Source organism: Sciurus vulgaris, assembly GCF_902686455.1.
Source record: "Sciurus vulgaris genome assembly, chromosome: 1".
In the NCBI taxonomy this organism is placed as follows: Eukaryota; Metazoa; Chordata; class Mammalia; order Rodentia; family Sciuridae; genus Sciurus; species Sciurus vulgaris.
Window position 1 is genome coordinate 191,414,239 of NC_136461.1, and position 72,089 is coordinate 191,486,327.

The 72,089-nt window shown below is 37.0% G+C and overlaps 1 pseudogene across 1 annotated transcript; it reads right to left on the reverse strand.

Annotated features, from left to right (window-relative positions):
* Positions 1-26,577: 26,577 nt before the first annotated feature.
* LOC306670685 (sorting nexin-4-like) lies at positions 26,578-28,747 on the reverse strand (annotated as a pseudogene). The gene has a single exon. The product of its transcript is annotated as a sorting nexin-4-like (transcript).
* Positions 28,748-72,089: the final 43,342 nt, after the last annotated feature.

Consider the following 72,089-nt stretch of genomic DNA (forward strand, 5'->3'; position numbering starts at 1 on the left):
CAAAGGAGCAATGTTTCCATAATGATAGCTTTACCCTCCTGCTTCAGTAAATGTGTGACTTTGTGTGTTACCCTGAAAGTATGTGTATTCTTTGGAAGACAGTATTCACTTCGGCTTTCGATGTTGGTACTAGAAGGCACTGATCCAAAATCACTCATTAATTCAAGTTTTCTGAAGTATTACCCAAAGTCTAGATGAAAACAAAGCATAAATAACACACAACATAGAAGCCTGACTCTGAATATTGTGCACACAGAATTTGGGTGTTTCTTCAAAATGAGGGAATATCTTTGAAAAAATATGGTTCCTTTCTGTGCTGTATGTCCTTTAGCGAGATGAGTTCTAGAGAGTTTACTTGAGGCAGGCTTCTCTGGGGTATTTTTATCCTCTTTTGAGCCCTTTAGTCATCTTGTCAATCATGTATTTTCAGTAGCAGGCATGTGTGATGCATTTTATGGGGAGGAAGGTTGATATGTATGTGGGGGTAAATGCAGGAAGTTGTGAAGATTAGTAATGAATGTCCTGCATATAAGAATAAAATATGAGATTTTTAGAAGATACATATCCATAAGTGTTATTTTTAAGCACTTGGTGGATAGCATACTACCAAGTAGAAATCCAATGTACTTTACTTTTAAAAACGTTTTATTACAAAATTCAAATCCTATGATTATAAAAATGAACAGCGAAGAATTATGTAGAGTAAAAAATGAAAACTTATTCTTTCCTCCCTACTTCTCTAATCTCACTTCTTTTCCCAGAGGAAATTTGTTACCAGTGTGAGATGTATCATTTTAGATTTTTATATTTGCATTAACAGACATATACCAGATTTTTTTTAAAAAGAGACTCTAATAAGATTAAACATCCTGTTTTGTTATTGTTTTGCTAATACCTTTGAGATCTACTCCTTTGTTTTTAACATGTATGTGCCTTCTTTCCATAAACATCTGCCTAGTGTTTGTTTTTGCTAATTATCACAAACTTGGTAGCTTAAGATGACACACATTTATCATTTTATGGGTGCGGGTTAAGCATCTGGGAGGTCTGTCTGTTCTCAGCTTGGCATCTTAGAAACCAAAGTCAAGGTATCTGTCATGCTCAGGCTTTATCTAGAGGATGTGGGGAAGAATCTGCTTCTAAGCTCATTCAGGTCATCTCCAGAGTCTAGTTCCTTGTGGTTGGAGGAAAGGGATTCTTACCTCCCTGTAGGTTGTCAGCCAGGGGCTGATCCAACGCAGCCTGGATTTCTTCATCTTCAGGATGGCAAAGGCCTGGTGAATCTCTCCCAAGCCTGAGTTTCACTGCTTTCTCCTTCAGTTGAAGAAAGATGCCTTTCTCCTATTAAACATTTCCTCTGGTCACACCTGAATTTTATTCAATATTAATTGATCGTGCCATACATTTTTAAAACTGAAGTAGAGAATACCTCTAGTGCTCTGTGAAAACAATGCAGTTCCTAAAGAACATGAGTAGTGAATGACACCCTAAATCAATCCATTAATCAATGGAGAAGGACAGACAGCCCAAGAAAGCAAGCAAATGTGAGGAGCTCTGTACTTCTTCAGAGGCCACCCATACCTGTCTCCTCTGCATTTCTGAGGACTGTAGTGATTGATGCACACCAGCAAAGGTCCCACTTCTGTCCATTTTCTAATCCTTTAGAACTTTTCTGTTAACTTCTCAGTTCTGAAACAAGTCACAAGGCCCCTTTGATACAGAATTTATTTTGCAAAATAGATTGTCTTTGCTATTAGTCATGGACTCAGCAAATCTTCAGGGATGAGGTAGTTGTAAAGCTAGAGTTTTTGGCATGCAAGAAATCCCATCCTAGAGGGATGTTTCTTTCTATTACTTATTAATTTTATGAATGGATATTTGACTTTAAATTGAGACCACATGCATGGGATACCCTACTCCCTAGCTGGGGTGAAAGGTTTTCTCCCCATAGTCCCTATTGTTTGGTTTGGCAGTCTTGTAAATTAATCTGCAAAATAAATATGGGAAGGTTGTGGTCTTGAATTCTGAAAGGTCTCCTTAGTTTGTTTATTAATTTAAATGGAGAAATTGTTCTGTAGGGTATTAAGGGAAGTCATGGTTGGAGACAGAGATTAAAGTTTGATTCCCTGCTATGCTAATTGACTGAGGGATTTTGGAAGGCCACTTAATCTCTCAGAAATTGTTTTTCTTAACTGTAGAATGGGGATAATATGCAGCCCAAAAGAATATTATGAAGATTAAATGAAGTAATCACATAATTAGTTCTGTGGTTGGCACTTAGCAATAGTTCAAGGAACTTTTGCAAGGATAATGACAAAATCCTGAATTGTATTGATGGCTAGTGTTCCAATGGAAGAAAACATGATTCTAAATTATAGCCAAACTCATAATTATCCACGATAATAAGAACGGACTATGCAAGAAGCAAGTCTGTTAATAAATAAAAAAGACTAACAATTTTATGTCCAAAAGTGAAAATCTTTATTCTTCATCATCAAAGTTTTGAATGCTCATTATAAAACTTTTAAATGATATATAAATATGTATAAGGTAGAGTTATAATTTTATACTTTCTAATACAAGATTTAGTGATTATTTTTCATATTTCTTTAGGTATGTCTGTATGTATGCTACATTTAATACACAACTATTTTAAACAAAAAAAGGATCATAAAATTGCTATGCTACATTATTGGTTCAATTTTATTCAATAATGTATCTTTAATCTTACACGTCATTACATCTAAAATCCCTCACCTGTACATGAATGTTCTTAGAAGTATATAGCCCAAATGTGAGAAAACATAAATATCTATCAATAGATGAATGGATTAACAAAGTGAAGTGTATTTCTCTGGTGAAATATTATTCAATCATAAAAAGTAATGGTGCATGTAGCATGTACTTATATATGCCGCAACTGTCCTTAAAAACAAGTGAGGACTGTCCTTAAAAACATGATAAGTGAGAAAAGTCAATCTCAAAAGATGACATAAAGTATGATTCCACTTATAGAATAGGCCTAGAATAGGCAAATACATGGAGATAGAAGGTGGCTTAGAGGGACAGGGAGGAATTGGGTGTGACTGAACTGGTAGGATTTCCTTTTGGGAAACTGAAACGTTCTGAAATTAGGTGGTGGTGATAGCTGCAGGACTTCCTGAATACACTAAGAGATTGCTGCTCTGTGGATTTTTAAAGAGCGAATTACATGGTTTTTGAATGATGTCACAATTAAGTAATTTTTAAAAGGCAAGGGCAGCTGGGAACATGCCTATAATCACAGCAGCTCAGGAGGCTGAGGCAGGAGGATCACTAGTTCAAAGCCAGCCTCAGCAACAGTGAGGCAGTAAGCAACTCAATGAGACCCTGTCTCTAAATAAAATACAAAAAAGGGTTGGAAATGTGACTCAGTGGTTGAGTGCCCCTGAGTTCAATCCCTGCTAGCCCCCAATTCCCCGAAGAGTCAAGGGTATCACTCCAGATCCATTGAATTAGAATTTTGTGGTGTAGACTATGGTTTATGGATTTAGATTCTGATTCAAATCCACCACGTCTTACCACGTTTATCCCCATGGAAAGGTCACACACTTATTATATACATGTGCACATGCACAAGTCTATGTTTTCTTAACAATGGGTTTATGCTAGCATTCATTTGGATTCCTCTCCCTTTTGGCCTGGTTTCATGTCCTACAATAGAATTGTATAGAATACTGTCTAGGCATCACTGAATGTGGCCATAAACCACTGCCGGTGAAGTCTCACTTCCACTCTCGCACCAGTAAGCTCCGTAGTGCACTCATCATGAGAAGTTACTATCATTGATCAGAATTGGAATTGAAATCTTAAAAAAATAAGATGTCCAAAGAGCAAGGTTTCTATGGTAAATATCATCTTTCTAAATTAGGACAGTGAGAGAAAGTTTTAATAACTGTGTGAAATTGACTATTGCACTGTTTTATTCATCTTTGAATTCCAAGAAGTTCCCTCCATGAACTTGATGATCAATAATTTTTTTATGCGTGGTGCTAGAGATCGAACCTAGGACTTTGTACATGCTAGGCGAGCACTCTAATGCTGAACCAGAACCCCCTGCCCACAATAACTTTTTGGGGACTATTTCTAGTTTCCATGACAGGCAATTCCAGACAGTCTCAGTTTGCTTCTTCCCACCCTCCCCCTTCCTAATTGGCTTGCATGAGGTCTCTTGACTTTTTAGTTGGAACACTGAGGCTAGAACCATGACTTTATGTCCTTTCAACCTTACCACCCTTTTCATCTTCATTAAAACAATCGAAACCCAACATAGTTAAAATAACGATTTACTTAATGCCACAAAGCAAGTCAGGGTCATGGATATCCTATATTTCAAACCAGATCTCAGGTTTGGAAGTGCATGGGAATAATAGTCCAGGAATGGGATAATGTTTCAGTAGTTTGGGACTTAGAAATCAGTATTTTTATGTTGAATTCTTTATATTAACTGGATTTCCATGACACTGTCCCCTGGATTGCAGTAGTAATTATGGAGCAGTTGACATGGTCTCTGGGCCCAGCACATCCCATAATTAGCTGTGTTCTCTCCACAGCATATGACTCAACCCCATGTGGCTCTTCTATATCAAAGGCAGGATGGCCAGATTTTTTTTAACCACAATACTTGAGCATGTAGTGGCAGATGGCTGCATAACCTAAGTGCATCGGGTCCTTTTGAAGAGCAACCTCACCAAAAACAAGCAAACAAACAAACAAAACCAGACCTTGAGATTTATTTTTGAAAAAAGGAGAGAATTTTCTTGGGAATGTTTCCAAACACTGCCTCATTTAAAAAGAAAAGCATGTCTTTCTTTTCTTTTTTTTTTCTGGAAAAACTAAAATAGAAATAAATGAGTTAGAACTTTGAGGTCAGCCTTGATCAGGAAGGAGGGCACTTCCTGGTCTCTAATCAGAGGTCTGCAAGAGGTTTACTTGGTTGAACGAGGACATTGGTATAATGTAGCATGTGGTGGACAAAAACATCAGACCAGGGGTCAGGAGACCCAATTTCTTGTCTTTACTCTGCTGCTAATTAGGTATCTGAAGCTTTCTGAGATTCACTAAATAGAACTCTTTCTGAGATCATTAATGCAAAAACCCTATTATAAGTGCAAAATCTTATGTTATCAGACTAGATGAGAAGTTGAGAATCTCAGGCTCCCTTCTGCACATGCATATTAATCAGCATCTACTTTTGAAGAATTCTGGGGAAGAGACTCAGTTGCTGCCATGGTAAACTTGTTACAGGATTAAACTCACCACCAGGAATTTCTGTATTACATTAGTAATAATATATCAGAATGGAGAATGTTTTATTCACCAGAATTCCATTGAGGAAAACAAGTATATTTGTTGTGGAAAGGGCTAGAAATGGAAGACTGGACCCAGTGGTCATAAATATGAGCTTTTCTCCTCTGTGCTTTAGAAGGCAACAGAATTTCTTATTATTCATCAGAGGAAGGGTAGAGGGAAGCAAGAGAGAGGATGGAGCCAGCATTATGGTGAGGTTGCTGCATGATTTGCAAGGTGACCCTGGCCCCCAAAACTCAAAAACTGAATTATCTTAAAAGTGAATGAACAGTAATGTATGGGTACGTATACGTGAGAAGTGGTCATTTGAGACAGAAGTGGGGAAGAGACTCCACTAACACTCATATTAATTCTGAATTTTAGCCAATTCGAATATAGGGATGAGAAGGTTGCGAGGTAAGAGAAAAATCAATCTCGGTGACTGGCAGGAATACTAGAAGAGCTCTGGATTCCCAGTCTATGGAATTAGACTTCAGATCAAAGTCAACAGATCTTTTAAAAAGTATTTATATAAAAAAGTAGTGGCTTTTAGTAAGATAGAAAAAAAGTATTTGTAACTGAAAACATACTTGATAACACCTATGATTTGTGTATTTTGCACATTTCAGATACTGTGCCAAATGCTTGACATGTGGACTGCATGTATACATACCCACATGTAGCAAAGACGATTCCTTTTAATATTTACACTACCCCTGTGAAGTGGCAGTATTACCTTCATTTCAGACATGAGTAAAATAAGATCCAGAAAGCTTACATAAATCGTCCAAGCACACACAGCTGTAAAGTACAATCTAGATTTTAAATTAGTGTAAACATACTCTGACACTAAACTAGTAGTTATTTGTTAATAAAAAAAAATGTATTGAGTGCTTTTTTTTTCTAGATATTAAAGAGTGTACAAAAATGATTCTAAAGTAAATCTTGCCACAGGAAAATACAGACAGAGTCGTGTTCTCAGGTTAATATAAGGCATGGGCCACATGAGAGGTTTAAATGCTGGCGATATCAGTAGAATCAGACACTAACTCCAAGACCCCAGTGCAGTCTGAATCTTTTTTCTTCTGTGAAGCTGAAGAATAGTTCATTCATATTCTGTATGTGAACCAAAGTTAGATGTTCCCTTGCTTGGTGGCATCAGCCATGATGAACATCCTACCTCTTTAGTTTCAATGTTTTGACAATCTATATTGAAGATCCTTGACGTCACAGGGTGTCACCTCAGGACGCGCTCTGCATTCATCCTGTACATCCCCCATCCATGGTTTCTCCTGCCCTCTAACTCCTCCCAAGTTCTTGATTTTCTTTTGTCTCCCATCTTCTTTCTTCTTCCTTTTTGGGTGATACTTCCTCCTCCTCTGGCTACCCCTCTTCACGTCCCTTTCCCAATCCTACCCTGGAGAGGCTTTAAGGAAACGTTTTCCCACAAGGTCTATTGCTTTGAAGGAGAAGATTTCTTGCTCTGTGGCTAAGAAAACAAATTTGTATCTATGAGAAATTTTCTTTCATCAATTTGCAGACACATAAGGCCTTCCATTCTTAGCTAGCCTCCTGATTTTTGAGAATTCTTCAAGATCCCCACTACTCAGCCCCTTCCTTGCCTGCAACCATCTTGATACCCCACCACTCAGCAGTTTAGCATTTCCCCTATTTATTGGATAGGGGTGCACAGGAAACTCAAAGCAGCCAAATACTTCACATGTACCTTTAAAAAAATGATTTGGAGAAAGAAGCTACATTGGTGAGTAGAGATGGTTTGGAGGTTGTTATTTATTCAGTTTACCTATTTTATCAATTTTAAAGTGAAATTAAAAATTCACCATTCGAAGGAAAAGGGGCCCTTTTCAAATACATTAGCATGATATTGCAAAATCAATTTTGTATTTTGGAGCTGGTAGTGGACCTGAAGTCAGAGGAGCTCTATGAATCCTAGCTCTGCCATTTCACAGCTGTCTGACTTGGGCAAGAGTTTACTTAACCCTTCTGAGTCTTGGTTTCTTCAACTGTAAATTGGAATATTAATACTGGGTCTACTTCATAAAGTTAATGTAAAGGTTAAATAAGACAGATATGTATCTAGAACAGTATAGGTGCTCAATTAATGGAGGCAACTCTTGGTGAAGAGACAGGCCAGTTCTCCACTTCCCGCCTTCTCTTTGACCTCTTCATACCAATGTTAGAACTTATGTATTAACTGGCCCACTTTGGTTTTTCCAGTTGCATTTCTGTAGTTGTGTAACAGGAATGTTTATAATTGAATTACAAACTCTGCCAACTTAGAGGAGCCTAGAAAATCCCGCTAGAGTCTGAACTGAATGCCTGCAATTCATTTCCAGAGAAGCCTTCCAACTATGTGATTTTCCATAGCTTCAGGCTTTGCTATCGATTAAGAACCCTGTTGGGCTTATCACTACTCCTGGCAGCTGCTGGCACTGATGGCTGTACCTAGTTAGGAGTAGAAAAGGAATTGGGGTGGGGAGCTTTCCAATACCACAGGAGAAGATTCTCTGCAGCACCAAAGCATATAAGAGCTCTGCAAGGAAGCTCTGCAAGGAAGGTAGGGTGTACAAAGGGCGTATGCTGAAAAATTAAGGAGTAACGGCAGAATTTAATGCAGCTTCAATATACAGGAAAACTCTACATTCATCCTTATGTTTTATGTGGGAGGAATTTCAGTAAAACTCTGAACTAATTTTTCTTAGTTGTAGAAACCTGGTGTTTTACTTGAGAAGGGTAAGAAAATGTAATCAAATAACAAGAAACTGTTGTCACATAGTAAACAATTATTATGCTCTCTCCAAATTTTATAAGTTGGAGATTTTTATTTCATTTTACAAGTGAGGACTGTAAGGCATGTGATATTAAATGAATTGCTCCAAATTCAGAAATTGAGAAGTTACTTCCAAGAATTCAACAGTTTAATAATTTCCCTCCATCCAGACAATATGTACTATTAATAGTTTAGTGATGTCACTTGCCTTTATTTTGTTTTATTAAAATTAAAAGACCTTTACTGGTAACTTACTGATAGCATTGCTCAACTATGGAATAATCCACTTTAGAAGACATGAAGGTTATGTAACCTCTTACACAGCTGAATAGCTGCTGAAGACAGATTCTAAAGTCCACATTTATGAAAAAAAAATCTGAGTCTCCAAATCTCATATCTCTTGGAAGCACAAGGACAATACTAGTGAAATATATTCAGATCCAGAATTTTAGGAAGTCTTAATGAAACGAATTCAAGGGGAAGAGAACACCAGCCGAGCAAACTGAGATCTGATCCCATCTAGAATTTAGCTTCATTCAGGAGTTGAAAACTTGCCTTTGACTATTTCAAAGTTCTAGCAAAGGATATTCCTAAAATAAAATTTCACTGAATGAATGGACTTTAAACATCTCAGAATGTTTTTGAGTCTCTTTATAATTAGAACATTGTGTCACAAAATAAATAAGGAATAAAACAAGGATAAATTCCCTTCCAAATGTAGAAATAGGCCCAATAATTGGAGAAACTAAGATGACAAACTTTTACCATATTGAAAGATGGGAACTTCCTTTATTATAGTGGTGTATAGATTACCTCCTATAGGTTAACTCCTTCCCACAATGCTGTTGGGATATTATTGCCAATGAAATGAAATTTGAGTGACATGGAATAGACTGTGTAAAGATGTCCATCAGATTGGATGGATGGGCAAGAATTAAAACCTCTGCTTAACCAAACAGATCAATTCTGATCTCTATTCCTTTCACTACAGTTTACCCTGTGTGAGGACTGAAAACCAGTCCTGAAGTTTGAGATAACTTCATCCTAACAGAGACTGTTCATAAAGAATTGTCCCCTTAACACCTCTGCACCAGCAGCATCAGTGGTACACAGGAGGTGCTTAGAAATTCAGAATCTCAGATCACACTCCCTGTGAACTGCATAAGAATCTGCTTTTAGTACAATCTGCTGATTTGTATGTATATTAGTGTTTTAGAAACACTGCCCTACGTATTTTGCCCCTATAACACCAGACCAATGCCCCTATAACACTGGACAAATTTTTTTTATAATGAATAAAAGAAAATAGTGCATTTCAAATAGGGCCTTTCCACATTCTTGGTGGTAAAAAATATTTGACTGTTAGGATTTCTGTCAGGAATATGGCTGAAGATCAAAAGTTTGGGCTTTGGAATCATTTACTAATTTACTCTGCCAAACTGTTTTTGCATTATCAGTGCTGAGGAAATTAAGCCTGCACAGGACAGTTTCTCACTACAGTCACTGACATTCACAGCCTATCCTATAGGAGGGGAAGCAGATGGGTCCAGACATAGATATTATGCATTCTGATAGCAAAGCAGCAATCTTTCATGAGCTGCCCTAGAGCAAAGCGAAAGGAGATCTGTGTTAATTTTTTTAATGTCGTTTTAATTAAAAGTGTCAAGGCAGAGTCCCTGAGTTTCACTGAGAGAACTGAATTCTCCTGTTATTATCTTTGAAATGAAAGCCGAATCAAGGAGCCATTATTTTTCTTAGTCTTTGTTTTTGGTTTCCTTGTTTCCTGTTTTCCTACTTGGGGTACTTTTCAAGACAAAACCCAGTTATTGTTTTTGGTTAACTGTGAGTTAGCATTTGAAGTTATCTTGTAATAGAGCATAGACACCCATCTGTATCAGTCGAACATGGCCACAATCATGCTGCAGAATAACATAAAACATTCATTGTGTTCAACTGTAAGCACTGATTTCTCATGCTGTATCTGTGGATAAGTGGGGTCGTGGCTCACCTGAAAGGGCTTCATTAGGGCAGGTAGCTTTGGCCAATGGTTTCTTGTCTTCCTCCTGGTACCTGTGGCCTGGGCATGCACTTCTGCCTGGTCTGGCAGAGGCAAAGAGGACAGACAGAACCACACAATGCTTCTTAATATCTGGGCTCAGAGCAAGCCCACTGCTACTATTCCTTTCCTTCACTGTCCACACAAGCCACATAACTATAAGAATATTTGTTCTGTTTCTTTTATAAGAGGAACTACCAAGCCACAGCACAAAGGGTGGAGGGACAAAGAGGGGGAAAACCTGAGGGCATTAACACAATCTGTATAACCTACCACACTGCCTAATTATTTTCTTGGCCTTTCTGTAATTCAAAGATTTCTAGTCTCCTTCTAATATCAACAGACATTCTGAAACAAATGGGATGATGGATATTGCATGGTTTGGTTCACATACACTAAAAAGGAATCTACTTAATACCTTGAGCTCAGATTTATTCCCAGTCTTTTTTCATGCTTAAAGTTAATGTGGCATTATGAAAACCCATGTCATGCTAATTACAAAATCATTTAGTTGCCCAATATTATGGATTTTTTTTTCCTTTCCTGATAATATAGGCTTTCGGAGAGGGTCAGACCATACGGGGGAGAAGTGCTGAACATGGTGGTGAATGAATCCATTGACATATTAGTTTGGGAGAGGGAATCCAGGAATGACCAGTATCGACGTTCTGATTCTCAACAACTCTTTTAGAATAGAAAGGAACATTCTTTCATTTTCTGCTGAAACTTCCTTATGAAAAACAACGTTTTCCAGAGTTTATGGGAAAAGACAGGAAGACTTTAACTTACAGGCAAAGTGGAATGATATTGTGAGTACTACGATTTTAAATTCCTTTTCTCTAATATCATCCTTCCTGCTTCCAGTGTCTGAAATTTTACCCTTAGAGTCATTCTTTGAGCTAAACATCTACTGATTTTCAAGATATTTGGTGTCTGCCTATTCTGCCCTTCCCCCATCCTTCCTATCCATTCATGATCAGTGAACGAAATCAATAATAAAAATACTCACCTGTAAGATGGCCAACTCTTGACATTATCCTTCATTCTCATTTCCTTTGTTTTATCTCTGTATCACAGACAGCACTATCTTCTGGCCTTTTATAAGTGAAATCATTAATAATTGCTTCACAAGTGAGCAATTTTTGCGTAGGATAAATTTTGTTCACCCAGAATCATACCTCATGGGATTCTTGGGAGGATTAAGTGAATGAACACATGGGAGCCATTTAGAAGAAGGTAAGACACACGGTACAGCATTATACATATTATTTTGCCCGTAGAATCTGCATCACATTTTGTCACCTTTTTTTGAGGTTATCTATCTTTTCTTCCAACAGAGGAGATTTTAGAGACATCTAGAAAAGCCCAGAGCAAATGATACATCTTAAATATTTATCAATGCACTGTATTTATTGATTGCTGATTATGTATCAAAACCAGTGCACAGTGTTGGGTATGTCAAAACTACAATTACCTAATACTTGGCCTAGAGGAGGGCAAAATCTATGAGAAGAGCCATTTTATGATTCTATACAAATCATAAAATATAATATGCAATGGGTAGATCAGAGGAATGTAAAGAACAGAATGGCAGCTTAGGGGGCAAAATAGACACTCAAATGGTCCCACAGCTGACTTGGGCATCAGTAATGTCTGGCAAATTCAGGAAATGAGTCAGTAGTTACCAAATTTAGCATGAATTAGAATCACCTAGAAGGACTGACACAACACAGCTGGGGATCATGCCAGGAGTTTCTAATTCCATTGATCTGGAACGGACCTGAAAATTTGCACTTCTGACAAATTCTTAGATGATGATGTAGCTACTGTTTTAGGGAATTCAATTTTAAGAATCAGGAAGGAATGAAGAGGTAGCTCCACAAACAGGAGCAGTTCCCTAAGTTTGCGACTATCAGGGAACAGAAAAGTATAAACACCAGAAAGGTAGAAAAGATCCCCATCAAGGAGGGGTGTTTCATATTTGTTCTCATGTATCTCTCCAACAATGTCAGGAGGTAGCTTTATCAGGCAGGATAGACTAGGCTATGCTGCTGGGCACAAATAAACTACAACCTCCCCCCACACAATTATTTTCACTCATGCACATGTCCTATGCACATAGATGGGAACTCAACTCCACAAAGTGATTCAGGGACTATAGTGGATGCTGTAGTCTACTATCTACAGAGCTGAAGGTCTCAATCCTCTCAGATGCTGAGATAATTTCCAGCCAGAGAAAGCTGCCACATCTAAGGAGACATTCACTTATAGGCCAGCCTGCAACAAATGACTTGGCAACACGTGGAATGTCCCTCTTGCCACAGGGTGGGACAACTTTGAAGAGTAGTTTCAGCTCTAGTATTTCATAGTATTGAGCTTATTTCAAATGGATCCCTGTAGATATCTGTTTGCTAGGTGGCCCTAGGAAACAGACTCTAATATCTTTTGGTCAAGAAGCTTATTGGAGAGTGTTTTCAGTTTTCAATATCAGTATCTGGAGCAAATGAAGAAAACAGGAGGGAGCAGAGGGCATAATTGAGTTACGGTCTAGATCTCAGAGGAGTGCCTACACCTTATAGTGCTGCTCAGCTCAGAAGCAGGGGCCTGGACCCCAATGGAGGCTCATCATCATGGTGGAAAACAGCCACTGGTGGAGGTGGATGTTGGACTCTGCTTTGTTCGGCTGAATGTTTGGAGAGCCACTGTGGTGGCCTTTTTTCTGGATTATGATTGTCTTCTTCACTGAATGACGTTTTGTAGTCATTTCTATATTAGTCAAAGAATCAGTGTTATCTGGAAGAAGGTTTTTAAAGTATATCCATCTCCATGTCTTGGCATCAACAGATTTCAGTATGGCATTCTGTTCTAGGCAAGACATTATTTAGGGGGTCAATGGGAAAGAGAGTCCCACATAGACCAGACTGGCTGGGAAAACGAAGGGGTCTGTGAAACACTTAGGGTGAAGGTATTCAAGAAACACAGTCTGGAATTCAGGTGTCACTTGAGGGAGCCCAATCATCAAATTCTGGGACTGTCCTGTGAAAGAGGCTATCAACTCACTGTGGCTCTCTTCAAGGATAGTCCTAAACTGGATGTATACTCTTTAAGAGGATGGGCATAGTGCCTTTTGAAATTGGCACTGTATTCCCAGGGCCTGGCATTGTACCTAGTACAAACAAGTTGTTCAAGAGACATTTGATTAAATAGAAGAAACTGAGAATTGCAAGGATTCAGCTTTTGACTCAAGAGAATGGAGGTCTGTGTTGATAAAACTCTTTCAAAACTAAGATATAGACTGCTTTACAAGTAAGTTGAAATCTCATCATTCAAGGGTCAGAAAGAGAGGGATGGCTTTGCCTGAGCAAGGGGTACTGTAAGGCCAAATTCCTGTCCTGGATAGGAGGGTAGGAGGTTAGACTTCAAGTGTTCTTTTCAACTTTAAGATTCTGAAGTGAGCATTCCTTGTAGAAAAACTATCAGAAAGCAAGGAGGCTACTATATATAGAAAGTCTTGCACTTTCCACTTTTGCTGAATTCCCAGAGTTTCCAAAAGCACCTTGAAGGAAGACAATTTTCCTCTGTGTCATTCAACTTAAATATCAATTATTAATATTCTGATTACTTTTCTGCACACACAGATAGCCTCCTGGTGAAAAGTACAGAATACTTTCAACCTCTGGACATGGTAGTGATAGAGGGTTGTATACCCAAGTCTGCCTTCTATTTTAATGTGCCCAGTACTTTAAGTTCATATTAAGGAGTTAAGTCCTTTATACTGTGATTAAGGATAATTGGATGGGCATAGCAATTATGGTGCAAGGTCTGTGGGGTAGAAGAAAGTGAATTTTTAAATTCAAGGATCATAGTTACCTTAGAGGATTTGGAGAAAGTTTGTACCAAGTATCTGAAGAAAAATACATATGATATGAAATTTTGCAAATGTGGACCTCCCCTCTTAAACATCCATTCATGCATTAGGAATCCATAGAATAAAGATGGAAATTTTTAGAGAACCTTTTGCTTTCTGGGTGGTCCCTTTGAACCCAGAAAGCTACTCTTGTCTCCAATATCCTATAAGGAAATAATTATAGTGATATGACTCATTGTATCTATGAAATCCAGAGAAATATGAGACCTGACTCAGAGTCAAAGAAGATGGGTAGGGCACCGATATGTCATTTTTGCTGCAGGGTGTATTGAAGTGAAGTCATGTTCAGCTTAAGATTAAAATACATAAATGGTATCGATTGGCTCTTTGTCTTAGGAACACTTGTCTTCTTCCCTTGTATTTCAAAGTTCTCCTTGGTGTGACACTGTGCGTAGGTGTCCTGAACATCATGCCTACTTGATGTGATAATGGGCTGGGATGAACCTGCTCATTGGAGGATGTGTCATGCCAGAGTAGATGTATATCTGAAATTACTACTGGTAATGGTGAGCCCAGAAGGAATTTCTGGATGCATGCATCATTTAATAGAGAAGGCAAAATGTCACTTGGGAGGCTGTGTGGTAAAGTGGAAAGGACATGGCTTTGAGGACAGAAAGATCTGGTTTGAATTGAGCTTCACCACTTTTAAGTACACACTGTTAGGCCAGTTACTTAGTTATGTGGAGCCTCAGATACTTCATTTGTGGAGCAAGACAGAGTCCATTTTAAGTTTTGTGATAGTGTGAAGCATTTACGTTCTGATAGGCAGAAATGCTTCATCCCCATTCTCTGTCCCCTTCCACATAGGACACATTCTAGATGAGTAGTACCCAATAAGGGGTTAGTTCTTCTAAATGGTAAAGAACATCAAGAAGATATATATCAGACAATTTCTGTAAGGAGAGTGGGCCTGCAGGGCTACTGAGAACATGGGAAACCAGGAGGAGGAAGTAACAGGACTAAATGAAGCTGGGGTTAGTGGGAGGATCATGGAAACAACATTCACCTCACTAATAATTTTATTTCCCTTATGGCTAGAACTGAATTTTCCTCACATGTCTTTAAGCTCTCTGTGTTTGCAACCACTTACTTTCCCAACTGAAGTTCTGGCATTGACCTGGAAGGAACAAACTTCAAATGTGACTTTTTGCTCCCTCTGCCCAATTTCCCATCTTATCTGGAGTAATCCCAGGCCATAGCCAGGGAAAAGAAGCTGAAAGTGGAGGGATAGTACAAAGATACAAACCTCTCTTCGGAGAATTTTTTAAAATTTGGGAATATGATGGTAGGAAGGAGCTTTACATTCCTACTCTGGGGTTTCTCAACCTCAGGAGCAATCGGATTGGCTTGGGTGACTCTTTGAGGCTGACCTGTTCATTCCAGGGAAGATGTTAAGTTGCATCCTGGTCCAAATCCACTTCTCTTAGCCACTTGGTCTCAAGCTGTAGAGTATTGTTCAAGTTGAGGTAGAACTGGGATGGGGATCAAAGACTCAGAACAGTTAGAATCAACATCAACAAACAAGCGTCATGGAGAGCCTCACTGGAGGCTTGGTGGAAAGCCATTTCTGGGGGAAACTGAGGCAACTGTTTCTTCTCTGTGCAAGCCTTAGGAGACTATATTTCTCAAGTGTTTCAGAATGAATAGGAGCATTCCTTGTTTCCTAGAAAAACATGTCTAGTGACCTGACATTCTGAAATTTCACCAGTGTTGTTTGTATAGTCATACCTAATACCAGGTTCAAACCCACCCCTGCTAGAAATGCTCTGTGGCTCTGTTTTTTCCATGCCTAAATATAGCCCTCATATTTTATATCAGAAACTGAGAATGGTTTGTGAGAAATTCTTTGATTTGCTTTGGGAAAATTATGCAAATATATAATGTAATAATCTGATTTATACTGCCTATAGAGTTGACTGAAGAGGAAAATTAAATGATTGTGAACCTAAGTAGATGATTTATGAGTAAGGACTATGAAAAGGAAAAGTTCTAATAGTAGCAAAATCTCTGTACAAGTTGAGATGGGAGAAAAATGATGTGCTTTGGCAAAAAGGCCTCTAGGTAAGATTAACAGGCTGAAGTCAAAAAGAAAACAATTTTGTCCTTTATGACAAGTATCCACAGGTTCAGATTAATGATGTACTGAGCACTTTTGGAGAGAAACTTATACCTCCAATACTAAATGTTCTAAAAACAAAATCCTGCAACACACAGCGTATTCAGAGGTGAAGAGGGTTGGAGGACGGAATGTAATGTTTAGAGCTTTGGGGATCTTCAGGGATGAGGTCATTGACTACTAAGGTTAGTGACAAATATAGTTTCTGTGATTTTACTGCACAGACTTAGAATATACTAAACCATATATATTAAGAGTTGTAGGCGGCAAGAATGAAGGAAGGAAGGACTGTATAGAGGGAAAAGAGGGGTGGGAGGGGTAGGGGGAAGGGGAAAAAAACAGAATGAATCAAACAACATTACCCTATGTAAATTTATGAATACACAAATGGTATGCCTTTACACCATGTACAAACAGAGAAACATGTATCCCATTTGTTTACAATTAAAAAAAAAAAAAAGAGTTGTAAAGCCTCTTCAGACCTTGTATGGTTTTTAACTCACAAGATAGTACATAGTCTTAAGGGAGATAAAACAAAATATTTTCATAATACAAACTGTAGTCCATGTTGGGTAACTCCCCTTCAGTGTTCAGAGAAGTTTTAACTGTGTAACCCTCCTTAGGGAAGTATAAGGTCAGGGTCATGTTGCAACAGGTGATCTGCAGTAGACCCACAAGAGGCCCCGTGTCTTAAACAGGATGTCTGCTCTGCCTGTGACTCAGTGCCACAATCTGCATGGAATAAGGGCTTTAGAAAACAAGTGAGTGCTGAATGGATGCAGTGGATTCTCATTCTGACAAGGGGAAAGGGACTGCTACAATAAAAGAACAAGTATTGGCTCTCTTTGGTTAAGACCTGAGGTACTCTATTTTCATGCCACAAGTGGTGCTTGAGGAGGGTTCTGTGAAGCATGCTCTTCTAGGAACCAGAAGCCAGCAAGGTGACTAGCACTGAGTTCAGTGACCAAGACACATCAACACTGAAAATGATCCTAGAATAAAAGACAGATTAGAAGAGTGGTACAAAGGGGGATTATGAATAGGAGGAGGGGAAAAGAAGAAATTCATATGAAATGAGAAAATTTAGATGTCTCTACATAGCTCCGATGGTGAGGGATAGAAAGTAAAAATGGATTTGCAAAGAATTTTTTTTTTTTCTGAATCACTTTGAAACACAAGTAGAGTTGGCTTAGCTTAGCAGTTATCATGAAAGAAATTCTCTTTCTATATCACTTTTTGGTAGTGTTTCAGCACCAGTGTAAAATACAAATGCATAAGTTTATATATATAGATGCAGTGCTTTAAGATTGCCATTGCACACATATTATCTGTAGATTTGGGGGTCAAAAGGTTCTGTTTTGAGCTCCATATCTGCTTCTTTATAGATGTGCAACTTTGGATATTTCGTATCTCTAAATCTTGCTTTTCTTACCTGTGAAATGGAGGCAATATACTGAAATACTTAGGCACAATGTTTCATGAAGCATTGTGGAAAGGGGTTAATTGCCTATGATTTGATGTGATGAAGCTAGGGACTGCAGTGTCAGTTGTGGTATACTGGTAAAAGATGATCACTTAGCTCTTTTTTAATATTTTTTCAATTCTTGTGGTATAGTTACCCACTGTGGCTAAGGTCAAACACAACATGATGTCGTTGAATGAAGAGTTGGACACTGATATGCATAGTTGACTTGTTCACACCAGGTTCATCAAACCACTGAGTGTCAGTGTTTCCATGTAATGACATTAACATTAAATAAGACCGAGGGGAAATAAACTGTTGACAACTGAGACTGTCCTGTCTTGATCATTGTGTGTATTCTGAAGGGAAGAGGTGAATCCAGTAATGAGAACCAAATTTGTCCAGGTACCAAGGGAAAGAAGAACTTCCTGTCTCTGGAGCTGTGAGCAGGTAGATTTAGGCTTTATCCTGGGAAGTTGCATGGGGCACTCCATATGGTCTGGGTAAGCTAGTCCTAGCAGTGTGAGGCAGGCTGGCACCTGGCAGGTTGTGCCCGTTGACTTTATGTCTCTAAGACTGGTTTGACCCATGTACTTTTATGAACAGAGATTTCCTTGAGTCAGCTTTTAGTTACTCTTGTTTATTTCTATTTTCTGCTATCGTATGTCATAGTGCAAAGTTACAGTTGGATGACAGTTGTGAAATGAGGAGCTGGAAGACTGGAGTCCCCTGTCTATAGTTGGAGCAACTCTGGCTGCTGAAATCTTCCAAACTATATGTGACACTAAATTCTCAAATTCCTGTCTTCTTTTGTTTGAAATAAAAAGGTCTCTTCTTTTTTGAATATCAGAGTCTCTTAAGCTAGATTCATGGCTTTCAGTTGCTTCTAAAAAGGCCCACAAAAAAGTCCACAAAATATACAAAACCACTATGTGCATACTATATACATTACTCTTATTTTTATTTTAAAGTTTTAAGATAGCAATTTTATTGTACTTACTTTTACTATGAACCATCTAAAATTCTGTTTGTTAAGATTAACAATGCAAAAAACTAAACAAACAGTATTAATTTTTTTCAGTACTTGGGGATCGAACACAGGGTCTTGCATGTTACAGACATTCTTTCTACCTCTGAAGTGCATCCCCAACCCCTGAATGATGACTACTTAATAGACTGAAAATTGCATGCTACTTCCTTGAATATTAAATATAAAATTACCAGACATTCCTCTCCTAGCTACATATCCAAGAGAATTGAAAACATGCTAAAAATCCCCTGCATATAAATGCCTGTATAGCTACATAATTCATAATAGCCCCAAAGTGGGAAACTTTATGACCATTAGGGCCAGAGCAAATGAACAAAATATGGTGCACACATTCAATAGAATATTATTGAGCCATAAAAGAATAACATACTGATACATTCTACAACATGGATGAAACTGGAAGATATTATACTAAATGAAAGAGGTTAGACACAAAAGGTTTCCATTTTTATGAAATATCTAGAACAGGCAAATCCATAGACATAAAGTAGATTAGTGATTGCCAGGGCCTGGGAGAAGAACAACTGGAATGTTAATAAGCATGGAATTTCTTTATAGGAGTGATGGAAATGTTCTGGAATTAGATGTTGTTATTGTACAATATAGAGAACATACTAAAAACTACTGAAGTGCACTTTCTAAAATGGTTTTCTTGTGATTAATATAACAAAGATATAATTAATATCAATAACAATTACATGCTAACTTAAAAAGTAAAACTAAAATAAGCACGAGTCAACTAAACTTAAGAAATTTTAATGGCCAAAGTTGGAACAATTCAAGGGGAAAGAGCATTTATTTGAATTATACTAGGTTGTATATTGGTTTGTAAGCCCAAAATAAAATAAATATCTGAAGCTCATAATGATATAAATAAATGATTGAATTAATAAATAAATGAGAAGAATAAATCAGTCTCTTGTATAGAAGAATTCCAAATAACTTATGTAGCTACTCCACCCTCACGAGGGCACAGTGATTTCTGACTCCTTCAATCTGGGCTGTGCCTAGTGATTTCCCTCCAAGAAGGACAGTATGGAGAGCAACTTTATAGTGAGGAAAATATGACAAACACTACCCCAGCCAGATGATCAGGGTCAGCATCAGCTGCCATGTCATGTTATAGCATGTGTCACTGACTTGATCTGATGAAAGTGGCCCTTTATCTCTGTCCTCTTCATCCCTGAAGCTGAGAATCCCAGCCTCCCTATGAGAAAACTATCAGGCCTATTCCATTAGAGGGATGTTGTTCAGTACTGACTAGTACTCCTTAGAGTATCAAAGTCATGAAATACCAAGAGAGTCTGAGAAACCATCTCAGCCAAGAGGAGTCTAAGGAGACATGAAAACTGAATTCAATGGGGTATTCTGGAGGGATCCTGGAATAGAAGAATGTAAAAATCTAAAAGGTAAAAACTAAGTAAATATGAAAAACTATGAACTTTAGTTAATAATAATGTGTTAATATTGGTTCATTAATTGTTACAACACATACCAGATAGTACAAGATAAAAGAGAATAGGATATAGGGTATCTCTGTGCTACCTCCTCAATCGATTGCACCAATCTGAAACAGTGCTACAAAACAAAAGCTATTTTAAGAAATTTCGTGTAATATTTAGAAAACATTAGTTGTATTTAAAAATGGTATATAATTGTGGAAAAATCAATGTGAGATTATATGGATTAAGCTGTAAATAATGATTTATTATTTTTAGATAGAAAAAATATCCATTCAGTTCTGAGTTTCTTTCAGCTTGACCTTCCAGGACTTTACCATAGAGTTTCTTAGAGTTAGAAACACAGTTATTTTCATGCTCTCAATATCATCGGATGATGTATCCACAGTACTGATCTATGCAAAACAATGGTCACAGTTAATTTAAAATATTCCACTATTCTTACATCGGGAACAGTCACAAACCAAGTTGCACACACTGAACTGTTAGCTCTACTAATATAGGAGCCATGTCTGTTTTGTACATTGATGTAGCTCTACACATATGATGTCCAGCACTGTCAGTCAAATGAATGCATGAACTAAATAAAGGAGGAGAAAGCAGACCTATAACTCATGATTCATTGTAGCTTTGAAAGCTCCAAAGCCAACTTATGAAAACTATCAAGGGAAAACACAAGAAAACAGAACAGAGAAAATAAACATGGATGTCTCTCTCTTCTAACATTGAATAGCTCCTCTTGTATTCCTCATAAACTAAAGAACTTCTTTGAAGAAGGACAAGTTAATTTTACTATAATTGAATAAGTAAGGACATTGGCAAACAAGACTTAGCTTGTTTCTGTGACCTACTGTGGAGCAACTGACGAGAGACCTGTTGATTCATTCATATCCCAGGCAGGTACTTGACATATTAAAGAGGAAATCACAGTGAAAGACGAAGATAAGATTTTTAAAAACATAATAAAATGCTTATCTTGCTGACTGCAATATGATCTTTAAACACTGAAACTGAAGTTTGTTTTTTCTATTTCTGGAGTGTTCTTCATGAAAGCTCCATTGTGTTTAACTCCCACTTAGTTTGATATTTCCAAGGAAAATGATTGTCCTTTGTTCACTTTCAATGTGCACATTTTTTAAACTCACTAAAATGTATGAAATTTGTCATTCCCATTCCTAACTATTAATTTTTGAGGTCTTATTTAAAATTTTCCAAATAATCTGCTTAAAATTTCTCATGTCAATTTTAAATACTATTGATTCCCTGAAATGAAAGATAAAGAAAGATAAATATTTAAATTCATGTAGTATTTCAATTTAAGTTATAGGTAAGCATAACACTTAAAGGATATAGCTGGACATCAAATCTCTCTTATAGCTTTATTGCTGTTTGACTGGTTATAGAAGTCACTTACCTTGTAGTAAACATTCTTGGTTTCTGCCTAGATTCCTTTGATTGTGCTGTTGCACCTCTCCTCCAACTGCTGTGAGTGCTGGTTGCTAATGGCTCATAGCCTGCTCAGGATGTTACCCCCATCTCCATACCCCAGGTGGATTCCAAGCAATGGTTGACATTGCCTCAGACCAAGGATGACTATATGGAAAAGTTGGTGTGCCAATGGATACATAGTCATGATTTCACTAGTCCTACCACATTAAAACACAATCTAGTTATTGCTGGATCACAGAATGATGAAAAACTCTTGAAGTGGTAACTGAGCTGCCAGTTTAGAGATAATGTTTTACTTTTGGTAGACATCTTAAAGTCATGTCTGTAACGTGGTTTTGATGGATAGTAGACATGGGAGCAGAACTGAGAGGTAAGCAGGAGTGATCTCACTCACTGTCATTTCCAATGTCCATTAAAGTAATCTGTGCTTCTGTCTGAGCAACTTTAGGGTCTGTGGATTTCACAGAGCAGGCACTTCTGCCAGTGGAACAGCCCTCTAAACTTAAAGCTAAGACTGCCAAAGGTCACTCTAGGATTTTTATGCCAGCAGGACAGTAGTTAAATAATGGAGTCACCAAAAGGACCTGACTATTGACTCTGATTGTTTTGTAAAAGTACATAATGAGGAGTAGGCAGGAATATATTTGGCTGTCAGATGAACCCCAAAGGCATTAGCAAGTGCTCTGATGGTCCTCTCAACTGTGAAGAAGGGAAATGACTTTGACCTAATAAGCATATTAACCAGGCGATCTGACTTTTTGGAAACATGTCAGATCACAGGTAAGACACCAGAACAACAGTCCTATCAGAGGAAGAGGAAGATCTACTGTGAATGATGGATGAGGGAGGTGATGGGTATCAGTTAGGATCTTGGAATCAACTGAAGGAGTATAGCATGCAGTTCCAACTAATGTGTTCTTGTGGCCAATCAGAATTTTGAAGAAACTGCTGGATGGAGGGAATTTAATATGAGAAGCAAGTGGTCCCAATAGCACAAAGTATATATGTTAGAAGATATTGCAGGTGTCCCACCCAGATCTCCTAGTCAGGCTGGTACACTTATCCCCCTGCTCTCAGGAGTAGCTCACAGTTGTGTTCTCCTCCAGAGAAATGACCTCAGCCATTGCAGCCACCTTACCTGAAAGTGGCTCACAGTCAAAGACTGTGGGTCTACAAGCCATAGTCCCCCTCACATTAAGGTAGGTCTTCCTCAGTTGCTTTTCATGCTCCAAAGCTCACCACAGAATGAGGCTAAAGCTAAGCTAAGCATTTCTGGCTTCTTCCCCTTCCTAAACTGCTTCCCTCTTGCTTTCCAGTTCTTTCGAAGACCTCACCTTCTATGAAGTATTTGCACAAGAATCCTATGTTAGACGTTGCTTCTAGGAAATTCAAAACAAAACACACTATGAAATATTCAATAGTGTATAAAATATTCATGAAGTATCTATAATCCTACTGTATAATGTCTTCCACAGATGATAGTGCATAGTCCAACCTGCTTGTACAGGTGTGTACACATAGCTACAAGTGTGTTTATGTGTATATGTATAGACACACTATGGTACATATATTTTCAGCCAATAATGTGAACTACATTGTTGTATATATATATATATAGCCTCTGTATAAACATTCAATTATTTAGGCAATTCCCTGTAGTCCTAGTACCTATATTAGTGCTACAATAAAATTACTTACATATACATCTTGGTACAATTATTTTTCTAAGATAAATTTTTAGAAGTTTTACCATTTTGGTAAACACACACACACACACACACACGTATGTATATATAAATGCACACACACATATATACATCTATATATATATGTATGTATATATACCTCACATATATTTTTACTTCTCAGTGGTAAAGTGTCTTTAAATGAAAAACCAGTTTCCCCATAGCTTTGCTGACTTCTAGTCAGTGACTGTGAATCTAAGAATTTTATAACTGCCTCAAATAAATGTTCTTAAATGGTCAATTGTATTGAATACTTAGATTACAAATTTAGCATTTTAATTAGGCTCAAAATATGAAAAGAAAAACCAACAAAATGACTATTTGTGTATACATGATCATTAGGCTTAAGATAACTTCACTGAATTTTTATAACAATGAACAAACCATCAGTAAGAAAGACTAACATGCTTGTATCTATTTACATAGCTAGTAAGACACCTGGTCTCCTAAGGCTCTGAATTTTCTCCAGACCCCACAAGCTCTTACAAGTTATCTTAGACCTCAGAATATCAAAGTATGAAAATTAAATCAATGCAGAAAAGTAGTTGGTAACTGTGAATTAGGAGATTGCTGATATATGAGGTGTTAGTGGAAAATATCCCTCTGCGTTCCACACAGGACTAGTTAAACATTTTCCCATCTTACCTGTTACTCCCTTCTCTTAAGGCGACTATGGCTATGGCAGATGCTTAGTGTTAAGAAAAAAAGTCAGATCTAAACAGACAAGGTCAAGGAATGTCACTCCTAATGTGATACTAGATGAGCATGGAAGGGCAAAGAGATTTTCTCTTCTTTCCTTCCTTGACTCTGTCCTCCCTCCTCTTTCCTTCCTTTTCCTCCAGCCCAGTGGAGACTAAAAGGAGCTTCAGGCTGAGGGAAAGCTGAAGATGGGGTTGGCAGCAGGAGAATATTGGCACAGTGTCTTGGTATCTCCAGGTAGGAAACTGAAGAGGGTGTCCTCCAAACCTGCTGCCTACACAGGGCATGAAAGAAATCCAGATGAGGGAGTTGAACATAGGTAAGTAGATTGTGTGTTAGGACTTGTCTGATACCCAACTTTTAAATCCATATCCAATGTAATGGAAATATCTTGGCACTAATTTTAGTCAAAGTGAAACAACTCTATCTGATTTTGTAGATGATATTGATGGACGTGATATGAGGGGCAATGGAAGACCTGAGTCAAGTTTTGGTTATGCCAAAACTTGGCAAAAGATACAGTTTCTTTAAAAATGAGTTTATGACTCAAATGCTAACTTGTTAATTTTATTTTTGAAACAGTTTCATGAGTGTGACAATTACTGTATTTGAATAGATGTTGTTAGGAAAAATCAAGGACCCCACATTTTTTAACAGTGATTGGAATAAGAATGTATTGAACAAGCACCAGTTTAAAGTATAATTTTATCCACAATACAATCTTTGAAGAAAACCAGGAAAATTCATGATCTTCCACTCCACTGCACATACAAAATTTGATTCTGTTTATGGATGAGGTAGCACTAGAGAGGAAGATGTGTTATTTATGGAATCTTAACAAGGAGAATACTGTCTAAATGTTTTGTTCTAAGAAATTTACAAGCAAGTGTTATCATGCAATATTCTCAGATTGTTATGAGAACAAAATGATGAGTTTTTTTTTTTATCCAATTCATCTGATAATTTATGAGGAAGGGTATTGGTTTCCAAGTGTTTTCACAGGTCTGAATTCACTGCAGAATTATAATTGAAAGATGTTCATTTTTTTCTTAAATTAAATTCAATTTAATTGATTAGGATGAAATATACTACCTTTCAACATTTTGGAGGAGAAAGGAAACAGTTGAGGTGAATGGAAGGTAATTTCTACCTTTGGTTGGTAAAAAAATCCAAAGGAAAGACTACCTACTCTGGAAATAGGGAAAAACCCTGGTCCTCAATTTGCTGTGCTTGGTATGAGGGAGAAGTCACAGCTGTGGTCAACTCTTGCACATGGGGCAGAATAAAGCAAAAAAAAAAAAAAAAAATTGCTCTTGGTACTTAAATAACTTAATATTCCTATGAGGAAAATAAGATTCATATACATATAATAGATATAAATGTGTGTGTATGTGTATTAAAGGGGGGGTATTTATAAAACTCAGAGCAATAAAACAAAAGTTCACTTTAAATGGCACCTTTGGTATTATTCATAAAATATTTTTGAACTCCAGAAAATTTTAGACACCAATGGAGACATGGAGAGCATTAGATGGTCTTCTTTCCATTTTCTTCAACCACTGTCTCTATTTGTAAATGGGTAACTGTAAAGAGGCAGACATCAGACAATAACCAGTTTATCCATGGTTTTAAGGTTCAAAAGAGAATAGATAAAACTGAAGTTATCTCTTCATTCAGGCAGAAAAATTTCAGAATAAAATAGAAAATTGAAACTCTATTTGAAGAAATTAGATTTGAGGATTGAGAGTAAAAGACTAGCTATTTCTTGGAGTCAAAGATATGACTTAGGATTAGTATGCTATGATTATGGCTAGGGCACCACAGAGGACTTGGCCTAATGTCTACAGTCCTAGGGATGATGTCTTAGTCAGCTTTTTATTGTTGTGACCAAAATATCTGACAAGAACAACTTAAAGGAAGAAAAGTTCATTTTGGGCTTATAGTTTCAGAGGTTTAGTCCATGGTTGACCGACTCCATGTTTTGGGGCCATGGTGAGGTAGAATATCATGGTGGAAAGGTGTGGAGAGGAAAGGTACTCCTCTCACTGTGGCCTGGAAGCAGAGAGAGAAGGGAAAAGGAACCAAGGGAAAAGTGAACCCTTTCTGGGCATGTTCTCAGTGACCCACTGCCTCCAGCCATGTCCCCCTGCCGAGGGTTACCACCCACTTAGTCCATTCAAATTAGGATGGTCTGATCTGGTTATAGCTCTCATAATCCAATCATTTTTTAATACTTCATTTATTTATTATATAAGTTTGGCAAACAGCACAAAAATCCAGCAACATTTTAAACATGTAAAAAAATCAAATGTTAAACAGTACTGGGGATTTTTTTAAAACATCGTTAGAAATAATGAGTACACATTTAAGATTCTGCAAAGCTAGGAAAATGAGGGTGCTTGTCTTCTGAACATATACCACAAAATACACATAAAATATAATTTATTTTTACAAAAATTATAACCAAGTAATATAAGTGAAGGCTATTAATGATAAAGGTATGAGCTCATGTGTTCACCACATTTATCTTATACATGGAAATGCTACATTTTGTACCCTGAAATGCCATGAGCAGAGAGCCAAGCAAAGTAAATTAGGCTCATCACTGAGGTTAAGAATTGTTGAGAATAATACTACTCAATTAAAACTTTCAATATAGCAATTCCGAAAAGAATTTATTCCATTCTGTATCTGAGAAGTTGAGACTTATTTGTTGGCAGTATAAAATTTCTGACCAGTATCAGAATTCTGGTAAAACACAAGCTGAAAGCATTTTCTAGTGTATGAGCTGTTATAGGGGCATCAATGAATGTGGAAGAAATTCTTAGATTTCACAATAAATTTCTGCTGAGCTTTGTCAAACTGAACAGTTCAACTATAAGGCAAGAGAATATACCCCCTTATGACAGATTAGTGGGTCTTACCAAGTAAATATAGGAATTCAATCTTAGGAAAAGACCTACCTGCATGAACAGATCTGAAAGAGTTGGCATTGAAAGGAGCATCTATAAATTAACTAACATCTTGACATTGTCATTGGTTCAGAAGCCTGATGAACAACCAGTTGGTATATATTATTAAATTAACATTTGTGGAATTAGCACCAGTCCCCCAAACCTCAAATTATAATATTTAATCTTGATTAAGATACATCCTTTTTGTGCTATAGGAACACAACTATAATCAGGTTAAATAAAAATAAATTGACTCAACTTATTACATATTTTTAAGTATACAGGGTAGCAACTTAAAATTTCTTTTATTTACTTGTGCTTTTGTTTTGGGGCACTTTGAAGGAAAAGTCATTTCACAGGACTACATCTTGCTAAAGCATTCCTTAGCATTGGTCCAAACTTGAATTCCCTTTTTGCACATGCTGATCTGCATGACAGCATAACTTACGAGTGTCTCATTTAGGTCACAGTTCTTTTGTTCTTTGAATTGTTCAGTATCAACCCATGCATTTTTCACAAATTCTCTGCCTTCCAAATTTTTAGACTTTAGCTGTTGTTCGCCTTCATTTATTTGTTCTTCTAACACCTCGGTTCTGGGTTCTTTTTGTTCTGGAGTTTCTTGACCAAAGAACTTGGTAGTCATTCCCTTCAAAGAGAGTGTCCTCACGGTCCCATTGCAAGTTCTTCACACTGCTGCTTCTTGGATGCGAGGTCCTGAGCGGCCATTTCCAAGTCATACTGCATAAGTTCATGTTTCCTGCCCACAGCCCAAAGTGCTTCTACATAAAAAAGATACTCCTTTAACTGATCTGCATAATGGCCTTCATCTTCCAAAATATCATCAATAGAATATGCATACACGTCCCTATGATGATCAGCACTCTGCAGCCCACCGCCCATTTCTTTTCTATGGCACTCCATTCACTGAAAACTTGCCCATAGTTCCCAGGTACTTTATATACACCATCGAGTCGATCTGCTCTCCTCTAGCTCTGACTTGAAGAAGATGTGAGATGATGGACTGTAGTTCATCACTGTAGTGTTTCAGTTTAGTAAATCTCTTGTCTGAGTTTTTCACTCTGAATGTTGCATTAAGCACTTTTAACCTGGAATCTGCCTTCAACTGAAATCCAGTTTCATTCACAGTTTCCTTCTAGTTACCTTCCTGTGTTAAAAACAAATAGAAGATGTTTTGTCTCTACAAAGGATAGGATGTGAAGCAACTCTTAAGAGAAAGTTTTCTAAACCAATCCATCTCTTTCCACAAAATCCAGGTCCACGTTGTCAGCAGAGAGATTATGCCAAACAAATTCTGCCTGTTTTTCTGGTAGAGGTGGTACAACAATTTGTGGATAGTAAACTAGAAGGTAGTTTCTCAACAACTCAAACTCACTGTATCTCCTCCACAGTGAGTCTGTTAGGACACTGACCATCAGCATGTTCAACTGACCTGTTTCAATGAGGTAAGCAGAATGTTTCTTGCACTTTCATGGCATTTCTCCAGTTCTCTTTTCGGCCTCTGAAACACTGATTTCTATCTTCTTCAATCCAATACTATTTTCTGTCATTGTGTCAGCTCCGGAGCCCACTTCCCGGGCCCCTTGGCTTCCTCACCGACCCCAGCCTCCAGCCCAGTGTTGGGACCACCCAGCCGCTCCAAGGCCGCAGACTTCGGCTGCCTCTCCAGGTCCAGAGGTGCCTGTTCCATAGCTGCAGTTCGGCACAGCGAGTTTGGTCATAATCCAGTCATTTTACCTCTGAATATTCCTGCATTAACCCAGGAGCTTTGTGGGGGAAATGCCTCACTCCAAATCACAATAGATAGGAATAGGTTGATACTTTAACTTGTTTCCTTTTATTTGTTGTTTTTAGATATACATGACAATGAAGTATATTTCGATTTATTATACATACATGGAATACAACCCATTCCAATTAGGATCCCATTCCTGTGGTTACACATAACATGGAGTTACACTGGTTATGTATTCATATATGAGCAAAGGAAAGTTACATCTGATTCATTCTACCGTTTTTCCTATTCCCATCCAACTTCTGTTTTTAGACATGTTAACCTCATTGATCTCTAAGCTGACAAGAAAAAAAACCCAGATTTGATGAAATAAAGCAGGGTGAACTTTGACCTTTAACTTTGTCTAATCTTCTCTAATGTGAAGATTAATGTTGGACATGGTTCCATCTCCTTAGTACTGAGTATTAGCAGATCTAGAATTACCAGGATGACCTCTAGAAGTTATAATGCTGTACTATAGACCTATTAATTGCTGCAGGGACCCAGGTGACTCAAATATTAGACCACAATTGAGTCCAAATAGTAGCTCATTCTCCAATATCTTCCTCTAAAATCCAAACCCAGAGTGACTACTAACTTTCCAAGTGAAAAATTTGGCAGTAATCAATTATTTCTTTTTAAATAATAAGAAAAGAGATAAAAAGATATGGTATATTATTGGGAGAGGGTAGGCAGGAACCCTGTGCTGAGAAACTGTAACTGCCCTAAAAAATAAAATCTATGAAATAATTTTTTAAATCTTTAAAACAAAGATCGCTTGAAATCAATGTAAAAGGATTTGCTAATGCAAATCTTACCAGAGAGTATGCCAGCTCTGCAGCTCGAGGGAAGCCAGGTTTGTGCTTATTAACCCAGTGACTTTCTCTGTCCTTGTCATTGTACCTACAGTTTTGCCAACAGCTCAGATTAGTTCTACGTGCTGGTGAGATTTAGCTTCTCTGGAAATCAACTGATGATAGCCTGTATGTGCTTTTTAACTTTTGGAAACAGGGCTCTTTGTTTAGCATCTGATTCTGTTATAAGTCCCCCTTCCTTGTTGAGTCAGCTCCCCCTCTTTTGCTGAACCGAGATGACTGGCTTACTCTCAGGTCAAAGGGTCATGTCACCTCAGCTTGACCAACTTAATATCTGTACTCACTACTAAGTACTTAGGTACTGCAAAACATATTATTTTTGTCACCAACCATAGTGGATATTAGATGGGACAATTATGGCTACTATTGAAGTAAGAATAGGCTTTGTATATTCAGGTCTGTGGCTACACCTGAATGTCAGGATACTTTAAGATGGAAATTTGACTTACATGTTTTGTTTTGCTTTTTCCTTTGCTGCATTAGATGGATGGAAAAACTATTTCTCTCTATGTTAAGAGTAAGTTAAAACTTTAAGCACCTCTTCCTCTCAGGGAAAAAAGGAACCCAGGTATTTCTGGTTGCTGGAGGACACACTTTCAAGATGTTTTATTCATATTAACATTGGCAGGAAGATTATTCTCCACTTAACACTTTCAGAGCAGCCCTGTTTAACCTCTGTTTTCCATTTGATATAACCAGATGATTAGTTGACCCTACCATTACAATATTTATTTTATTTGTGAGCCTTTCAAGCAATGGATTCTTAGTAATTTTTGAACATGAAGAGATCCTTGTCTTCCACTGAGTTTAGAGAAACAGATTTTAGACCTGATTTGGTTCCATTTTCTTGGTGCCTATTAGTTATACAGAATGGTGGGCTCAGTGTGGCAGATTGTTCAGGTGTATAACATGGCTTGATCAAACTCACACCCCACCTCCTCCCCATCATCCCTTTTCTCTAAACTAATGGTTTCTGTTGTTTTGGATCGTGAATGATCCTCCCAATGCTTCTTGTTTTGAAACCATAATTCCCAATACAGTAAGATTCAGAGGTGGGGCTTGATTAGAGTTCTGACCTCTTCAGTGTATTAATTAATTTGCTGGATTAATCTATTAAAATCTGAATGGATTATTAGGTGGTAATGTTAGGCAGGTGGGCAGGTTATTTGGGTGAGGCCCTGGGGACTGTTTGTCCCTGAGCTCTTTCCTGTCTCTATCTGTGCTCTCTAGTTGCTCTGAGCAGAGAAGCTGTTCTCCCCCATGATGCTCTGCCTCACCTCAGGCCCAGTGCCATGGAGTCAGCCGACCATGGACTAAAATCTCTGAAACCATGAGCAGCCCAAAATAAACTTTTTCTCCTCTCAGTTGTTCTCATCAGATATTTTGGCCTCAGTGATAAAATATGAACATAGTCTCCCTTTTACATTCAGATGTCTCTTTTAATTCCCTTCCTCTGGCTCCCAAATATGAGAGAAAACATATGTCACTCGTCTTTTCCAGTCTGGCTTAACATTTCACTTAGCATGATGTTTTCCCCTTCCATCAATTTTTTTCCTACAAATGTCATAGTTTCAATCTTCTTTATGGTTGAATAAAACTCCATTGTGTATATACACCACATTTTCTTTATCCATTCATCTGTTGACAGACACCTAGGCTAATTCCATAACTTGACTATTGTAAATTGTGCTGCAATAAACATGGGTTTACATATATTGCTAAAGTATGATAACTTTGTTTTGGATACATACTAAAGATTGGTATAGTTGGATCATATGGTTGTTTTAATTTCAGCATTTTGAGGAAACTCCATGCTGATTTTCATAGTGGCTGCACTAATTTACATTCCTTCCCACAGTGCATAAGAGTTGCTGTTTCTCTGCATTCTCACCCGCATTTACTGTTTTTTGTGTTTGTGACAATTGCCATTCTCACTGGACTGAAACAGAATCTCAGTGTAGTTTCGATGTGCGTTTCCCTGATGGCTAAAGATGTTGAACAGTTTTTTCACAATATTGGCCATGTGTACGTATTCCTTTGAGAAGTATCTGTTCATTTCATATTACCATCTACTGATTGGGTCATTTGTTTTATTGGTATTGAGATTTTTTTTTGGTTCTTTTTATGTTCTGAATATTAATACTCTGTCAGAGAGTAGATGGCAGATTTTCTCCCATTCTGTAGGCTGGCTTTTCAAATTGTTAACTACTCCCTTTGTTATGCAGAAGCATTTTAATTTGATGCCATCTCACTTATTGGTTGTTTTCATTTCCTAAGGTATAGGAGTTCTATTCAGGACATTGTTTCCTGTGCATTGGCATCGAAGTATTTCTCTCATGTTTTCTTTTAATAGTTGCATAGTTTCTGTCCTCTAACTAAGTCTTTGATTGTTTTTAAGTTGGATGGGAGGAGAGAAGGAAATCTAGTTTCATGATTAACCAGTTTTCCCAACACTGTTAAAGAGACTGTCTTTTCTCCAGTATGTTTCTGGCACTGTTGTGAAGAATCAGATGACAATAGTTGAGTGGGTTTATTTCTGTTCTATTCCATTGGTCTGTATGTCTGTTTTATGTCAGCACCATGCTGTTTTCATTACTGCATTTCTATAGTATGATTTAAAGTCCGATATTGTGATGCTTCTGGCAGTATTCTTTTTGTTCAGGACTGCTTTGGATATTCTGGGTCTTTATTTCTTTCCTGTGACTTGTAGGCTATTTTTCTTCTATTTTGTTGGGGAATGCAAGGAGTCTGTAGATTTCTTTTGGTAACATGGCCATTTTAATAACATTATTTCTGTCTATTCATGAACATAGGTCTTTTCATCTTCTAGTGTCTTCTTCCATTCCTTTTATCAGTTGTCTTTAATTTGTCTCACAGAGGTTATTCACATCCTTAATTAGATCTATTACTATATTTATTTTTTTAAAGTTCTTGGGAATGGAATTATTTTTCTGATATATTTTTTGGAAGATTAATTATTGATGTTTATATATTGATTTTTTTATACTCCTACATTGTTAAATTTGATTATTACTTCTAGAAATCTTCTGGCCAAATTTTAGGATCTTCAACATATAGGATTATATTAACTTCAAATAGGGATAATTTGACTTCTTCTTTTCAAATTTATTTTTTCTTTTGATTTTAAATGCTCTGTCCAAAATCTCAAGTACTATATCGAATAAGAGTGGTGAGAGTGGACACTCTTGCCTTGTTCCTGATTTTAGAGGAAATGTTTTCATTTTTTCCCCATTCAGTATAAGGCTGGCTTTAGGTTCATCATACTAATCTTTATGATGTTAAAATAAGTTTCTTCTATCTTAGTTTCTTCAGGGTTTTATCATGAAGGGGTGTTGACTTTTGTCAAAGGCTTTATCTGCATCAATTGAAATGATCACGTGATTTCTGTCCTTGGGTCTATTTAAGTGGTCTAATACATTCATTGATTTGCATATGTTGGCAATCCTTGCATTTTCTGAATGAAACCAACTTAATCACAGTGTGTAATCTTTTTGGTGATATATTGTTGAATTTGGTTGGAAGAACTTTGGTAAGAAATTTTACTTTTGTGTTCATCAAAGATATTGGTCTATAACTTTTTATTTTTTTAATGTGTCCTTATTTTGTTTTGATATCAGGATGAAACAGGCTTTGTAAAATGAATCTGAAAGCATTATCTTCTTTTATATTTCATGGAATAATATGAGGAACTTTAGTGTTAGTTCTTTAAGGATCTGGTAAAATTCAGGTATGAAGCTATCTGGGCCTGGATTTTTCTTTGTAAGAAGCCTTTTATTTATTATTGCTTAAATGTCATTGCTTAATATTGGTCTGGTTAGGTTTTTCACGGAAGGATTTTATTTTGTCATCAAATTTGAAGGTAAGTTTTGCTGGGTATAAGATTCTTGGTTGGCATCCATTTTCTTTCAGGGCTTGGTAAATGTTGTTCCAGGCCCTTCTAGCTTTTAGGGTCTGGATTGAAAAATCTGCTGATATCCTTATTGGTTTCCCCCTGAATGTAATTTGATTCTTTTCTCTCGCAGCCTTTAAAATTCTGTCTTTATTTTGTATGTTAGATATTTTCATAATAATGTGCCTTGGTGTGGGTCTGGTGTAATTTTGTATATTTGGAGTCCTATAGTCCTCTTGTACCTGGTTTTCCATTTCATTCTTCAGATTTGGGAAATTTTCTGATATTATTTCATTGAATAGATTGTTCATTCCTTTGGTTTGTTTCTCTAAGCCTTCCTCAATTCCAATAATTCTTAAATTTGGCCTTTTCATGATATCCCATAATTCTTGTAGATTCTGTTCATGATTTCTTACCATCTTCTCTGTTTGGTCAATTTTGTTTTCAAGGTTAAATATTTTGTCTTCAATGTCTGAGGTTCTCTCTTCCAGGTGTTCTATCCTATTGGTTATGCTTTCTATGGAGTTTTAACTTGGTTTATTGTTTCCTTCATTTCAAGGATTTCTGTTTTTTTTTTTCAGTATCTCTAACTCTTTATTGAAATGATCTCTTGCTTCCCGTATTTGCTCTGTTGATTGGTGCGATCATTAATGCCTGCATTTGCTCTTTCATCTCCTCCTTCAATGCCTGCATTTGCTCTTTCATCTCCTCCTTCAATGACTGCATTTGCTCTTTCGTCTCCTCTTTTAATACCTGCATTTGCTCTTTCATCTCCTCGTTTGCTTCCTTGACTGTTTTAATTATGTACATTCTGAACTCCCTTTCTGACATTTCTTCTGCTGTGCTGCCATTGGGTTTTATTGATATAGTATCTAGGTTTGTTTGGAACATTTTTTCCCTTGTTTTCTCATATTGTTCAGATGTCAGTGGGACTCTGAGATACTGCAGATTTCCTCTATTGGCTTTTAGTGTCCCTGTAGATCTCCAGTGTATCACCTCCCAGCCTTCAGTAGCCTGAAGTCTTGGAGGAACTTATAATGCAGTGCTTCCGAAGAAAGCTACCCCTAGCCTGCTACTGGGGGCTGGTTCTACGTGAAAATCCTCTCACTGGGTGGGCCTGCTCTGAGAAGCTGGCTCTAGACAGGGCCTGCCACCACTGGAGGGACCCGGGCTGCTCAGGAAAGCCTCTTGCTGTCCTGCCCTGGTCCCAGAAGCTGCCTGCGGGCCGGGGTCCGCCGCTGGATCTGGGGCTTGGCGTTGGCTCTGTGTGGAAAAGCTCTCACTGGGCAGGCCTGCTCTGAGAAGCTGGCTGTGGATTGCGCCTGCCACCGGAGGGAGCAGGGCTGCTTGGGGAAGACTCTTGCTGCCCTGCTCCAAGAAGCTGACCACTGTCCAGGCCTGCTGCCTGCTCCGAGCTTCACCGGGTGGGAGAGACTCACCCTGCAGCTCTATGTTGGTCCCAGACTCTCAATATCTCCTCTTCTTGAATCCTGAGTTCTGGAGCGACGGGAGATGCAGTCACCCTCTAGTCCACCATCTTGGATCTCTGGTTAGGTTTTTAATATCCTCTTGGTTTAGTTTTGGTAGTTTATATGTGTCTAGAAATTTATCCATCACTTCCAGATTTTCCAATTTATTGTAATATGTTTTCAAAATAGTTCCTAATGATCCTTTGTATTTCAGTGGTGTCTGTTGTAATAGCCCCATTTTCATCTCTAATTTATTAATGTGTGCCTTCTCTCTCTTCAGTTTGGCTAAGGGTTTATCAATTTTATTTATCTTTTTTTTTAAAAAAAACACTCTGTTTCATCAATCCTGTGTATTGTTTCTTAGTCTACTTCATTAAATTCGGTTCTGATATTTATTATTTCTTTTCATCTATTAGTTTTAGAGTAGGTTTGTTTTTGTTTTTCTAGAACCTTGAGATGCAAATTAGGTTATTTATTTGCGATCTCTCTGATTTTTACATGTAGACAATCATAATTATGTTTCCCTCTTGGAATTGCCTTCATTGTGTCTAACAGGTTCTGGTGTGTTGTGTTGTTTCTACTTTTGTTAGATTCAATTAATTTTTAAATTTCCCCCTGACTTATTCAAAGACCCAGTCATTTAAAAGTATATTATCCATTTTTCATGAATTTGTATGGTTTCTTTGGTACTTCTTGCTGTTGAATCCTAATATTACATTATTATCTGAAAATACGCAAGAGATTATTTCATTTTTATTTCAAGATTTGGTTTATGGCCAAATATATTATCAGTTACAAGTGACTGAAAAGAAAACATATTCAGTTATTGTTGGATGAAATATTCTGTAGACGTCTCTTAAGTAGACCTAAAATGTAGTGTATATCTATTGTGTCTTTGGTGATTTTCTGTCTGGATGACCTATCTGTTAATGACAGTGATATACTGAAGTCCCCCACTATTATTGTGTTGGGGTCTATCTGTCCATTTTTGTCAAATAATGTTTGTTTCATGAAATTGGATGAACTGATATTCAGGGCATAAATATCGAAAATTGTTATATCTTCTTATTGTATTATTTCCTTAAATAATATGTAATGACATTCTTTGTCTTTTTTGACTAATTTTGTCTTGAAGTCTATTCTATTGGATATGAGAGTAGCTACTCCTGCTTGCTTTAGAATACCATTTGTGGAATACCATTTTCCAATCTGACACTTTGAATTTGTGAATGTCTTTACATATAAAGTGTGTTTCTTAAAGTGAAACAGGAGGTATCCCAGTACCAGACATTAAACTATAGTACAGAGCAATAGTACCAAAAACAGCATGGTATTGGCACCAAAATAGACAGGCAGTTCAATGGTACAGAATAGAAGACAGGGGGTGATCCAAGATGGCGGACTAGAGGGTGACTGCATCTCCAGTCGCTCCAGAACTCAGGATTCAAGAAGGGGAGGCATTGAGAGACTCGGACTAAAATAGAGCCACGGGGTGAGTCTCCCCCACTAGGTGAAGCTCGGCCTGGGCGGCAGGCCCGGATAAGAGCAGATTATCAGAGTAGGGCAGGGCAGCTAGAGTCTTCCCCAGGCAGCCCTGGGCACTCTGGCAGTGGGCTTCTCCCACATGGCCAGCTTCTCGGGCTTCTCAGAGCAGGCCCCGCAGTGAGAGCCTTTCCACACAGAGCCAGCTCCAAATCCTGGAACCAGTGGTGGGCTAGGGACAGCTTTCTTCGGAAGCACTGCATTATTAAGTTCCTCCAAGACTTCAGGCTACTGAAGGCTGGAAGGTGATACACTGGAGATCTACAGGGACACTAAAAGCCAATAGAGGAAATCTGCAGTATCTCAGAGTCCCACTGATATATGAACAATATGAGAATAAAAGGGAAGAAAAGGTCCTAAACAAACCTAGATACTATATCAATAAAACCCAATGACAGCACAGCAGAAGAAATGTCAGAAAGGGAGTTCAGAATGTACATAATTCAAAAAATCAGGGAAGCAAACGAGGAGATGAAAGAGCAAATGCAGGCATTGAAGGAGGAGATGAAAGAGCAAATGCAGGCATTAAATGATTGCACCAATCAACAGTTAAAAGAGCAAATACGGGAAGCAAGAGATCATTTCAATAAAGAGTTAGAGATACTGAAAAAAAAAAACAACAAACAGAAATCCTTGAAATGAAGGAAACAATAAACCAAGTTAAAACTCCATAGAAAGCATAAACAATAGTATAGAACACCTGGAAGAGAGAACCTCAGACATTGAAGACAAAATATTTAATCTTGAAAACAAAATTGACCAAACAGAGAAGATGGTAAGAAATCATGAACAGAATCTACAAGAATTATGGGATATCATGAAAAGGCCAAATTTAAGAATTATTGGGATTGAGGAAGGCTTAGAGAAACAAACCAAAGGAATGAACAATCTATTCAATGAAATAATATCAGAAAATTTCCCAAATCTGAAGAATGAAATGGAAAACCAGGTACAAGAGGCTTATAGGAATCCGAATACACAAAATTACAACAGAACCACACCACGGCACATTATTATGAAAATACCTAACATACAAAATAAAGACAGAATTTTAAAGGCTGCAAGAGAAAATCAAATTACATTCAGGGGGAAACCAATAAGGATATCAGCAGATTTTTCAATCCAGACCCTAAAAGCTAGAAGGGCCTGGAACAACATTTACCAAGCCCTGAAAGAAAATGGATGCCAACCAAGAATCTTATACCCAGCAAAACTTACTTTCAGATTTGATGACGAAATAAGATCCTTCCATGATAAACAAAAGAAAAAGAAATTTACAAAAAGAAAGCCGGCATTACAGAACATTCTCAGCAAAATATTCCATGAGGAAGAGATGAAAAACAACGATGCCAATCAGCAACGGGAGAAATTAGCCTAAAGGAATAGCCAAATAAAGGAGAAACCAAATCATGTCAAAAAATAAAAATGAGTCAAATGACTGGGAATACAAATCATATCACAATAATAACCCTGAATGTTAATGGCCTGAACTCATCAATCAAAAGACATAAACTGGCAGATTGGATTAAAAAGAAAAATCCAACAATATGCTGCCTGCAAGAGACTCATCTCATAGAAAGAGAAACCCATAGAATAAAGGTGAAAGGATGGGAAAAAACATACCATGCACACGGACACAGCAAAAAAGCTGGAGTATCCATCCTCATTTCAGATAATGTGGACTTCAAGCCAAAACTAGACAGAAGGGATAAGAAGGACATTACATACTGCTTAAGGGAAACATAAATCAGCAAGACATAACAATCATAAATATCTATGCCCCAAACATTGGCTCATCCATGTACGTCAAACAAATCCTTCTCAATTCCAGAAATCAAATAGACCACAACACAATAATACTAGGCAAATTCAACACGCCTCTCTCACCACTGGATAGATCTTCCAAACAAAAATTGAATAAAGAAACCATAGATCTCAATAACACAATCAACAATTTAGACTTAACGGACATATATAGAATATACCATCCAAAAAAGAATGAATACACTTTCTTCTCAGCAGCACATGGAACCTTCTCTAAAATAGACCATGTTTTAAGCCACAAAGCTACTGTTAGCAAATACAAGAAGATAGAGATACTACCTTGTACTCTATCAGATCATAATGGACTGAAATTAGAAATAAATGACAGAATAAAAAACAGAAACTTCTCCAAAACCTGGAGATTAAATAATACACTATTATATGATGAACGGATAACAGAAGACATCAGGAGGGAAATTAAAACATTCTTAGAAGTAAACGAGAACAAAGACACATCATATCAAAATCTCTGGGACACCATGAAAGCAGTACTTAGAGGAAGATTTATTTCATGGGGCGCATTCAACAAAAGAAGTAGAAATCAACAAATAAACGACTTAACACTACAGCTCAAAGCCCTAGAAAAAGAAGAGCAGACCAACACCAAAAGTAGTAGAAGACAGGAAATAGTTAAAATCAGAGCCAAAACAATGAAATTGAAACAAAAGAAACAATCGGAAAAATTAACAAAATAAATAGTTGGTTCTTTGAAAAAATAAACAAAATTGATAAACTCTTAGCCACACTAACAAAGAGAAAGAGGGAGAAAACTCAAATTACTAAAATTCAGAATGAACAAGGATATATCACAACAGACACGAGTGAAATACAAAACATAATCAGAAGCTATTTTGAAAATCTATACTCCAACAGAACAGAAAACCTCGAAGACATCAACAAGTTTCTAGAGACATATGAATTACCTAAACTGAATGAGGAGGACATACACAACTTAAATAAATCAGTTTCAAGCAATGAAATAGAAGAGGTCATCAAAAGTCTACCAACAAAGAAAAGTCTGGGACCAGATGGGTACTCAGTCGAGTTCTACAAAACCTTTAAAGAAGAGCTCATTCCAATACTCCTCAAAGTATTCCTTAAAATAGAAGAGGAGGGAACTCTCCCAAACACATTCTATGAAGCCAATATCACCCTGATACCTAAACCAGACAGAGACACATCGAGGAAAGAAAATTTCAGACCAATATCCTTAATGAACATCGACACAAAAATTCTCAACAAAATTTTAGCAAATCCCATAAAAAAATATATTAAAAAGATAGTGCACCACGATCAAGTGGGTTTCATCCCAGAGATGCAAGGTTAGTTCAACATCCGGAAATCAATAAATGTCATTCACCATATCAACAGACTTAAAGTTAAGAATCACATGATTATTTCAATAGATGCAGAAAAATCATTCAATAAAATACAGCATCCCTTCATGTTCAAAACACTAGAAAAAATTGGGATATTGGGAACATTCCTTAATATTGTAAAGGCCATCTACGCTAAGCCTATGGCCAATATCATTCTAAATGGAGAAAAACTGAAAGCATTCCCCCTAAAAACTGGAACAAGGCAGGGATGCCCTCTTTCACCACTTCTATTCAACATCATTCTTGAGACGGTAGCCAGAGCAATTAGAAAAACCAAAGAAATTAAAGGGATACGAATTGGAAAAGAAGAACTCAAACTATCCCTGTTCGCTGATGACATGATTATATATTTAGAGGAACCTGGAAATTCCACCAGAAAACTCTTAGAACTCATAAGTGAATTCAGTAAAGTAGCAGGTTACAAGATCAATGCTCATAAATCCAATGCATTTTTATACATAAGTGAATGAATCTTCAGAAAGAGAAATTAGGAAAACTACCCCATTCACAATAGCCTCGAAAAAAATAAAATACTTGGGAATCAATCTCACAAAAGAGATGAAAGACCTCTACAATGAGAACTACAGAACACTAAAGAAAGAAATTTAAAAAAACCTTAGAAGGTGGAAAGATCTCCCATGTTCTTGGATAGGCAGAATTAATATTGTCAAAATAGCCATACTACCAAAAGTGCTATACAGATTCAATGCAATTCCAATTAAAATCCCAATGATGTACCTTACAGAAATAGAGCAAGCAATTATGAAATTCATGTGGAAGAATAAAAAACACAGAGTAGCTAAAGCAATCCTCAGTAGAAAGAGCAAAGCAGGGGTATCGCAATACCAGATCTTCAACTCTATTACAAAGCAATAGTAACAAAACGGCATGGTATTGGCACCAAAATAGACAGGTAGATCAATGGTACAGAATAGAGGACATGGACACAAACCCAAATAAATACAATTTTCTCATACTAGACAAAGGGGCCAAAAATATGCAATGGAGAAAAGATAGCCTCTTCAACAAATGGTGCTGGGAAAACTGGAAAACCATATGCAACAGAATGAAATTAAACCCCTATCTCTCACCCTGCACAAAAGTCAACTCAAAATGGATCAAGGACCTTGGAATCAGACCAGAGACCCTGCATCTTATAGAAGAAAAAATTGGTCCAAACCTTCAACTTGTTGGCTTAGGATCAGACTTCCTTAAGAGGACTCCCATAGCACAAGAAATAAAAGCTAGAATCAACTACTGGGATAGATTCAAACTAAAAAGCTTTCTCTCAGCAAAGGAAACTATCAATAATGTGAAATGAGTGCCTTCAGAGTGGGAGAATATCTTTGCCACTCATACTTCAGATAGAGTGCTAATTTCCAGAATCTATAAAGAACTCAAAAAACTCTACACCAAGAATACAAATAATCCAATCAACAAATGGTCTAAGGAAATGAACAGACACTTCACAGAAGAAGATGTACAAGCAATCAACAGGTATATGAAAAAATGTTCAACATCTCTAGTAATAAGAGAAATGCAAATCAAAACTACCCTAAGATTTCATCTCACCCCAATTAGAATGGTGATTATCAAGTACATAAGCAATAATAGGTGTTGGTGAGGTTGTGGGTTAAAAGGTACACTCATACATTGCTGGTGGGGTTGCAAATTAGTGCAGCCACTCTGGAAAGCAGTATGGAGATTCCTCAGAAAGCTTGGAATGGAACCACCATTTGACCCAGCTATCCCACTCCTTGGCCTATACCCAAAGGACTTAAAATCAGCATACTACAGAGATACAGCCACATCAATGTTCATAGCTGCTCAATTCACTATAGCCAGTTTGTGGAACCAACCTAGATGCCCTACAGTTGATGAATGGATAAAGAAACTGTGGCATATATATATACAATGGAATATTACTCTGCCATGGAGAATGATAAAATCATGGCATTTGCAGGCAAATGGATGAAATTGGAGAATATCATGCTAAGTGAGATAAGCCAATCTCAAAAAACTAAAGAATGAATGATCTCGCTGATAAGCAGATGAGGACATATAATGGGGGGTAGGAGGGTTTAGCATTAGGGTTAGGGTTAGGTTTAGGTTTAGGGATACGGAGGGCGGTAAGAATGGAGGAAGGAAGGACTGTGTAGAGGGAAAAGGGGGGTGGGAGGGGTGGGGGGGAAGGGAAAAAAATAACAGAATAAATCAAACAACATTGCCCTATGTAAATTTATGATTATACAAATGGTATGCCTTGACTCCATGTACAAATAGAGAAACAACATGTATCCCATTTGTTTAAATAATAAAAAAAAATCCATTAAAAAAATAATAATAGAAGACACAGAGACAAAACCACATAAATACAGTCACCTCATACTAGACAAAGGAGCCAAAAACACACAATGGAGAAAAGATAGCCTGTTTAACAAATGGTGCTGGGAAAACTGGAAGTCCATATGCAGTAAAATTAAATTAAACCTCTATCTCTTATCCTGCACAAAACTCAACTAAAAATGGATCAAAGACATAGGAATTAGACCATAGACCCTGCACCTAATAGAAGACAAATTAGGCCCGAATCTTCATTGTGTTGGTTTAGGATCAGACTTCCTCAATAAGACTCCCAAAGCACAAGAAATCAAAGCAAGAATCAATAAATGGAATGGACTCAAAGTAAAAAGTTTTTTCTCAGCAAAGGATACAATCAAGAATGGGAAGAGAGAGCCTACAGAGTGGGAGAAAATCTTTTCCACACACACTTTAGATAGAGCACTTAACTCCAAAATTTATAAAGAACTTACAAAACTTTACAACAAAAATACAAAGAACCCAATCAATAAATGGGCCAAGGAACTGGACAGACACTTTACAGAAGAAGACACACAGGCAATTAATAAATATATGAAAAAGTGTTCAACATCTCTAGTAATTAGAGAAATGCAAATTAAAACAACTCTAAGGTTTCATCTTACTCCAATTAGAATGGCTGTTATCAAGAACACAAGCAATAATAGATGTTGTGTGGATGTGGGGGAAAAGGCACAGTTTTACATTGCTGGTGGAGTTTCAAATTGACGCAGCCACTCTGGAAAGCGGTATGGAGAATCCTAAGAAAACTTAGAATGGACTTGCCTTTTGACCCAGTTATCCCACTCCTTGGTTTATACCCAAAGGACCTAAAATCAGCAAACTACAGTAACACAGCCACATCAATGTTTATAGCAGCTCAGTTCACAATAGCTAGAATGTGGAACCAACCTATATGCCCTTCAACAGATGAATGGATGAAGAAACTCTGGTATATATACACAATGGAATACTATTCAGCCATAAAGAACAATAATATTATGGCATTTGCAGATAAATGGATGGAATTGGAGAATATCATGCTATGTGAAATAAGCCAAGCCCAAAAAACCAAAGGCCGAATGTATTCCCTGATAAGTGTAGAATGATATATAATGGGGGTTGGGGGGTGGGGAATGAGAGAATAATGGGGGAACTTTAGAATAAGTAGAAGGAAATGAGAGGGAAGAGGGTATGTAAAATGGTGGAATGAGACAGACATCATTACCCTATGTACATGTGTGATTACATGAATGGTATGAATCTACATTGTGTACAACCATAGAAACAAAATCATGTACCCCATTTGTGTACAATGAATCAAAATGCAGTGTGTAAAAAATTAAAAGCTAAATAAAAAAAATACTCAAAAAAAAATAAAGTGTTTCTTGGAGAAAACACATAGTTGGATCTTGTCTTTTAATCCAATATATCAGTCTATATCTTTTAATTAGAGAATTAAGACCATTGAAATTCAGAGTCTTTTTAAGTCTTATATATTCGAATATTGCACAAGTGAATTCCTTCTGTCATTCACCTTCATGAATAGTTGTTCTCACAGTTTAAATTCCAAACTTTGGAGGGACTTGGATGTGCTACTTATTGCTGCTGCACTTTCTTAAACCCCCTGATTTAGCTCTTTTTTTAATAAATGATTGTACGATACGATTATTTTCATTTGAATGAAAGTAGATGCTTTGTTTTAATTTACCTTTAATTGTTAAAGATTACTATTATTAATTAAAAAGCAGATAATTATAAGTCGTAAAAAATAGGTTAGTGCATGTGAAATAATTATTTATCCTCAAATGCTCCAAAATAATTACAAATATCTTCTGAATTGTCCAATGTTTAAACCATTTAAATTAAAATAAACATCAGAAAAATTTTGGAAAAGAAGATATAAAAACATTTATTTTTATCCATAACAAAATAGTGTAATGAGAAAAAAAATAATGTTATAGCACATCAATAAGAATTAATAGGAAAATTTGATAAGGTAGCTGAATATAAGATAAAGATATAAAAAGTAGTAGATGTTCTCTATAATAATTCTATCCAGAAATAAAATAGGAAAATATTCTACTCAAAATAGTTAGAGAACTGGTAAGGTACTTAGGAATGAATTAAGAAAAGAGAAGAAATTAATGGGAAAATTTAATAGGAAGTTTATTGGAAACAAGTTCTTATGGAAAGACATAATGGATACTCAAGCAATTAGAAGGACATAACAAATTCTTAGATGATTATGTTTTATAGATAAAATTATCAGTTTTTCCCTAAATAATATGAATTCTGACTAAATATAGAAAAGGTTTTGGATATTTTGTACATGATCTTATGATAAAAAAACGGAAATAGTAAAAAAAGAAAAGAAAAATGTTAAAGATATTGCCTTACTAGATGAATTATTACAGAAATGTTAGGATTTCTCATTTAGATAGATAAAATGATTATTGGAACAAAACAGGGAATAAAAATAATTTTATGGATATCTATGAATTTTGAATATATAACAAATTTGGCTTTTTACTTCATTGGGGAAATAGTTTATTTAATAAATGGTTATATCACATTTGATACTGAATAGATCTGGAAGAAAATGAAGTGGGAGTTTTATCACATACCATATGCATAAATTTTATCTGAATTAAAAACTTAAATATTTAAAAGTTTTGAAATAAATTAATAATAATTTTAGAAAAAAAACCTAGGAAGTTCAAAGTTCAAGTTCAGTTTCTATATATGGGACAGAATTTTTGAGTAGTATGCTAAGTTTTTCATCAGTTTAATCTAGACACTATAGTAGATAGAAACACTTGAATATATGTGAATTTATAATTTTGTATGGAAAAATATGTATATCACAGAAAGATGAGAGATTGTAGATTTATTTGCATTCCATATGCATATAACAGTTTATATAAAATACCCAAAATATATAAGATTCAATATGACAAGGAAATAATACAATTATGAACAAGGCTGTAAATGGGAAATTCTTAGAAATGTATAAACATCTGGTAAAATCTTTACATCACAATTAATAGAATGCATTTAAAGATAGGAAAGGAGGGGAAATGTGTAGGGAAATTTAAAAAATAATGTTAAGAGAAAATACTAAGCAAAAGCTTTTCTTAAAATGTTTGATGTAAACCTGTGTGCATAAAAATTTTAAGGCATGTAATTATAGGTATAAGTCTTCAGAAAATAGATTGAGCTGAATCTTTACCTACCTTTAGTGATGGTGTTTAGGATGTCCTCCCCCAAAATAGGGAGTATTGGGATTTGAGCAAATAGTAAAAGCAGAAAAGTCACTGTCAGCTTTCCTCACCCTTCTGCCCCAAAACAGGCTATAAAACTTAGGATGGATTTTCTGACCTTCCCCTGAAGCAAGTCATAAGACCCTCATGTGGGAGGCATCCTTCCTATTCCATCTTCCCTGTCAAATTTATACGTTCATATTTACACATGTAGGAGCAAAGGAATATCCTTGTTTCTAAAAATGAAGGGACACAGAAAAGATTGTGAACAAACAGACCTCGTAAGTTCTCCCCAGTTAACTACTATTAGATGGTACCTGTTATCCTCCTAGCAAATTTCTTCTTCATTCTCCACTTTTGATCCAACCTGATATAAAATACCCTCAGCTCTATTTCTTTGGGTCTTCATTTCCTTATGAAAACTCCCGTGTCACATAAGACTTGTTAAATAAATTTGCATGCTTTTCTCATTAATTATTTTGTATTATAGGGAACTCAGTGATGAACCCAGAATGAGTAGAGAAAAGATATTTTTCTTCCCCTACTCTGGACATGTGAAAAAAAAAATATATATATGAAAAAAATATACATATATGAAAGAAAATTAGTACATAGTAACGTGTATACTATGATCCTGTTTTATTCAAAGTTCTGTGAATGCTTACATATGAATATATAAACGGGGAGAATGGTTTGAAAGGACACACAAGATTAGTCTGTGTGTGTGCGCGCGCGCGTTTGAGCACAGTGGTAGTCAGAAGCTGTACTTATCTCCTCTTTTATGGTGTTGTTTTTATGTGTTATATTATATAATACTATTCTGGGTATTTAAAAAACATTGAATACCAAAAATATTATATTTATTTTCCAATTTTGTGTGTTCTATTTAAACAGTAAATACTTACTGAGAACCTGAATTATAAATCAGTGCTTAAGGTTAAGGTTGATTATACTTACAATTACCTCAAAAATCCCTTGTATCAGTCATGGACTGTGTAACTCATGATTTTTGGCACATAAACCTGAGAAGTACATTAAAGCTTTCAAAGGGTAAGTAAGGAGGAGCAAAAGAAAATCTCTTTCCTGGTATCTGAGTGTGTCACCTTTCTACTCTAATATAACTATCAAAACCCTGGGGACGAAGAGGGATGAATGCAGAATTTTGAAGTGTTCCTTCTTGTCTGTGGAGTTTACTCCATTCAGGTTCAATATTCAGTTTTCAAACAAGAAGGCAGTAAGTTATTATGAGATAAAATAGTAAAGTGTGCATTTTTAGTATGATTCACTCTTTCAGGTTACCCCCAAATGATGTGATCTTGATGAGTTTAATTATCTTTATTTATTGAGAACTTCAGAATCACTGACAATCAAATTAAATCTGCTTACATACAAAGTTGTGGAATGAAAATCCCCCTTTCATACAAAGAAAACCATTTCAGAGGCTTTAAGTAATTTATTCAAGGACACATAAAGTAATAAGAAGGACAGGAAAATTTGAATTTTGGCCTTCTCAAAACCTAAGCCAAGGCTGTATAGCTCTCTACCTGAACCAACCTGCACTAGAAAGTACAAAGAAACACAGCAAAGCAACCTACAACTCCACTCACCCAGCGGGCAGAGAGCAGAAGACGAGGAAGGCAGAGAATGTGGAGGCCTTACGTTTGTGTCTCTGGGGTGAGTGGACTGGAGGCAGGGTGTTCTTGTAGGATAAGTCTATGGTAGAGGTGACAGGAAACTGACTTGGCTTAGGGAAATCTAATTGGCTTGGAGGTGAGAACTGTGGGTGACTTAAAAATTGCTGTGGCCTCCAACTAGTAATTTTATTTCATCCCACCTTTATTTCTTGTCCAGAGGGAGAAAAAAGGACTTGGAGCACAAGAGTAGGAGGAAGAAGAAAGGAAGAGCTGGTGGGAGTTTAGGCAAGCTTGGTTTCCTTTCTGTCCTCACCCACCTTCTGCCACTCTTCCTGTCTGCATTCAGCTGCTGCCCAGGTGGAGGTTGCCAAGGAGAGCTGGGTTTCAAGGAGGCTTTGTAGGAAACTGGAGGCTTCCCATGAAACGAGAGTTCCCAGGTGACTCTCCGGGCCTCTGGGGCTGGAGTTTCCTGGGATGAGGTTGTTTCCTCCTTTGGTTATAAGGGCAGAGTTGCAGAAGTTGGTCCTTACAGGTTAAGTGAAAGAATGGATAACCATCTGACCACAGACTTCTTTGTGTTTGTGTTTCAGGATATGGATGTTTGTGACTGCAATTCCCTGACTTTCAAAACACCTACAGGGTGCCCAGCAATTCAATTCCATCCCACCACTGACTTCCCAGATCCAACTTCAGATGCCCATTCCAATGGGAATGACCTCGTTTCAGATTCCAGTCTCAAGTACCAAATCCCCAGGCTACCTGCATTTCTCCTTGACTTGGCTACAGAGTTCAGGGTTCCCACAATCCCCTCCTTAGGTTTGATAATTCACTGGGACACTTAACAAAACTCAGCTTTCTTTGCTGTTACTTTTTTTCTTTTTTCTCATAAAAGAACAGCCAAAGGGAAGAGACTCACAGGACAGGTATGGGGAGCCAGGGAGCTTCCGTGTCTTCTCATCACCCTAATGTCATCACCATCCAGGAAGCTCTCTGAAAGTCACTTTTTAGTGGTTTTTATGGAGGGTTCATTACATAGTCATGATTGATTAAACAAATGGCTTTTGGTGATTGAACTCAGTCTCTAGGCCCTTTCGCCACTTGGGAGGTCAGGACGTAGGGCTAAAGTTAAGACCCTGGGCTGTGGCTGCCTAATTGCTTGATATAATTACAGCCACTGAATACTTCTTCCACAATATCATTGTGGTCACCCCAGGTGAGCTTTCCTACAATGTATGGTTGGAACGCTAGCAAAAAGAAAATTGGGACTTCTTTTGGCTTACAGAAATGGTTTTATGAAATCATTTGTGCTTGCATAAAAATAAGTGCTTGTTAGTAAATGTGTGTGTGGCAAAATTTGATCTTCATCTAGATAGCTAAGTTGTGGTGGAGTGGCACATCTCCATCCAAGCGTAAGAGTTTGCAAGCTCAACTTGGTTAATTTCAGCTCACAATAGGGGTACTTTCATTCCAATTCCTTTAATTCTATTTTGGGTCAATGACCGCTTTACCCTTGGTCAACCCCTGGAGCTCCTGACCATATCTGTTCTTGTTAGGAGGTAGCCCTCTGCAAGCCAGTGCTAATGAAGAAGTGAAAGTGAGGCAGCCCTACTGCTTTGCATCACTTGTACCCTCCCCATCAAAGGTGCTATGAGTATATCAGACCATACTGATGAATTGGGGTTACTAAGCAGTTAAAATGTTAAACAGAAAAAAATTAAATGCATACCACAGGGCTGTGGGTACAGACTGTGGACACTCTAAGAATAAAGCTCCACAGAGACTCTCTTTCACTGGGTGGTTCCTGCATGGACATATCGAAATACCTTGTTATCCTGCTCTACCCCCCTGTCACTCAACCTGACATGGTGTGTAGTTGCAGGCTACCCTCCCACCAGCTATTCTTCATGAACATTGATTAGGTCCTCCTGTTTTTCATCAACCCTAACCACATTTTCAGGATAAACTGAAACAGTAACCCTTAGCAGTGTGTTTTCCAATCTATAACACAGGCTCATTCTGTTCAAATAAAATAAATCTTTTAAGAAAAATCATGTTTCTACCCAATACCCAGGCCATATGACAGACCAATCAAATCACAATTTCTGAGGGTGGGATCCTCATATTCAAAAATTATTTGACTGACATATAATATTTGTGATACTTATGAGGTACAATGTGATGTTTTGATTCATGTGTATATTGAGTAGTGGTCAACTCAGGATCGACTCAGCATATCCATGTTCTTAAACTTTCATCATTTCTTTATGGTAAGTACTTTCAAATTCCTGTCTTCTAACCATTTTGGGATATATAATGTATTATTGTTAATTATATTCACACCTACAGAAGTTAAGTATAGAATAGTGGTTAGCATTTCAAGTTTTGAATGCAGGGACCCTACATCAGAATAAAAGGTTGGAATACAGTTAAGAAACTGTGGCTGATAGAGGAGAGAGGTAATCCATTCCAAAATTATTGGGAATCTGTTTTTTAAGGTTCCTGATTTTCTAAGCTCCCCAGGTGATTCTAAAACTCAGTCAGAAATAATAACCACTGCTGTAGAAAAGTCATATGAGAAATGGCAGCAGAGGCTGGCTTACTCTCTACAAGAATAAGGCCCATATATATTCCTCAGGAACAAACTTCAAGTCTCAGACATAGTGTAAACTGAATGTACACTATGGAAAATAAATATTTTCCTAATTGCAAAATATTTGAAAATTTTCTCTGCCCATGATTGATGTATCATACCTCTTTGTGAAGAGAGGTTCTGGTTTGTGTTTGCTAATTGGATTTCTGATTTCAGACTCTTCGTTGGTGGATTTTGAAATATAAGAAAAAAGTCAAGTTCAGAATTAACTGCCCTTAATCTACCCCTGGCTGCACATAAAATTTGTTGCAGCTTTAAAATAAAAAAAATATTTCCAGTGCTTTTTGGAGGCTATTTGATGTCTGCCTTTGAATTAAATTATATATTCACATACTTTAAAGGGTTAAATTGTTCCAGAATTGTTTATTAAGAAATCAGTACCTTTATATCTATCTTATTTCATTTTCTCACAATAAAACATTTTTTTTATGGTTTCTGCTTCATGCACTGAATGCTCTGTATACATTTTAGCTGCTTTAGTCCTCTTTCCATGTCCCCACTGAGCCCTGGGGTCTTCACATTTGTGTCATGTGTGTATGGTGATGGATTCACTGAGTTGAGTGACTTAGTGTCAAATTTTTATCACAATTTTTATTTGTTGTGGTGCATTGTTTTCTTGCAAGTGTTCTTATGCAAACATTTGTTTTTCCTTTTACTTTCCCTTAGTTTCTTTGCTTGGAACTTGTGCTGTTTCCTTTAAAAATTTATTAAGGTAAAATTCACAGAACATAAAATTAACCACTTTAATGTTCACAATTCAATGGCATTTAGTACATTCATGATGCTGTGGGACCATTACTTTTATCTCATTCCTAAACATCTTTATTACCCGAGGAGGAAACCCTTTTCTCACTAGGCAGACTCATTACTTTTGGGTAGGACTGAATACTGATAGTGGTAGTTATCCATTGCTGTGTAACAAATGACTCAGAAACATAACAACTTAAGCTGGTAGTCATTTCTTATTTCAATTTCCAAGGGCCAGCCATCTAGACACAGCTAGGACTCCGGTTGAGTTTCTCACAAGGCTGTGGGAGGGTCCATTTCTAAGTTCACTCATGGCTACTGGCATGATTCATTTTCTTGTGGGTTTTTGGACTGAGGGCCTCAGTTCCTTGCTGGTTTTGGCCAGAGGCTGGCCTCCATTCCTTGCCACATGAAGGTTTACACAGGTGTTTTAGTCAGCTTTTTTCACTGCTGTGACTAAAGGACCTGACAAGAGCAATTTTAGAGGAGGAAAAGTTTGTTTGGGGGCTCATGGTTTCAGAAGTCTCATCCATAGACAGCTGCCTTCATTTCTCAGGGCTCCAAGTGAGGCTGAGCACCATGGTGGAAGACTGTGGTGGAGATTGAGTGGCTTACATGATGATCAGGAAGTACAAGGAGATTCCATTCACCAGATACAAAATATATAAATCAAGGACACTGCCCCTCAGACCCACCTCCTCCAGCCACACCCTACTGACCTTCAATTACCAGTTAATCCCCATCAGGGGATTAATTCACTGATTGGATTAAAGCTCTCATGACTCAATCAGTGCACCTTCAAGGTTTTGTGGATGAGCTTTTGGGAGACACCTCACATTCAGACCATAATAACAGGGAAGCTAACTCCATCAGAGCAAACCAATGAAAGAATAGTAGGGGCAGGTGGGGAGAAAGAAAGAGACAGAGAGAGAGAGCTCAAATGGAAGTCAGTCTTTTTATAACCAGCCTTTGAAGTGACATCCTACATTTTTTTTTTTCTATTTGTTAGAAACAACCACTAGGTTCAGCCTACACACAAGCAAGAAGGTTACACAAGGGCACAAGTTACCAACATGTGAAAAGGCAGGGTCCATTTCAGAGGCTGCCCACCATGCTTCTGCATGGCTGGCACCCATTATTTTGTTTGGAAAGGATGACATTTTGAGAAGCTGTTATACAACTTCAAGTAACCATTGGTAATCAGAAAATTATTTTGCTTTTCCCATTACATATCTCAAAGAATTTATAATAATTTAGGGGATAGAAAAACTTACACAGGCAAAATTCCTGACAGTTAAGACAAAACAAAATAAAGCTCTGAATATATGTTCTTATTTAGAAAGAGAGTCAGATGGAATTGAATAATTATTATAATCCTATGACCAAATGTGCGTCTCCATAAATCCATATTCTATTGGCCAGATATGGAACAAAATTATATTGATTAGGAAGAAGGAGAAAGATCAATATTGGCTGAAGCTATTAAGGAGGAAGTACACCTTCAAAAGACCTTACTTAAGGGAGAAGGAACATTGTGGTGAAATTTAAAACCATGTTATTTGAGCAATAGGAATCTGCTGATATTTAACATAAAGAAGAGGATATTTTGTGTACCTTTTTCAAGAACTACACAAACAAGAGGACTCTCATATTTTTATGTTTACCTGGGAGCAGATGTGAACTCTCAGGTGGAAAGAACTCCTTGAAACTCTAGCTTATGTATCCTGGATCCCACCTTTTTCCCCTCTCTCCTCCCAGCTAGCAATGCAATATTAAGTTAATGAACATCTTTGTGTCTCAATTTCCCTGTCCTGTAAATTGCATAATCATATATATATATATATATATTTATATATATATATATATATACACACACACACAAACACACACATATATGTAAAAAGTTAATAGAATGATAAGCTCACAATAGGATTTCAAAGATAGATTATATTTGCTTGTAGTTTATTAGTGCTAAGGGATGGAAATATTTCTCTGTGTGTTAGGTTTGGCTTAACACTGGGAAGAATTATCACAATTCTGAGCAGAAATTAGAAAACTATGACAGGGAGAATTTTCCCTATTTCTTATTTTTATAGAGATTATTAATAAAGCTTAGTTTTTATAACACTGAATAGTCACTGAAGCAGCAGCAGCAGAAGTATAAATGGACATTGTATGCAATATACCAAGTCAGAACTGTTTGCTTTCTGGCCCTTTACCAAAAAACATTTGCTAACCTTGGAAAGCTTTCTCAAAATGGGATGGCCTCCTTTCAGAATGAGTGGGTTTCCCATATGGAGGTTTTAAGAAAAGAGTGGAGAGTGGTGCCAGTGTAGAAATAAATGATAATGCTATGAAAGAACTTGTTATCATTTGGATATCCCCCAAAATCTCCCTGATGCAGGAATAGTCAGCAGTGAAGTGATTATATTATGAGAGCTGTGATCTAATTGGTCCATTCTAGTTTGAATGTAATAAGTGGGTGGTAGCTGTAGGCAGGTGGGGTGTGACTGGAAGAGGTGGGTCACTGGGGAGTACCTTGGACAGGTTCATCTTCCCTGTGGTCCCTTTCCTTCTCTCTTTGCTTCCTGGCAGCCATGAAGTGAGCAGCTTTCTTCTGCCACACCTTCTGCCATGATGTTCTTTCTCACCTTGGGTCCAGAGTCATAGAGTTGGTGAAACAAAATAAATTTCTTCTCTACTAATTTGTTCTTATTTGTTCTTTGGGGGTATTTTTTTTATCACAGTGATGAAAAAAGGACTAACAGAATTCCAATCCTAGAGGACAATTGAAGAAATAACCTCCAAAGTCCAGGGTATTAATATCCAGAATATATTAAGAAATCAAAAAACTTAATACCAAAAATCAATAATTGGGCAAAAAGACTACACTGACATTTCTCAAAAGAAGAAATACAAATGGCTAACAATCAAATGAAATAATGTTCAACATCCCTAGTAATTTTGGAAATGAAAATCAAAACTACACTGAGATTTCATCTCACTCCAGTCAGGAGAGCAATCATCAAGAATACAAATAATAATATATACTGGTTAGGATGTAGGGAAAAATATATGCTTATACATTATTGGTAGAACTGCAAATTAGTACAACCACTCTGGAAAGCAGTATGAAAATTTCCTCAAAAGATTAGGAATGGAACCACTATATGACCCCAGTATTTATTCAGAAAAACTAAAATCAGCATACTACAATAATATATACACATCAATGTTTACTAGCAGCGCATTTTACAACAGCCAGCTTATGAAGCCTGTCCAAGTGCCCATCAACAGACAAAAATAAAGAAAATGTAGTATATATATGCGATGGAGTTTTACTCAAGCCATAAAGAGGAATGAAATATGGCATTTGCTAATAAGTGAATGGAACTGGAGAACATCATGCTAAGTGAAAGAAGCCAGACGTAGAAAGTTAAAAGTCACATGTTTTCTTTCATATGGGGAAGCTAAAGCAAAATAAGAAAAATAAAAAAAGGTGGGAGAGGGAGTCTCATGAAAAGATAAAGGAGACCACAGGAGTACAGGAAGGGTATTGAGGAGAAGGGAGGAAGGACAGGAAAAGGGAAGAACTGGGGAGTGAAAATGACAAAATCATGCTATGTACATATATTAATGTATCACAGTGAATTCTATCTCTATGGATATTTATAAAGCACCAATTAAAAAAGCTATAAATAAATACAAGGAAAAACAGTCAAGTAGAAGCAGCAGAACAGGGGGAGTGAGGAAATATTGGGAAGTGAAATGGAGCAAATTGTATTTTATGCATATATGATTATGTCAAAATGAACCCCAATAGTATGTATGACTATGACACACTAACAAAACCACTTTAAAAACTGGACAGAAAAACATCTTGAAGTTGATTATAAAATTCTACACATACAGAATCTTATAATTCAACCTAAAATATACTAAAAATGTAATTTATGATTAACATGTATACCTTTGGTCCACACCTCTTCCTCCTTCCTCCAAATAATAATATAAAACCCATCTGTCCCATTTTACATGCTCTTTCTACTTAAAGCTATTAGAAGGAACAGTCTCTTACACAGTATCTTTTCTGAGTGCTAAAACATGATAGGTATTTTTAATGTTTATTTTTGTTATCTAATTCTATGTACATAGGGAACTGAATTGGTATGAAATCCAACATTCTTCATCTGCTTTTTCTGGCTAAAGAGCAATGAATGAATGGTTTTCAGGCCTCTAGTGTATTGAATATTTTTTAAAGAAAATATTTTCCTGGAGCTACCTGAATCTATTATATGTGGTAAGATGCCACATTCCTTCCATCTGCTTTTCTACTTCTCCAGTAATTTGACTCTTCTGAATTTCTTTATTACTCAAAGTCTGTGTCTTTTTGCCTTTCCTTAAGTCATTAAGATGTAAAGAAGTTGGGTTGCATGTGTGTTGGGGACAATTGTCAATTCTTTGAAAAAGATGGTTTTTCCTGGATTACCATCTGTACTATAGTGAAAGTGACCACAAAACAAAATGTGTGTATATGAGTGATAGTTCCTATTTTATTTTCTATATTGACAAGATGTGGATTTGGTTAAAGAATAGAGGAAATCTTGGTTAGGATTAGGGCCATGGTGTCAGGTCAAGATGGAGCTGAGTTTATTTTATTTTTTATTTTTACAAGGGTTGGTGGTAGAGATACAGAAATTGGAAGGCTGATGCCTTCCTTTCTACTAGAGGATCAGGTCTCTAGTAGAGGATGCAATCTTAGATGTCCTCCAGGGATTTTTGAAAAAACTAGGCTCTCAGTAGTCAAGGGGATTACATGTGATCCCAAATCAGTTAAACTCACTTTCCCAAAAAACATGAGTCCTTTTTTCTTATTGATGTATTCTAATTATATGGAATAACGGGTGTCATTTTGGCATATTTTACATGTATGTAACATAATTGGATCAATTTCTTTCCCAATACCTCCTCTAGCTTCCTCTACTCCCCTGGAAAGAGCCTGAATCTTGAGGCAACAGAGATGCCGAGTTATTCCAAAGATAGCCTTGGGAGAGTCTACCCTTTAGTGCCAGGTGTAGTTCTGGGTGGCAAAAACAACTTGGCCCCTGTGTACTTACCTTTACTTGATCATGGGGAGGGCCTTGATACACAGAGCAAGCAAATGCAGAAATGAAGGACACGGAAGCTGTATAGGCAAGGAAAGGAAGGAAGGGATGCTGTAGAGGCAAGAAACCACTTAAATCCTGAAACAAGCATTGGCCACAATTGCTCAACTTTTTTATTAATCTCCATCCTAGCCTAAATCTATTTATTTCAAGTAACAATTTTTTACCCTACACTTCCTAGGGTGTGTGTGTGTGCGCGTGAGTGTGTGTGTGTGTGTGTGTTGCCTCTAAGGAACAGTGATACTCCCTCATGATTCAGTGCAATGTCTTCTACGTGTCTCTGCTTTGAAGAAGATAGTATTTTCATTTCAGAAACAAAATGTGAATGAAGAAAATTATGAGTCAAGGTATCCTCCAGTATTAAAAGGTGTGTGAATTAATTGTGATTGAAGATTTTGAGAGATTAGATCAGAGATGAGATAAAATGAGCCCCAGCAATCGTGGGAATGAGATGGAGGTTTACAACAGCGAATCCTTCCCATTTCACCAGACGTACTTCCAATCCTGCACGTTCTACAGTCTTGCATGTGTTCCAATTCAATTAGCAGACGGAGGAGCTGCCAGTTTGCATCAATCTTCTCAAGGTGTCTTTTTCAATATATTCTCTCATGTGGACTTCCTTTCTCTTTACCAAGACCACCTTTAACATTCCTCAATCCGTTAATACAAAAACTTGGTACTACCTCTGTTGATACACCTCAGGCAGGTCAGTTTGAGATAATTGCATTTTTTTCATAATTCCCACTTTGCATTATATCTATGATTGCATTTACCATATGTTATTATAATTTTTTATCTACATGCTTACCTCTTTTCACTCTCCTGTGGCTTATTCTTCTTTGTACAGAGGGAAAAAAAAATGGTTTTGAACATCCACAAGCTAACAAAAGTCCCTTTTCTGAACAAAACTAGTTTCAGGTAAATTAGCATATGATTACATAGCTGACTCATCTACAAAGTCAGACACAATAGGCCACATGTATGATTGCATCAATATCAAATATCCAGTATAAATACATGAATACATGGAGACACAAAACAGATTCCATTGCCAAGAGCTGAAGAAGAGGGAACTAGTGAGTGATTGCTTAATAAGTAAGGAGTTTTCATTTGGGGAGATGAAAAATTCTGGAACTAGAAATAGTTGATGGCTACACAACATTGTAAAGGTCCTTAATGCCACTGAATTCTGCACTTGGAAGTAGTTACTAGGTACATTTTTGGTTGCATATTTTTTACCACAATTAGAAAGCATTTAAAGATTACTCTTAACCACTACTACCATAGCAAAGCAGTAAGGTCAATTCCCAGGTTATTGTGTGTTCCTAAAACTTCTCACTAGAATGTCTTGACTTCCTCTGCTTAACTAGATCCTGAGTCCTTGACCCTCTAGGATATTCTATGATGATTTTATATCCTACAGAATATCCAATATAATTTTCTTCTCTATGAAATTCCCCACTAAGGGGGAAAAGATGATAAAAGTAAGACTAAATTAATAGGTATTAATAGATAACTTATCATTAGTAGGTAATTTATCAAATACCACTGGAGATTTTTGTAACCATTTTAATTTACAAAGTAATAATGGTTTGCAAAAAAATCAAGTAGAAAGACATGTGAAGAAATGTACAAACTAAAAGTTATTTTAAAAAATCCTTTCTGACTGAAACAAAACTCCATCAACCAAACCAGGGTTTTAGAACTCCTTTCTTGTGGGCACATGAAGTATTCCCTGGCTTCTTGCAGTTAGCGGAGAAACTATAAAACTCTTCTGACCAACAGGATATTCATGAAAGTCATTTAACCCATGTCTAAGATCAGCTGCAAGATCTCAGTGTGGTCACCTCACTTCTTTCTCTTCTGCAATTATTTTTAAGGTTTGAGTTGGGACATTTATCATTGATTATGTCCATAATTCCTTCTGTACTTATATTTCTCAGTCACAGATATAAGCATTTCTAATACACAGCCTCCCCTTGACTGCCAAACTTGCCAATCTGGGTATTATCAACGTATTTAATCTTACCAGTTTGATAGGTACAATATCTGTTTGTCTCACTGTTTTTCTTTTGCTATTAATAGAGTCGACCATCTTTCCATATGATTAGTGACTACACAGCTTTTATAAGTTGCTTGCTCAGATTTTTGACACATTTTTCTATTGACTTTTGAATTCTCTTATTGATTGAGAGCAGCTTTTGATGGAACACAACTGTTAACCCTCAAATTGCAAGTGTTTTTTTTTTTTTTTCAGGCCATTGTTTGTCTTAGACTTTGCTTTTAACATCTGTTCCTATGCTGGAATTTCACATTTTTTTTTTATCTCCTCACTTCATCTCTCTAAAATTGAATGCCTTCCAATTTTTATATCTTAAAACCTGAAATGCTGTTCTTCCCAGTGGCATTTTCAAAGTCCAAGATATTTTAAGGTGCAAAAATCACTTAAATTTGCAATAATTGAGATGATTGGTAGATTGATTGATTGATTGATTACAGTCCAGGGGAGGGAACCCAGGGTGCTGTGCCACTGAGCCCCATCCTCAGCCCTTTTTATTTGACTGAGATGATAGTTAGAGGATTGGGGTGAACAGACAGATACTTGTCAACCTAGTGTATGTGAATAACTGCTTTTTGGTCAGTAAGTTGAAAGAAAAGAGATGTATTTTTGTTGAATGCCTACTATGTGCTAGGCATCACACTAAGGCTTTACCTGGTTTTTCTTGTTTCAAAATTTTTAATCCTCATGACAATTCTATAAACTTGTTTTTATTATAACTATTTCAAGGAGAGCCAGGTTAATATCTTGCCCACAGTCACATAGCCAATAGAGTGCATCGGTGTTGAGTTCACGTCTCCTTAGCTTCTCAACACAGACTTAAGTGCTGTACTAAGGCACTGTACTACCTCTGAAAGATGCCGATACTGGATAAGTGCATAGAACAAATAAAACTTGTGCTTTGCCCGTTCACACTTCTCTTTTATCAGGAAATAGAAAACCTATATGACTCAAGCATTGTTCTCTTTCCATTGTACTATGATGTATTCTTTTGAGCTTTAAAGAAAAGTAGAACATTTAAAAACTTTTAGCTGTTTATGTTAAGCAATTTTCTTTTACAAAACTGAATTAATCACCAGCATTATCAGGAAAACTGCTTCTGATGTTCATGGGCTGGATTCATGCACTTTTGGAGATAATGATCGACTGGGTGATGGCTCTGCCCCATTTATCTCCAGGGCTTATTTGCTAGGGACTTACCTTGTTGAATCCCTCCCTGTTTGAACAGTCACTTCCTTCGTCTCAGCTGGCTGGCTTTGATGTCTAGTACTGTCTGGTATTATTTTTAAGATGAGAGTGTGGGAAGGAAAGAGGAAATGGGCTGTGTCTTGCACCAACCTCTTGTCCACAAGAACTTTTCTACTTCTGAATTTTAAGATCTACTCTACCAGAGGTTTAAGTTTCTTTGCATTTAATCCCAGTTTGAGCCTTGTCTGATAATCTTTTCTTGGGCAAATATTCATAATAGCCAAAATAAAAGAACTTTTAATCAAAGACTAAAATATAGGATCTGGAAAAACCCTAACCAAAGAAGCTTGAGAGCAGCCACTTTTTATTTTTTTAATTTAGGAAATCAGGTGGGGTGTTGGGAATCTAGATTTCTGACTTTGATTCTGCCACCTTCTTGCTGGATGGACTTGAGCAAATCACTTAAATTCACAGGAAAATTGTTTCTCTACACACAAAGTAGAGGAATTGAAGCAGACTTCATCAAGACCCCTTCTAGTTGCTTGCTCTAATTCTGGAACACAGAGAGCCCTAGATGGAATGGGACCATTGCCAGAGCTGGTCTCATCTGCCCTTCCTTTCATATTTCTTTCTGTGCTCTGAAAATTCCATGAGGAACTACATATTCTTATGTGTCAATGAACATTTTGGTCTGTTATTTATTTATTTTTTTACAGTTTTCCCAAGCATTATCTCTTGCTCTAAAATCTTTCATAGTTACAGCCTCCTAAAGCTTTTCTCTGGGTATAATATGTTATATATCATTAAATAATATTAACATGGTATAGACCATGCTAACCAGATAATGGACTACTTCTTGCATGCCAAGGAGAACCTTCAGTGAACATATTTATTCCAAAGAAGTGACACAAACAGATGAAATTATAAGCATTTAGTTTGGACCACTGAGAAAGTTCTAGGAGGGTCAGGTCCTTATCATAATCTCTAGAAAACAGCCATTTAGTCTGCTTTGTTGAACGGAAAACAAATGTATTAAACATCATATTCTAATTCTCTTGAGGAGACTAGATGACCTTGGAATTCTTTTCCTTCTTTTAAAACCTGACGTGATTCAGACAAATTGACAGAGACTCTGTATGAGGACTGGGTCTTCCTATTAATTTGGAGATGCCTAAAAATCAGTCAACGTCAACTGATTCCTACACCCCATGAGGGAGTTGGACCTAAGGGATATGGCAAAAATCACTGTGGCCCTTCTGTTCTCTTAGACTCAGCACTCTGGTTATCACTTTTGGAGACATGTTCTGTTCCTAAACACAATTCTGAGTCCTGTGTGGTCAGAGATTGCGCATTTTACTTGTGTGTGTGTGTGGTGCCTAGCATAGGCTGGGGACATGACATCACTTAATGAATACTATTGATATGTCATGTTTTATGGAAATGTGATCTTATAACTTTCTTACCTCATGTTTCTGGCATGCAACAACCTTTGAAGATATTGATAACTCCTTTATTTTGCAGAAAGGCTAAAAGAAAGACATTGTAAGTGGTTCATCTTACATCACAAGTAGAGTGTGTGGCAGAGCTTGATTAGCACAAACTTGTGACAAGTGGCTAAAACAAAGAGCACAAGCAGGCTGATGCCCTTCTGTAATGATTCTGCTAACCCTTGGGCTCCCATTGGCAGGTTTTGAGTAAAGGGAGAGAGAAGAATGTCTGAGAGCTTGTGTAGTAAGTAACATTTGTATGTAAAGATAAAGAGAGAGACAGAATTAGATAAATCTATCTGGAGAACTACAATGCCCTGTTCATTGATTCTGTTTTGCAATTTCCTTAGTGTTTAATATGATTAAGTCAAATTAACAAATCTAGTTGTCTTCAAGAATGTGGACAATTTTCCACATTCACAGTAATTAGTGAATCAGGAGGAAGAGCGCCTATTAGGTAGAGTACATACTTGACTTCAGGGCTAAGAAGTATGATTTGCTGATGGAACTTCCACATGAACATCTCTAGTGGCTGTTGAACATCAGCGACTGGCAGGGCAGAAAAAAGTTAGCAAAGGTTGAGCATTTGGGTTTCATCTGATGAAGGCAATAGAGTTAAATGTGGAAGCTGGTCATTCCCCAGTGCAAATTCAATATTAAAACAGCAACTTCAAGTGAGAAAGCTGTGCTAAGTGCTTTGCATACGCTGGACTTTGTGCTTTGTGTTTTTCATGCAATATTTCATGTAATTGTCATGAAGCTAATATTATTTCTGTATTCAGTTGAGGTGATCAAGGTTTAATGAGATTAATTCATTTTCAAAAGTCCACAGAGCTAGGGAGGATAGGAGCTAGTATTCACACCCAGGTCTGTCTAGCTTGGAAGCCAAAGTTTTCAGTCACTCTATGAAATTACACAGTGTATAATTTATGAAATAAAAATATAAACACATATTTTAGGAAGGAAGCCTGTGCCCTTATAATGTATCCCATGCAGGCACTGAAAGGACTCCAGCTTTTCAGTTACTAGGTTGTTTCAGAGTAGAGTCCAATATGAGAGCCCAGGGTTTCGTGCTTCCTGTTTTCATACCCATCAGCATAACACATCCTTTAGGGAAATACTACCTCTCCTTTTTAAAGTGCTAGTGCAATTGCAGGTGACATAGGCTTTTTGTGTGGAGTTTACTTTTATCTCTATAAGTATTGGGATATGTGTTATGTGAGTTTTTGTATTAAGTAAAATGTGTATATTATAACTAAACTGAAATAATTTCTGGCATGAAAGCAAAGAATGATTAAACCTGGTGTGATTTGTCTGTAATCGTGCCCCTCTCTGTGTGCCTTATGTCCTTTCTTTTATTTCATTCCAAACAGATCTAATGCAGAACAAACAGCCATGCTAAATCATACTAAATAATTCAATACAGCGCTTGGTGGATGTTTGTGAGATATGTATATTAAAGATGATGGTAATCTCAGTAGGGAGGAGAAAGGCCAGAGAAATATTCAGGAAATGTGTTTAGACATGCACTTATTTTCTTTGCTTTTTCTTTCTTTTAAAGATTTGTTTCTTTCAAGGTTTTGTAAGTATATGATGGGGGAACTGGCAGAGGACCCTTTTTTCATTTTCTCTATCAAATACCTGGGGAATAGACAGTACACCAATGGATTTGGTAGAGAGAAACTAATGTCAGTAGGCAGTGGCACTAGTGTTCAAAATAAAAACACACACATGTGGATGCAAGTACACACACAGAGGTAGCTAAAAAGCAGTGGATTCAAAAGTGATTCTAGAAATCCAGACAGGTCAGCAGCAACAGACAAGCCCTTGCACTTGGTAAGAATTTATTGTCATCTCCAGGTCTTGGCAGCGGGGACTGCCAAATTAAAGCAATTGTAAGTTATTAGGTAGATTATCATTATGGCAATGGAGACCCAGGAAGAAGAAAAAAAACAAAACAAACAAACAAACAAAAAAAAACTGCAGCTTTCAGAACCAGGGTCAAAGGGCCATGCTGGTGCTAAATTACCAGAGACATTCAAGTATCTCCTTTCCTGTACCGGGGCTAGTGCCAAAGATTAGAACTGAGACCATGCCTGCAGGCAGGGTCAAATAGATCAGGCACAAAGCACAGACTTTTTCTCTGTGGTTTGCATTTTGCTGTGACCATGCTGAGACCACACATGATATTGAATTAGACTAGCAATGCAGTTCATTAACAGCAAGGCAATTCATTAACAGGATGACAGAACAATTTGGTGAGCATATGAAAAATGTTTATTTAACTCATAAATGTCTTTATCAATGAGGTTCCCAATAAGAAGTAGAAGACATATTCAAATGGACTAATTGAAAAGAATTTCATGAAGTTGTATTTAAGGGTGTAAGTAGGGCTGAGGAAAACCAACCCCAGATGGTGAAGTACCCTGGGGCTACTAACAGAGGGGAGCTAGTATCATTCCCAGGCTACCTGGTGGGAACAGAGATCAGAAACCACTGACATAGTCTATATACCTGACTTTGATACTTTAGTTAACTCTTTACTAGGAAAATGCAGTTTCAAATAATTTTTTAAAATACTATCTAAAACAAAACCATAGTAGGTAACTTGCCTACTATTTACTATTTGAATAAATATCACCATCTCACAATGCCAGATGGCTCAACCAAGCTTATCAAGCAATTGTTTATTCTTTAATTTACTTGGAAACCCCTAAGTTTCTCTATTCTCCAATCCTAAACTATTTTATTACAAGTTTTGCCCAGTTCTAAGCAAGCCCAGACATTAAAAAGTTGACCTTGAACCAGAACCCTCCAACAACACATACACCCTGACTTTGTTCTCCTTCTGCAAGATGCTGCTAAGACTCTAATATCGGCCCTCCTGTGATAAGCAAAACATCCAGCTTTGTCTCATCAACACATTATTCTGGTACCATTTTCCAGAGTTAGCATTTGACAGAGCAGTTACTAGAAACTGGGACAAATGCTGTAGGTGTAGGAAGTGACCACTCAACAGGAACTGTGCTCTCCACAGAGGATTGGAGCATTTATTGACCAGGGAAAGAGTAAGCCCAGAAATAAATTATCCTATTTCTTAACTCCTATTCTCTGGTCTCCTTCTGGGGTCTCTTCTTATCCATTTCTACCTAGAAACCAGAGAGTGTGGAGTTCTGCGTGTAGTCACTACAGAAAAGAAAAAGAACAATATCTAGCACATTGTGACCAGAAGCAAAGATCAATGCACCCAAAATGGTCCACAATGTGTTCTGAAAAATTTAGATTGCAAAAATTGATCTAGACAATGTGAACTTTCTAGAAATACACTGAAATAGCACTTTAGAAACTGGTTTTAAGATTGAAAATTAAGTTGAAAATCACAGGTAGTAAAAATTACACTGGAAAATCCCTAAATTGCCCATAAATACAGAGTACAAGGAACTTGGTAGATATCCCTGTACACTAATATGTATGTATAACTGGATAATATACACAACATGCAATTCCATAGAAGGACCATAATCAGCAAGCAAATAATTTGAGGGTTTCTGCAACACTTTCACAATTTTGTGGAAATTCCAAATTGCTGGCTGTAGCATTATTGCCATTTTCTACATTAGATTTTAGCAATTTTCCCAATTTCGGTCAGTATTTCTCAAAGGTCTTCCAGTAATTCTTATATTAAAAGAATTTCTATCTTGAAATGAGTTTCAACTGAAAGAAAAGTTTTCATGAAAGGACAAAGAAAAACTGTACATCTTTTTGTACAGATTCATTAACCAAGTGTTATGCTACATTTTTTTATTCTGTTAATGTGTGCACGCACACACACACACACACTCACACATACATAAACACATACAGCTTTGCTGAAACATTTAGGAATATATGCATACTTCATTATTTTTTGTCCCTTATTACTTAAGTGTATATTTCCCCAGGTATTTGCATATAAAACCACAAATTCAGAAAATGTCAGTTTCAGGAAATTTCATATTGCTTCACTGATCTTACATAATATATAGTGCGTATTTTTGTTTCATCAACTATCCCAACAAAGTCTTTCAAAAATCTTTCACAAAAGTGAAGTGTCACATTTTGCACTTAGTTACTGTGTTGCTTCATTCTTGTTTAATTTGGAATAATTCCTTAGCTTTTGTTGTTGTCTTTCCTGACCTTCCTTGAGATTTTTGAAGATTATATGTGACATGTGTTATAGACTGGGCTTTAATTTAATTCACCCCATATTTCCTTGTAATTTGATTCAGGTCCAGGATTTACTGACTGGATTTCTTTTCTTTTTTCTTTTTTTTTTTTTTTTTTTTGTGGTTCTGAGGATTAGAACCCAGAGCCTTAAGCATGTGAGGCAAACACTCTACCAACTGAGCTATATCCCCAGCTCTACTGGCTGGATTTATAAACTGGTGATTTTGTGTCCCTCTTAGGCTACCATACCTGCAGGCACATTATGTATACTAACCCTTTATTCACAATGCTAACTTCCCTTACTTAGTTACAGCACCATTTGATTTCTTCATTACATAGTAAATTATAATTATCCTTATGAATTATAATTTATAAAATTATGTTATGAGAACATATTCTGAGATTGGGTTGATGACCTGCTTTTCATCAACACCCCCTCCCATTAATTCTAAAGTTCCTCCTGGAGGAATTTACTCTCCAATTCTCACCTCACTTTGTATAAAATCTTTCAATATTTGATAATCCTTGGGACGAGGGTTTGGGCAATCATTGAAACTCTTAGATTTATTTTAATTTTTGGCCAAGCTGATTGACTTCATGTAAATTAAATGTGGGTATACTGAAACTCTATTACAATAACTATAAAAGAAAAGCCCTGTGAGTAGAAGCTATAATCTGTCACATTCAATATAGACAAAATGACAACCAATAAATCTGGCATTCAGTGCATAGTTTACAGAAAAATGATCCTGATGAATATAATTTCAATAAAGTAAACATAAAAAGTAAGCATTTAACGGTGCTGAATAGAAAATTCAATAATAAATTAAAAAGGCCTAATGATATTTGCTCTGCAGTGTGCTTGCCTGGCAAAAAATGTTTTACTGGTGTTATGATTCAGGATGAAATGTTTGCATTCACAAAGATGGAATCCAGATGTCCACAGCATCAAAAACAGGGTAAAAGTTGCTGGGTGTGGCAGTATGGCTGGGTACTTTAGCACATGAATGTTGGAACCTGGACTCCAGGGTTGAAATTTCACCTCTGCCAATTATGAGATCAACCCACGGGCACGTTATTTAATCTTTCCCTCAATTTCTCTATCTGTAAAATGGGCAACTGATAATATGTGAACTTACATGATTCTCATGAGGACTGGAAGATTTAACACATGCAAAATGGAAGGCACAGTGCTGGAACACAATTAATCTCAGAAGGAGTCGCCTTTTCATCATCTTCCCCTCATACTGTGTCTTTCTGAGATAGGGAGAGAGATATTTCAAGGTTGGGAAACTCATCTGACCTGAGACTAATTGAGAAGATAAGAAAATTATCCAGGATGCTGCTTATCATTCTCTGATAGTAACAATAATGCTGTGTCAATTTGTAAACCAAGTAAAAAGCACTATGAAATTTTCTTTGCCAAAGTCACTAACAGAGTCATTTTTAAAATGTCTGGATTATACCTCTTGGTTGAAGTTTCATTCCAGAAAACCTCATTTTAACACCATGGCTACAATTATAGCTGTCAGGTTGTTGGTTTTAATGCCTATGGCATGCTGTAAGTTTAAACCAAATTATCTCAATTAATTCCAGTTCCAATTTTATGAGAGAGATATGACTAACCTGATTTTTAAAGAAATGGGCTTTGAGATTTTACAAGATTTGGTCAAGTTCATAGATCTTAGGAGGGGAGGAACCGGAATTTGAATCCTGATGTCAAGAGCCATGTGCAGATCCACTACACCATACTACTTTCTGGACTGGTGTGAGGGATTGTCACCACTGTGGTTTGCATTCACTTTGCAGGCAAGAGACACAAGGCTCTTCAGATTTGGTAGAACAGTTAATGGTATCTCTTTACAGCTTTATTAGTCAGAATCCTGGAAGGAAAAGAAGTATATAGATAAGAATTATTTAAGTAAATATAATGAGTCTCCTTACCAAGACATGCATGGAGTTAAGGGTTTCATAGAGGGTTAGCAAAGCCTTCTGAGAATAGCAATGGCTGGAAACTTTTACCACCCTGGGTCCAGAGCAGACAAAAGGAGGAGGCTGCTGCTGGAAGCTGGAGAGAGCTGTAGCCATGTGACAGGGGCTGCCTGACATGTCCACTACAGAGGAACATAGCCCCTGCTAACGTATCACCCAGCTGGGAGAGAATAGAGGTAGTAATACCCTGACCTCTTTCTCTTCTGGTTATCTGATTTCACATGAGTGCCTCCTCCTAAGTCAGAAGGTGAAGGGACTGAGGTGACAATGTTGGTGGATGCCATTCTCCCTGGGGACAGGTTAAGGCTATGTGGGCAGAAAATAAATGAAGCTGTGAGCAGAGAATGCAGACTTTCTGACACAGAAAGTGTACCTGAGACATTATTCTAAATTATGATCACTTAGTACATTATCAGTGGAGAAAATTGAGAATCCAGGAATAAAAATACACGAATACACATAAATGACAAATGGCATACTTTTCTGAGTCTAAGAGGGAAAAATGACTTTATAATAAAAAAGGAAGGACATCTTCAAGTAGTGCTGTTGTGTAGCAGGAGGCACATAGAATGTTCAAATGGGATCAGCCGTCTTCTCCAAGTTGCTGATATGTTGACTCTGTCTTGTGAAGGGTGACGAAGTTGCATTTTAGAGTCTGTTAAATCTTCTAAGTTTGTCACTTGGCTTTCACATTGGCTTAGCATTGCAGTGCCAGTGGAGTGGTGTGCGCTTCACTCTGGTTTCTGAATGCTCCCTGTCTCTGGGCCCTTCCTTGCAAAGGTCTCTTTAGATATCCTGCTTATTGGCCCTCTACCGTGGGCTTCCGGCTGGGGAAGCACATCTTCATCCTGCTCCTGTCCTCTTCTGTCCTATCTCCTCCCTTTGTAAGGAACTCCACTCCATGAGCCCCCAGCAGCTTTGGTTTCTCTGAAGAAAATTGAAAATGAATTTTAACAGACCTTTTAAAACTCTTACTCATTTGGAAGGTCGTTCCCATTCCTTCATTTTGGTGTGGCGTTTTCTACCCTCATTTTGGTTTCAGATTTTCAGACTTCCAAAGTCTACTTCCGTTTGAGACTTTTTACACTCTTGTCAAGTGATATGTCGTGAGTGAATGCAGGCTGGGTGCTGCCCTCATGGGTCACTGGGCTAGGCCTCGCCCAGAGAAGCCTCACAAACAGGAACTGGCTGAGACTGAAATCTGTCCGTTATTTCTCAGGTGGGTCTTTTCCCATCTCAAGCAGGGTGGTGTGGTGGAGACACCATGTAAATCCTTTCCGGCAATTCCTTCAACTAATATCATATTGCCCTCTGGGGAGGAATCCTCAGTCCAATCTAGAACAATGGGAATTTGTGAGTTTAAATATTAAAGTTAAAAAGGAAGATATCTCTTAAGCAAAACTGAGGAAGGAAAAAGGAAGGCCTGGGATTTTTCTTTCTGTTTCGATGCTGAAATTCCCCATTTTTGATTCCTCTTATTTTACTTTTTCCAATGATCGAAGCACTTTATTTAGGGCACAGGAATAAAAATCAATAGTGAATTCTTAACTAGGAAATGCAAATCAATAGTAACTTCCCTATGCAGGAACTTTTTGGTCTGAACTGTTAGCAATATGCTATTTGTTTTAAAAATATGGCTTCAATAAGTAATAGCTTAGAGTGACCCTATTTACATTCACAAAGCACTGTACAATAATCTTATCTTAGGGCACAACCAACTAGCACTTTGTGTGCATTTTATATCTATGATAAAGGGACAATGAGAAAATAAATCAAAATAGCAGCAAAAAGGGCAATTTCTAGTAAAATGTAATACATAATACATGCTTAATCCATATGTCCTATATTTTCTATTAACAAATTGAGAATTCATGCATATATTAATTTCTCAGAAGAATTTTAAGTGGCCTTTGAATGAAAAATAATTGAGATTATTTTGCATTTGGTCTTGTTTGCATTTCGGTATTCTGATAATTTTCTGTGACAGGAAAACAGCAATGCTGAAGCAGGAAAATGAAATTGTTTAGTATCTGCTATTACTTTTAGAGAGAGTACTCTAGACTGGAAATGGACCATTGGTGTTTGACTCTGAGTCTCCCACTCTTTACATGGAATAAATCACTTATGGCATGGTTGTTTTGTCTCTCCAGATTCCTCTTGGCAAAGATCCTCTCCTGCACTGTGTGCCAGTGGTTGCTCCCATATTTTTATAAGACTCTCCTCTTCTAGCAAGACTTGACTTGGACCAACTAAAGTCCTTCCCTAGAATTTGGGTTGACCCAGAGGGAGCTTCTGTGCATTGGTTAAAGCATTGTGATGTGTGACCCATGGACCATCCTCTGATCTCAAGAACACTTCTGAGGAAAGCCAACATACAGAGGCAAAGACAGAAACAGTCCTGGTGAGGTTCATGTCTCTGGTTCCAGTTGTTCCTGATGCTCCTCTGCCTCCCTGCTCTTCCTGGGGCTGGGTCATTCAACAAACGCTTGACTTTCCCTTTATTCAAGTTAGGTTTTATCTCATTCATTTTTGATTAGACTACTAACCCCTCGGTTTCATAGTCATAAACCTATATGCAATTTTATGTTATATTTTTAAAAGATGATTCTCAATATTGTGTAAGTTAATGCCCCTGTAAACTCGGGACCCACTTTTGATCCTAATTATTGCAAACTCACTTCTCTGATTTTCAGTTAAAATGTTTATAAAAAATAGGAAATCAATCCTGAAGGTCACTAAAATTCTGTGACTCTTACTGTAAAAAGCATAACTTCCTTTCATGTTTCAGTCCTTTTTACAACCCATTGAGAAATGGATCCTTTTGTTCAAACATACCAGGGCCATAATGAGGTGCCTCTGATTACTAACAGGAAGAATTTTGAGGAGGAAGTGACCAGCAGAACTGGAAACTTGAGGGGATTTTAGGTGAAATTCAACCTGTCATTATCCCTCTGAAACAAAGGGTCTTAATATTGAAGGGGCAATTACAGAAATGAAAATTCTAGGTATTATACGTGGGGGACTTTTTTCATTAAAATATCATACTTCCTCCCTGGTGCTTAGATGATATTTGGAAGTTTTGTGGTCTAGTGTTTGATTCTTTCTTTAGCATCCCCCCATTTTATTCACTTTAACACATTAAAAATGTTACACACTACAGGTGCATGAAATATACTGTAATAGTTTATTACTGGGAAAGCACTTCTTATCAAGAGATGAAATTTTCACCAGTTTTATTGTTGCTGCGTCCAGGTGACGGAAGCTTTATCATATGGTTCTGTGTTTCTTTTTTTTTTTTTTTCCTTAACTTTTCTTAGTATATAATGCACCTCAGCATTTTTTGTTTGTAGTCTTCTTCCGTTTTTCCATTAATTTGATTATTGCTTCATACATTTTTTAAGGAAGAGCTTAAAGTCACAGGGTGGTAGCTAGCTAAAGGTTTTCTTTAACGGCAAGGAATTAACAATATATTTGATATATAGGATTTTAAAAAGTAGTTTTAATTAGATATGTTTTTTTTATTATTCTCATTGCCCATGTTTGGTAATAAAATTATGAGACTGGAACTATATTCAGAAATACAGTTAAGTAGGGTCACTATATATATGTATGTATATACATGTACATATATACATATGTATATTTGACACACACATATAATATAGATAATATTGCATGTATATTACATGTATATTACATATCAAAGATAATCTTGGATAATATTACATATATATATAGAAATCAGTCACTAAGAATTCAGAGGCAGTGGAGAAAAACATCTATCTAATGCTGGAAATCATAACTTGGACTTAGAGGGGCTGGAGTAGAGAAAATGAATAATGACGGGTATTATGAAACCAAAAAGATCCACAAGGATAGCTAGTCAGTCGTGGAGACCCAGCTACTAACCTACATGACATTTTGGGGCTGGGGGGAAAGGACATGACCCAAAGATCTGGCAGTGATGATAAAATAGAGAACTTAGTACAACCAAATATACATTTGATGTAGAGTACAATGGATGTAGCATCAGGAATAGGAGCTTTGAGTTCCAGGAGGGGTATCGGTAGGGAGTGGTGGGTCCTGGTGGTCTGGACTAGCTCAGGATTGAATGGACATAAACCACTCTAGGTCAATATTGATCCTCCTTCCAAATTATTTCTTCTTATGCATATGTCAGACCTGCACATTTAATTATACTCCTTCTCTGTTTGAACATTTTAATAAGTTCCATTGCCCTCAGGATAAAAGTCAAAATTCTTTATCATGATCCAAATACTATTTCTTGGACTATTTTATACCTCCTCCACCAGTTCCAGTGCCCAGACTCCCCTCTTATTCTCTATATTCCAACATAAAGCTGTTATAATTCCAAAAAAATTAACTCTATGCCACTATCTTATTGCACTTGCTATTACTTCTGACTATAAGATTTTCACCTTGGAAAAATCCTCCTTGTCCTTCAAGTCTTAACTCAAGTAGAACTTTTATGAAATCTACCTTATTCTCTCTCCCAGTAGAGTTGGTGCTTCCTGTCCTTGTACATGCTCATATTATAGCAGTGCTGTTCCTTGTTAAAATTTCATTTTACATGACTATCTCCTGTATTTTTACTAGAAATATCATCTCATTGTGGACAGATTCCATGCATTATTCATTAACCCTAATGTTTCACATTATGTCTGGCCAACACTGGGCCTTCAATGCTTATAGAATGAATTGCAAGACAGGTTTTTGGTTAATCTTGGGCATAGGGTCAAGATTTGACTTAAAATAAATTAAAGTAGGTCTGGTCACAGAAAATAAAAGAAAAAATCATGTATACCCAATATCAACAATGATCTCTGTTGAGCTCTTGAGTCTGGGCCTCCACACTCAAGAGCTCCATACTTTGTCTAGCTTTCTTCAAGCTAAAAATATTTCTTTTTCAGTACAGAGTATGGAATAAACCCATTCATGTATCTGGAATTAAATAATAGCAAACTCAGAGGATGGAAGTTTGAAGACAGAAAGCCAGAGCCTATCTGGACAACCTTTGGAAATATGAGCTTCCCTTGCCTTGAAGAAGGAATAGAGAGCTTTGGCCTTGGGTTGTAGAGAACTTGACTCACATTCATTTATTCAGTGTCAGATGCTGAATTTCAGTTCTCTGAGTCTACATTTCCCTAATTTTCTAATGGGTATCATACTAACCATATAGAATTTGTGAGAATTCACCAAAATCATAAAATGCAAATGCAAAAGCATGGACTCCTGAAATGCTCTCTCTGTTCTTTTCCTATATGACAGACCCCAACCACTTACTCTCTTCTGATCTCTTGGAATTGTTTCAGAAGAAATATCAGGTCACAAATGAAAGTGTGCACCAAAAGTTGTGCACAAAGCATGAGCTGGGGTTGTGGCTCAGTGGTAGAGCACTTGCCTAGCATGTGTGAGGCACTGGGTTCCATCTTCAGCACCCCAGATAAATAAATGATATATAATGGGGGTTGGGAGTTGGGGGATGAGAG